At 42.4% G+C, this 72,089-nt stretch overlaps 1 protein-coding gene and 1 long non-coding RNA gene across 2 annotated transcripts; one reads left to right on the forward strand and one right to left on the reverse strand.

Moving 5' to 3' along the window:
• Positions 1-3,760: 3,760 nt before the first annotated feature.
• On the forward strand, positions 3,761-12,459 carry LOC102724417 (uncharacterized). Its single transcript, XR_001753556.2, has 4 exons — positions 3,761-4,180; positions 6,599-6,670; positions 7,917-8,130; positions 11,919-12,459. It is a non-coding gene; the product is annotated as an uncharacterized LOC102724417 (long non-coding RNA).
• Positions 12,460-15,171: 2,712 nt separating this feature from the next.
• Positions 15,172-55,443, reverse strand: LOC105372073 (uncharacterized). The gene is made up of 3 exons (XM_047437984.1): positions 55,361-55,443; positions 53,115-53,236; positions 15,172-15,656 (listed from the first exon to the last, which is right to left on the reverse strand). The coding sequence occupies exons 2-3, from the start codon at positions 53,223-53,225 to the stop codon at positions 15,219-15,221; spliced, it is 549 nt and encodes a 182-aa protein (XP_047293940.1). The 5' UTR covers positions 53,226-53,236; positions 55,361-55,443; the 3' UTR covers positions 15,172-15,218.
• Between the last annotated feature and the right edge of the window lie 16,646 nt (positions 55,444-72,089).

Raw genomic sequence — 72,089 nt, forward strand, 5'->3', positions numbered from 1 at the left:
ATCTGGGCCTTATTTTAGTAAATGATGTAAAGTAAGATCTAATTTTATGCACTAGTCATTGAGCTAAGAGCTTTATGTGCATGATCTCAGTCACTCACACTATCCGAAAAGTTTGGCACACTCACATCCATCTTCCGGATGAGGAAACATACTGAGAGAGATGCAGTCATTTGCCTCAAGGTCCCAAAGGTCAACATAGAGTGGTCATCTGAAATGACATCCACCGCTGAGATGACCCAGGTTTGTGTGTGCCCAAATGCCTCTTCTGGAGTTCCCTGCAGGTTGAACATGGACTGATCACAATAAGAAGAGGAATTTGGACCAAGTAGGGAAGATCCTCTCTCATGTAGGAACGGAAATTACTGAGCATCACTGAAGACCAGGGAGACAAGCTCTAAAGCAGGCAGCTGACCTCTGAAAAGGACAAAGAATCCCACAGTCTCAGCACCACGACTCACATGTATCAGCTTTGGGCACCGCAACTCTAGGCTATGAAAGCTTCTTTGGGGGCATCCAACCCAGACAGGTCCTGCACCTCACTGAGTAGAACACTGGTCCAGGCTTGGCTCTTCTTTCTTTACAGCAGCAGGGGGCCATGAGGCTGTGAGCACAAGCTCTCCTTCATTACCCATTTCTGCTGGGCCCCTGACTGGGGAGGCTAAGTATGGGGTGGGGGTGTTCCAAGGGTCAACAAAAGGAGGAGGATGAAGGGAAAAGCCAGCCAGCTGAGGGGAAAAGCTCTTTCTGCTATTACCCTGCCCATCGCACAGCCCCCCACCCACTCACCTGTATGGACTAGAAGCCTGGCCCAATTGTTCCATCTTTCCCCAAAGGGCCATGAAACACACACTTAGCAATGCAGAGTGGTGGCTCCAGGCACCCTCAGCATTTACTGTAAATCACGGAGACAGGAGAGATATGAGTCCCCACCTGCAGAATCACTGAAGCAGCTACTCTGGGGATATCTTACCTGAAAATGGTTTTCCTGCTTCCTCCACAGCCCATTGGGGTTTGGGGGCCAAACACGGAGAAGCTATTCCCTGGGGCAGCATTCTCGAGTCCTGGAAAAGTGTTTTTGATATGATCCTGACATCAAGACCCTCTTAAATGCTGGCATTTTCTGACCTTCCTTAGAACTATTTTCCCCTGAAACCGTGCACTCCATGCCCGCCCTCATGTCCTGTGGTTTTTTTATGTTCAGCCCTGATTATATGTGTTTATTATCTTCTTCCCACTAATAGACATTAAGCTCCTTAAGGGAAGGACTGGCCTTCTTTGTGGGAGATCAGTACATTCTATTTAATTTCTTTTTAAAAAGGTACAAGGAAAAAATTCAATCTTCTTTTTCCTAATAGACCTTTTCTCTAAATCAGCTGCTTTCTTTCCTCTGCTCAGAACAGAATGCAGTCATTCCCCTATCTAAGCCTTTATTCAGGCCATTCTCCGCTTTCTTCTCAGTCTGAGCTGATGTTTAGACTCTCAGATGTGTTGCTCAAGCTGCTCTTGATATGTTCATTTTAACAGCATGTCGTATTCTATATAATGGGAGGAAAAAGAAGAAGTGGCTTTTTCTGCGGGGCTTCCCCTGAGTCTCCCCCTTGGCCCTAGAGCTGACCTTGTGTGTCCCAGCCATGGAAGAGGCTGTGCACAGCAGCTCAGCAGGCTTGTGCTCCAGACCAGCCAGTCCTGCCCTCTGCTCTTCATACCCAATCCCATCATCATCAGGTGGGTGATGCCCTCCAGACGCCCCCACTCAAGCACAGATGCTGCTTGGAAGGCATGGGGAGGCTCACTGGGCCCAGGCTGTCAGCATATCAACCCACATCAGTTAATCAGACTAACTTTTGTATTCTGTTGGCTCTGTCACCTCGTGGTGGGCAGTTTCCTACCCAGAGCCCCCAGCTTTCCTTTCTTGAGCCCAAATTCACATGGTAGAGCTTGTCCCCATGCAATTTGGATTTAGCAGACATCTCTATTGGTGGATTAGTGGGAGAAAGGCAACATTCCCTTTACCAAAAAGTACTGAATTTAAAAAGATTAAAACATGATTTCCCTCCCTCCACCTGCCTTCAGTGAAGATGTCTTCCCCTTAGATAAATGTCGGGCTTATTGATTATTGGATTATACATGTTGGTTTCTTGAGGTCATTAGGCAAGGACACACGTGGATGCCCTTTGTAGGGTGCCATAATTTCCAGTGTTGACTGCAGAGAAGTGGATTCTCTGCGGGAAAGGGGAACCTTGAGTGGGCTGGGCCTCTCTTGCCTTGCTCCCTTGGCTGTGGAGCTTGTGAGGGTCCCAGTGAACTTGAATTAGGCCCCATGTGGTGGGCTCTGTTGCCTCACACCAACATCCTGTTTTGTCAGGCTATCCCGGTGGTGCCCAACCTCTTAGCTTATTTTGCTTATTTTACCCCTGAGTCTGGTTATGTTTCAGTTTGGGCAGAATGCAGGTAAGACGTGTGTGTGCCCAGCCTGGCTGTGAATGTGGTAGTGAGTGAGAGTCTCCTCAGGACAGCCTGGCTCAGTGGCAGGTGCAGGTGGCCAAGGGCCAGCTTCTCCCTGTCCCTTGTGGGCAGAGTCTTCAGCATTGCCAACCCTGAGCGATGTGGGTTTATGTCAGAGGGAGAGGTGGTTTCCTTGTCAATTCCCTACAGGATTGCTTTAGGCAGAGGTCTTCATTGCTGCAGTTAGAGTCCATTTATTTTCCGCACCTACACGAATGATCGTATGGGAAAATGTGGCATAGGGTGTAGTTTTACAACAGGGCAGATAGAGACAAACTCTGCTGGTAGAATGGAGGGAGATTTCAGGGGTTTGGGAGGTTTGAGAGTGAGTCAGAACTTGCCGAGGACAGAACAGGAAGAGCATGTGATCTTTGAGGGCATGTTTTGTCCCCAGAAGAGAGCTGAGCCAGTAAAAGGGTGGGGGCATCTGGGAAACAGATGGGAGGTGGGGGTGGGGGGAGTGAAAGGCCATCAGGCTTTAGTGACACACAAAACCTTGAGTGTGACCAGGAATTTGGATTTCTGTCTATAATAGGGAGCACCCTTCTGAAGGCAGTATAGGTTGGTTTGATTTAGAAAACTCACTTAGGAGGCTGGAGTGATTCATCACTCCAGCTGGATTGCATTTTTCCAGGAAGAAGGCCTCCTTGAGAAGAAGATGGGTGAGTGAAGGCAACAAGCAATTGACATGGATCGAACATCTACACCGGGTAGCTTTGTGTGCGGCTCTCTCGGGGCTTGTGGCTGTCTATAGAGAAGCCCAGCAAGTGAAGGGTTTTCTAAATCAAACCAACTTATACTGCCTTCAGAAGGGCGCTCCCTTTTATAGACAGAAATCCAGACAGAATTCTGGCATAAAGAGGAGTTTGGCTGCACAGCAATGACTTCTTCAGTAGCCTTTTGTTCCTTGTTGAGGGAGGGTCTGTGGTCACTGAGGGCCAAGGGCCATAGCGCTCAGGTTTTGGAAATGGCCCCTTGAAGAAGCCTGTGGGAAGTGAATTGCAGCTGTGATTCAAGTCAGGTCAACCAGAAGTTTCAGAGTTCATGGTGAGCCCAGGACACCCTCTTTCCTGGGGGTCAGCTGAGGCAGTAGAGACTGCACATCTGCACTGGGGGACCCGTCCTCTGTGCAGGGGAAACAGCCCAAATACCAAGGACTTTTAATAGGATGGCAGTGTTGCTTAGACTCCCAGGCAGTGCTGTCTAGGTGGGGAATGGGCTAGGACAGGGATAGGTGAGATTTGAAGAGGTAGAGAGCACAAAATGCAGGCATCCCTCAAAAGAAACACATCCAAATGGTTTTGCAAGTACCATTAGCTAACGTGGTTGAGTGTCTTTATGTGTAGAATTACGTAAGGAGTATGGAAGGCAGGTCAAGACCAAAGTGAAATGGTGCGCCTGCTTTCTTGGGGTCCACTTGCCATGGAAGACACGTTCACTCATTCGTTCATCCCACAAATACTGAAATCTCACCATGAGCTGGCTCTGCACTAGATGTGGGGACATGACCCTAAAAGGGAGGGAGGCATAGCAAACTAGTATAGTGAAAGGGATAATCTGTATTGGTTTGAAAGGGATAAACTCTCTAAATAATGCCTGTGAGGTCTTAGGAGGCTGGAGTGATGAAACTGGATTGCATTTTTCCAGGAAGAAGACCTCCTTGAGAAGAAAACGGGTGAGTGAAGGCAACAAGCAATTGACATGGATCGAGCATCTACACTGGGTAGCTTTGTGTGCGGCTCCCTGGGGGCATGTGGCTGTCTGTAGGGGACCCCAGCAAGCGAAGGGATACTTGTCATACACCATGATGAGAGTGACAGTCACACTTAAAATAGTGCTGGGAAGAAGGGAGGAGGGAAGGAGGGAGAGTAAAAGGAAGGAAGGACTCGTTAAGAGACCATCGGTTCTGTGTGTGTGTGTGTGTGTGTGTGTGTGTGTGTGTGTGTGTGTTATAGGGAGGGGCAGCCTCAGGAGACCCGGAGGGACCCTGTGCTTCTGTTAGTCTCCGTGATGTTGACGCTGAAGCCATGAACACACAAAGATCACAGACGGAAGGAAGAAGAGCTCCGGCTCTAGTTCCTGTGAGGTACTGTGTGTCTCAGAAAAAGTATTAGAGAAGTAGGGAAATGGCTTTTTGATGCTGCTGCTGCATAAACAGGCTTCCCAGGTACAGGCGTATTTTAACGTGGTGTTAAAAGACAAAGAAGGAAGAGTCGAAGTGCTGTCTTTCACGCCTCTGTGTTGCCTCCTGAAAACCCATCTCATGGAAGTAGACCTAGGAAAGGAACCCACCTGGCAGCAACTCCTGGGGGCTGAGGGGCAGGTTGGAGGGGGGGAAGGCAGGAAGGACACGCTGACCACTTAGGTCTCTGGCATCACACAGGGAACTCTTGGCTAATCCTCCAGGGAAATCCCTAGAGGCTGAGGCCTGGGAAACCAGCTTCCTAAAGGGTACCCTGTACCTCAGGTTCTGATTTTTCATTCAGTTTACATAGCCTGTTTGCAGAGCCATCTTAAATATCCTTGCAGTGCATCTGGTGTCAAAGCTTAGGGCTGCCAGCAAGGTCTCCCTGCTCCGTGCCTCTGCCCATCATTCTGTCTTGGCTCGGTGAAAGGCTGCCCGAGGTATTTTTCTTGCTTGGCTTAAACATTATATCATTTGGGTTAAACATCACCCTCTTTGGCACCCTCCTTAAGTCTAATTTATGCATTGTTTTTTTCTGGGAAGGCTTCTAGAACTACCGTACCTTCTGCCTTGGGGCTCCCAGGGCTCTATGGGAAACATGATTACTGCACTAAACAGGCAGTCCTATAGGGGTGTGCTACTGAAATGCTGCAGCCTGAGCCCCTCATCCCTCCACGTATATTATAGTTTCTCTGCCAAGGCAACCAGTGCATGTGCCCACCCTGCCTGTGGGCTGTGAAGGCTGGCATGGGCCCTGCTCCTCACCAGGACCCTGAGCCATCCTCAGTTGGTGCTGGCTGAAGGCCCCAGCACAGGAAACACGTTCCGATTTGTCTCCACAGAGTAACTATGCTCACTGCAACACCTTTCATTCCTAATAGGGAGGATGAAAACAAGAGTGAATGCATATAAACATATTGGATTCCTAAGAGTTGGAGTGATAGAGACAGTGAGGGAATGAATTAGAGAAGGGGCGGGGATCATCAACCTGACTGGCTTTCTAATTTTATAACCCTATTGTGCCTCCCAGGTTAGCCACAGTAAACACAATCCCCTGGTGGTGGCAAGGGCTTTATATCTAAGAACTGGAAAACTACCAAAGGGACTCTTCCCCAGAATCTCTTCCCTGGAGATCCATTCACCCCACAATCCAGAGAATGTCAGTCTTCATGGGATGCTGAGATAGCTGACTCAGTTCCCACCCCTGCCCCACACCCATCCAACCCAGAGAATTCAGTCCTGAAAAACAAAAGGATCAAGCTTTCGGGGAAATCTAACTGTACACACTGGTCACATGTCAGGGGGATGCAAAGATTCTTTTTCCTATTAATTTCCACTGTGATTTTAGAGACATTCTATAAATGCATTAGACCCCCAGCTCCTTAAGAAGGTAAGAGAATATAAGTTATTAATTGCATACCCTACATCCAGTATAGTGCTTGGCACATAGTACGTGCTCAATAAATGATTTTCGGCTGAGATGTTGTGTGTTCTTTGCTGTTTAATTTATAGTATCTTAGTGGGCTCTGGAATTAGATGAGCCCATATGTGTGCAGCAGATACTGTGGGGAGCACACTCCAGTAGATGAAAAATGTGGTGTTCAGAGGGTGTGGCTGTTCAAGCAAGCAGCCCAAGGGGGAACCACTGTGAGGAAGCTCACAATCCCCATGTGTTTGTGTGTCTTGCACTGTTCTTAGCACTCTGCATGTGTCAGCACCTTTTCTCCTCTCTGCCCACCTGGGAGGCAGGTGGTACTCATCTTTCTTTTACAGATGAGAAAGCCAAGGCAGAGTAAAGAAATGACATTCCCAGGTAACACAGCTGGTAAATGGTACAGGACCTCACCCCAGGCTAGCTGATTGGAGGGTTCATGCCCTTAACAACTTCCTTCTACTGCTTCTCTGCAGAACATGGCCCTAACAGTGGGCAGCATGAAACTGAGGAACACAGCAGGAAGCTGATTTAGGCAAACTCAGCAGGTAAGCATGGGGTTAGTCAACACAAGGGCCATCTCCGTGGCTGGCCACTGGGGTCTGGAGCAGGGAGGGTCTGGATACTAGATCGATGATCAAGACAGGGATTCATGCATGAGAGCAAGGCAAGAAGGCAATGGCCAGAATCAAGCAAGACTGCTCCCAGGGCTCAACGTCTGGTTCATAGTAAAGCTCACAGTGCTGAGTCCCAGGGTCTTATAATACACTTCTGAAATACTCCTTCTCTAAGCTCTGTGTTGGCTAAATTCTAGGGCAAGGCCGAACATCAGTCTCAGAATGTTTTCTTAAATAAGGGAATGGAAAAAAGCAGAAACCATCCAGCCTTGTCCCAATGCACAGACTTGCTCTGTTCCCTTACGGTGAATGCATTCTCTTTAGGCCCACCCTGTTTTTTCACGCCATCCAACTGGAGCCAGTGTTTATTTCCAAGGTTGTGTTATATGATGGGGAAAAGTTCTCTGGAGGAAAATTCTGGGGCTCATTAAACAGTGGGTAGAAGAGGAGGAAAGAATGAGGGAGGGAAGTAAAGAGAAAATTATACCAGGATGATGTTTTCTTTTCCTGTAGGAAAGAATCTAAAATAATTGCATCTCTTGTTTAGAGCATTTTTATTTTTCACACTTCATTCCTGTTGATGCAAAGGAATGAGTTACGAGATTGCATTCTTAGGGGGAAACTCTCCCCAGGAAATACATTGCTGTGTCCACAGGACTTTTTAGGTCATTGAGGGAATGGGTTGGAAACCACTATTTATTTACAGTGGAAGATGATTGACTAGAAGTTCCTTCCATTCCCCTTTGCTTTTAAAACACTTTGTGTTTATATATTTATTTGGACAAATTGATTGGCCTCCTTTTGAGTGTAACTGAGAAACCTAGGAATGCTTGTTTAAGATTGCTCAGTGCAAACGCAGGCTGGGGAATACTCCCTGATTATTTGCTGGGGGACTTATGGTGAAATAAGAAAGGGAATAGTGGCCAATACTGTTAAGCAGGCAGCTTTTGCAGGCAACAGGCCTTCTACAAGTCCAGCTTTTTCTTTGAAGTGACTAATGCCTTAATTCTCTCTTAACAACCATTAATCAAACTAACCCATAGGACACAACTTCAATAGCAAATTGAGCCTAAAGTATAAACAGCATATAATGGCTTTGTTTTCCCATCTCTTTGGCATTGGCATTTTAGCAGAGTCCTTGACTAATACAAGTATGTCCTGGATGGTTGAATTTCAGGAACTGGCCAGAGGCTGGTAGGAGGATTATTATGGGCAGGCTGGCTTTCCTCAACTCTTAATAACACCACCACTCCACACAGAAAAGAACTTCTCTTATGACTGCCCTCTTTTCCTCATAAATCCCTCAATGAGTTTTCTGAGAATGGGCCCAATGGGCTGGCTGTTCTGGAAGGACTTTAATCAGCTTTCTTCATGATGGACTGGAGGGAAAGGTGAGAGAATGCCAGGGGAACAGTTCTGCAGTTGCTTTCACTGATTTTTCACAGGGGTGAAAGTTTCCTGAGCTCTATCCTGTGATATCAGCATTTGAGCTGGGAGACTTTGAGAGTGTTATGAACTTTGGTTTCTGGGAGAAGTGAAAGAATAAACTGGGGAGAGAAATTGAGAGAAAGAAGAGGGGTTTGGAGTTGAGGACTCTGTTAGTTTGCTAGGGCTGCCGTAACAAATACCACAGAATGGGTGGTTTAAACAAAATAAATGTATTTTTTCACCATTCTGGAGTCTGGAAGTTGGAGATCAAGGAGTTGGCAGGTTGATTTCTTCTGAGGCCTCTCTCCTTGGCTTGTAGATGGCCATCTTCTGTCTGTGTCTGCACATGGTCATCCTTCTCTACATAACTATGTCCTCTTCTTATAAGGACACCCATCACATTGGATTAGGGCCCACCCTAACGACCTCATTTTTACTTAATTAAAAGTTCCATCTCCAAATACAGACACATTTCAAGGTACTTGAATGGGGTAAGGACTTCAACATACAAAATTTGTGAGGATACAATTGAGACATAACAAGGAGTGAATTTGGGGAAGCTTCTGCAACCAGAAGTTACGTACGTCCTTCTATTCGTAGAGGAGCCAGCTCTTGGCTACAGAGCATAGACACTAGAAATCCAGTACCATAGACATTATAAATCACCTAGGAGAGGTTCTAAGGCCCATATATTTTCCATTGGTTTTCCAACTTGGCTGCTTATTAAAATTACGAGGAAGTTTTTAAAAACACTGATGCCTAGACACTCACCCTTTGAGACCCTGATTCAATTGGTGTGAGGTGGGGACCAGAGTTAGTAATTTTTAAAAACTTTTCAGGAGATTTTAATGTGCCACCAGCATAAAAGAAACTAGAGGCTAGAGAGGCTTGATGACTTGTCCAACATCAGAAAACATGTGTAGACTAGTGCACAGGGCTCCTGGCTTGGGTTCTGTGGCTCTTCTGCTAGTACATTTCTTTCCATTTCTGAAATACTGTTATTCCATCAAGTTTCCTGTGATGGATGTCCTGGTGCCCCAGACCCCCTGTCCAGCACTGAAGCACTCCTTCCCCCTACTGCTGGGGGCGTTGGTACACTGGTCCACTATGTAGAGACTGCTGGATGAAGAAGTATGAAGACAGGATAATTCTGAATGGCCCTTTCACCTCCAGAGCTTCCTATAGTCACTGCATTGCAATTCAACTGCTCCATTTGCCCAATCCTCCTTCTCCCACTCCTGTCAAGGGAACTTGTAGATTCCAAAAAACACCTTCCAACAAATCCCTGCTGCCAGTTTTAATCTCAGAGTCTGCTTTCTGGGGAACCTGATCCATAAAATTTCTTCCTGGTTCATAATTCTTTTGTGAGTATTTAAGAGTGCTTGCCATGTTGGGTTCTGTGCCAGGTGCTTGGAATATGAAGAGAAATAAAACCCAGTTTCTACTTAAGTGGTTTGCCATCTACCAGAGGTGCTGGTCAACAGCCACCTCCAGTGCCCTGTCTGAGCTGCTGTAATAGCAATGTAAAAGTGGTATGGGAGCACTGAAGAGGGAGATGCTGATGTCCTGGCCAAAGAGGTCAGCCAAGGCCATTGTGGTCTATACATTCTAACTGTTCTTAGCTGTCTGTTTAGGAGGCTGAACCCCTTCTTGAAACAACAGTTGCTCTTGCTTGCCCCTACAAACTTGTATGTACCAGATAGTCTTTATTTCACTTTAGGTGGGCTGTAGGAGAGAAAGTGGTGAGTAGAGGAGAGACAATAAAGAAAAGAAAAAAGTGCAAGAACCAAGGTATATAGGACATCATGATGGTTAATTTTAGATGTCAACTTGACTGGGTTAAGGCATACTCAGATAGATGGCAAAACATTATTTATCAGGATGCTTGTGAGGTTGTTTCTGGAACAACCTTGCATTTTAATCAGTGGATTGAGTAAAGAAAATTTGCCCTCATCAATGTGAGCAGGCATTATCTATTTCACTGAGGGCCCGAGAGAACAAAAAGGCAGAGGAAAGGTGGATTTGCTGTCGCTGTTTGAGCTGGGACATCCATCTTCTTCTGTCCTTGGACATTAGAACTCCATGTTCTTGGGCCTTTGGGATTTGGGAATTATACTGGTGGCCCCCAGTTTCTCAGGCCTTTGGCTTCACATGAATTATACCACCGGGTTTCCTGGTTTTCCAGCTTGCCAACAGCATATCATGGGACTTCTCTGACTCAACAATCACATGAGCCAATTCTCATAATAAATACACTCTATCTATCTATCTATCTATCTATCTATCTATCTATCCATCCATCTATCGATCTGTCTATTATCTATCTATCTATCTATCTATCTATCTATCTATCTATCTATCTATCTATCTATCTATCGTCTATACCATCTATCTATCTATCCATCTACCCACTCATCCTTTCATCCATTCCATTGGTTATGTTTCTCTGGCAAACCTTGAGTAATACAGATACAGTTCGAGAGTTCAGTTTGGGCCTCTCATCTGTGACTCACCCTTCCTTCCCTGGAGGCTTTTCACCATCGCTGTCACCAAGACCAGGCACCCAGAGATCTCACATTCAGCCCCTCCCACGAAGAAGCTCCAGGATGAGAGCTGACCTGTTAGGGAGATAATATCAAAGTCCATGTGACACCCTCCAAGGGAGACTTTCCCTCTGTGTCTTAAGTGGTAGAAGAGAAAACAGTCTTCAACCAGAAGGTGGGTGAGATTTAGGAGCCTCCAGTGGGTCCTCCTGATGCTTCTGACACTGGACCTATGTGGGCCGATGTGCACAGATGAGGTTATGCAGTCCTGCACCTCCAGACCTGGTGATGGAGAACAAGTAGGTATGGGTCTTTGTGACAACTGCCCCGCTGTGTGCACTGGCTGAAAAGAGGATGGCCAGTACACCAGTACTTAGGAGGAAGGAGGCCCATAACTCCACTAATCTCAAATAGTCCCATGACGCCTGCAGAGCATCCCCTGTGGGCCAAGCCCTGGTGTGGGCCAGACAGAGGGTGCCAGTGAAATAGAAGTGAAGGCCTCAGCCTTCGAGCAGCCTCCAGCTCAAGTGGGTTGACAGGCACATCATCACCAGGTGTCTGAAGTCTGGTGGAAGACAAACAATCTGCACCCTGGGGAGCCTCAGGCCTCCTGGCCTAATTTGAGAAATGTGGTTTCTGCCACAGGCCAGTATTTAGGACAAACATACATGTTTAAAAGACCCATGAAGAGACACAAATAAGACATTAACATGTGCAAATGGTTACAGCTGGGTAGCTAGTGTCAGTAGACAGGACAGAGAGACAGAACTGAGAGCAGGATGTCCCAAACACATGGAGTCAGCCCATCACCCCTCAGCAAAATCAGGTGATGATGAGGGCGGGGGTGCGGGGGGAGCTCCAGGCAGCAGGAGGTACATTGTAGATAAAGCATTAGTTATTAGAAAACCCAGTGTCCTCCCTAATTGTAGGTAGTGAATGCTGTACAATACTGAAAGTGAATACTGTGCAACTGTATGCATATATATGTGAAAGTATGAAAATTACCAAGGGGACATATTTGAGGGACCTCTAACAGCATCACTCAGGTGTTTTGTATGCATGAGTTTATGATATGTGAGCATAATTGTGTGTAGAATGTGTGCATGTTTGTGTGTGTGTGCTTACACTTGTGGGGGCTTCCTTTCTGTTGGGGGAGGCTGAATATGCCCATGCACTAATCATCTAATCTGCTCTCTTTCTTATTCCAGGAAGTGTTCCCTGTGAACCCATGAGACTTCATCCCTGCGTTGGTCTGGCTGGCTTTCCCTGTGAGATACAGGTTCCTCCTGAAGAGCTGAAGCTCCATTCCAGCTCTAGACTTCTCCTTGCTTTCAGACTTCAAGATGAGAAGCATTTTTCCAGTCCACAAGTGTTAGAGGACACTGCCGATGATGTGTGTTTTGCCCAGGCTGGACTCAGCTTCTTTGTCTCGGTAAAGGTTAAGTTTTCTTCAATATAAGAGGAATCTAGAGAAACTGAGACCATTAAGCAAATTTTTAGAAGTAGATGAGAAGGAAAGTTGGAAAACAAAGTACCCTTGCTTACAGAGAAACTAGGAGATCACCTTAATTAAGAAAGCACCTTAATTTGGGGCAGAGAGGGGTTTATAGAAAGTTGGTTGGAGAGAGTGGAGCTTGACGTAGAGCTAATTTCCTGAATTCTTGGGTTAAAGACTCCCCATGGCATCCCTCCCAAAAGCAGACAGCAGTAAAAGGAGCAGGTTTGAGCCAGGGAAGCTGATGGTCTGGCTGCATAGTGGGCAAAGTACCCTGGGGCCTGGACAGCCTGCTGCATGGCCCTTTGCTGATGGGCCTGGAGGAGGGAGAAAGCAACAGCCCTAGGTGCCCAGGCCCGACTCCCAGGGCATTTAAGGTATCTGAAGCGCAGGCAGGACAAGGGGTGTAGAAGATGCAGTCAGCTTTGGTTTCCTCCTGCCTTCACACAGCCCTGGCTTTGTCTGTCACTTGGGGCACCCAACACAAGGGCAGTGATCCTAGTAACTATCACCTGCCTCTTCCTCTTCCTGTCCGCAGATCCTCACTGCCTGGGCCCCACTCCAAGGCCTTGCTCACACCTTTACATCCACCCAGAATGCACTTCACTGCTCTACACTGATCTAAACACCACCCAGTCTCCAAGGCTTGGTTTGAATACCACTTACTCCAGGAAGCCTTTCATGATTTCTTTAGTTCCCCAGTTCTCTTGGATTCTGGACTCTTCTAATTTTTCTCCTGCTTTACTGCCCTTGTCTCACTCACTCTTCCTCCCACCCACCCGAATGTTGGAATACCTAGAGCATCGTGCTCGGCTCTCTTTTTTCCTTTACAAACACTTTCTGTTTTCAGGGAAATTTCTTCACCTTGTGGTTTTAATTACTAACCTTATATCAATAACTCCAAAATTATTCAAGTGTGTACACCTGGCCTGTTCCATGATCTTGAGACTCAGGTACCCAATTGTTTTCTCTTCACCTCTACTTTTTCATCTAATAGGAATCCCAACCCTCAAACATCCCCAAAGGAGGCTCTGCTTCCTTCTGTAACTTCTCTTTTACAAGTCTCAGTCAATGGCACCACCACCACCATATACCTAGTTGCTCAAGCCAAGCAGAAGCCTAATTCTAATCTATCTCACTCTTCTATTCCCTGGATATCTTTCATTGACAAATCCTACTGACTTTGCTTAAAAACATATTCTTCATTCTTCTAAATTGTTCTCTCTCAACCCAGGGCAGGCCACAATCTTCACAATCAGGAATATTGCAAAATCTTCTTTTCACTCATCCCCTTGCCTTCACCTGTTACCTAAATCTACTCTTCACAAAGTCAAATGGTATTTTTAGGACATAAATGAAACCATGCACTCCTCTGCTCAAAACCCGCCAGGGTCTTTCTATCATGCTGAGGATAAGATGCAAATTTCTTACCCTAGCCCACATAGTTGAGTTTCCTGGGGTCTGGCCCTTGCCAGATTCTCTGATGTCATCTCTTGTTCTGCTTCTCTGTTTGCTCATCCCACTCCACCTACTGTTTCTCAGAGGCCCTGAGGTTGTCCCCACCTCGGTTCCTGGGCACTGGCTGTTTCCTTTGCCTGGGATGCTCTTGCTCTACAACTTGCTCTTGCTGGCTGCTTCCTGTCAGGCAGGTCTCAGATCAAATGTCGCTTCGACTACGAGGCCTTTTTTGACCAGGTTAAAGAAGCCCCTCACTCGCCCTCTCTCCTACACCACCCCGCTTTATTTTCTTCATAGCACTGATGACACCCTGGCACTGTGTTGCCTGTTTGTTGGGTTTATTTTTTATTGTCCATCTCCCCACACCAGCATGGAAACTCTATGAGGGCAGAAAGCCTCCCTGACTCACTCCCCAACTCTATCCCAGCCTTTAAAGTAATGCCTGGCCCAGAACAGGCACACAGCAAGTCTTTACTTAATGACTAAATAAATAAATCGGCCCCAAAGAGATGCTGTTTGATTTGGAAAGCTTTGATTTCCTTTTTGGGAAACAAGTTCTAGCTGACTACAATTTTTACTCAAAAGGATACAGTCTGTGTATTTTACCCAAGTAACATGCATTGCAGTTTCTGTCCTTTCCCTAATATTTTGATACAACTATTACTAGGTATTATTTATTTGTTATGGAAGAGATGGACTATATCAGGTCTCCATGTTTTTGTTGATAAACTCTCAAGCATTGGGAGATTTATGTCCAATGTGTCTTTCTCTCAGCAGCCTGGCGAAGAGGCAGTGCTGTGCCAGGAAATAGCACCCAGGCAGGACTCCAGGGTGGGGACCGCTAATCTGGCTTTGCCACAAGTGAGTTAAAACCCATTTGAGAAAGTCATGTATCCCAACCTGGTTTTCTAGGTTGCAAGTTGAGCTTAATAATTGTAGCCCTTCTGCTCTGATGAGGCAATTGGAAAGATGAAGGAGATAGCAAGCATGTATATTTAAAGGGAAGGTGGTTGTCACTCTTTATTTCTTCACTCATTCATCCATCAAATATTTCACAGCAATGCACTGGGCTAGCTAATGCATGGATGAAAGGATGATGGGATGGGCACTGTATACCCTTCCCACCCTCACGTGTCTGGTAGGCTTGATGCACATCAATGATGATGGCTGAGAGGTGCAAGGTTACATAAGAGAGATGCAGCACTGGGCTGTGGGGTTCAGAAGCGGGATGGTCTCAGTTGGGAGGCTCCTGAGATAAGGGAAGATGTTGCCTTGAGGAAGCCAGACCTAACCAAAACCAGTGCCTCAGGGGTCTGCAAAGTACCCAGCCGAGGGGCCAGCACAGCTCCAGCAGGCTGCGGACAGTAAGGTAACATCTCCCAGCCAAGGCCATCCTTCATGACCCTTCAGCGTTGAAGCTTGAATTGACCTGACTGGCAGATCCTGAGGATGTGGAGCAAATATTTCTCCTTTTAGAATAAGCTTTAACATTCACACAGAGACAGAAGAAAAAAAAATACAGGCATTTATTATCTTATATGTGCTGTTAATTGATTCATTTTGAGCCTTTTTTGCCTTGCCTCAATGGGGGTTCAGTCTTGTCTTCCCTGGAGGAGCCAGGCTGCAGGCAGGCCCGAAGAGTTTCACTGGGTTCTTTGGATCTCATCTCGCTTACAGCTACTATTTCCAGTAGGCAAAATCTTTTGCTCCAATTAACACCATCTCCGTTGCAGCCCAGTTCCCTCTGTTCTTCTTTCCCTGAGCAAAGCTTCCCAGGCTTGGGGCAGACAAGAGCCCTGAGATCAGGGCTCTTCTGGGAGTTGCTGGAAAAGACCAGAGAGGCAGCTGAGGGTATTTCTGCCAGCGAATCTCCAATTCTATCTTTATACAATGCACACAGAAAGGGAAGGCATCCCTGAATTCCTTCCATTACAGATTGGAATAGCCTTTGACAAAGAGTTAAGGTGTCAGCATAAAATGTAGGATCAAGTCTCTGGAAAAAGAAAAAAGAAAGAAATGTGACAAAGTTTTATTTTTATTTTTTATAAAGGAAAATGCAAGTTCTATTTATTTGGCAAATGGAACGAATGCCGTCTGGAATAACATGACTGCTTTCCTTCTTTTTTGCATAAACAAACTTTCACAACACAGGTGGGAGGCAATCAGGGTGAATTTGTCCCCCCTAACATTGCCAAATTTAGCAAATAAAACTACAGAATGTGTAGTTAAATTTGAATTTCAGATAAAGAATAATTTTTAGTATAAGTATATCCCATGCAATATTTGATATTGAAACTAAAAAAAAATTTGCTCTTTATCTGGAATTCAGATTTAGCTGGGTGCCCTGTATTTTATCTGGCAACCCTACCTTCCATAGGCCTCAAGTTACCACTGAGCCCAGTCAGGAGCTCTGGTTCTGGGGTTGTCCCCTGCCCAGTCCTCCAAGGATCTGCTCTGCTGCTGCCTTCTTTCCAGATTCTTTTTCCAGGGCAACACATCCAGGGTTTCTGTGGGAGATTCTCCTCCTCACAGTACTTACCCCAAAGTCTCTGGCTCCTGGGATTGACAAGAAACAATCATGTAGTGAGGTTTAATAATACATGCAGGTGTGGTCTTCCTTCCAGTGGTCCAGAGCACAGGACTGTCTGTGTTGGTTGCACAGTGGAAATACAGGGGAGCTTTAAAAAAAATGCTGAGGCCTGGGTCTCATCCCCAGAGATTCTGAATTAATTGGTCTGGGATGTGGGCCACCTACTGTGATTTTTTTTTTTTTTTTTTTTTTTTTTTGAGACGGAGTCTCGCTCTGTCGCCCAGGCTGGAGTGCAGGGGCGCAATCTCGGCTCACTGCAAGCTCCGCCTCCCGGGTTCACGCCATTCTCCTGCCTCAGCCTCCCAAGTAGCTGGGACTACAGGCGCCCGCCACTACGCCCGGCTAATTTTTTGTATTTTTAGTAGAGACGGGGTTTCACCGTTTTAGCCGGGATGGTCTCGATCTCCTGACCTCGTGATCCGCCCGCCTCGGCCTCCCAAAGTGCTGGGATTACAGGCGTGAGCCACCGCGCCCAGCCCCTACTGTGATTTTTAAAAGTCTCCCCAGGTTATTCTAGTGAGCACCAAACACTGAAGACCAACTTTAAAGCCACCAGTGCAGAAAAGTGCAGGTCTGGCCTGAAGTCTCATTGACAGGGACTTAGAGAGGGCCTGAGTGTACTCAGGGTTACAAGAGAGAAGAAAGGCAAGTAAATGTCTTGGATGCACTGGTATCTACGAATCATTTTTATGGTTCTGGTCCTCAGACATGTGTGAGGGATTCAAGGAAATGAGCTCTGAGACCTCTGCTGTCCAGAGTCTCACAGCACACATGAGGAGAGATGCTTCCTCTTCTCCACACCCCATCAGTGCTGAAACACTACCTCACATAGAGCCATGGACTGGGGACATCAGAGTCCAGTGTGTGTGTGTGACAGAGTGGGGGCTGGAAAGAGAGGTCAGGATGTGCTGCAAGCCAAGGAAGGCTGGGCAGGAGCAAGACCAGGGCAGCCTCGATGGCCTAGATTCTCATTGCGCTGGCGAGTTGTGAGAAGCTTCAATCCGTCCTGAAATGGGGAAATGACGGCAGGAGAAAGTGACTTGGTATGTGAGGGGGGAAAGGAAGGCAGGCTAATGTGTGAGCTCACCATCAGAGCTGACACTTAAATGTATGCCTTAGAAAGGCAGAGAGTATGAGTGTAATGACAGTAATGAGAGCTGTTATTCCAGTACTATTGAATCTTATCGTAATGTTATTATTACATATAATATATTCTTATTTTTGTTAAAAAGTATAATGATATTAACGATAATTCTGGTTTACAGTTTCTTGTCCAAATCCGTGGGACCATACTTGTTTCAAAATCGAATTTTTCAAACTTCCCAAAGGTAAAGCGATAAATAATGCGTATAAAGCAAAACCCCAGTAGCAACTGGGGCAGTATTCTAACCAAACATACTCACACTTCTGCAGCAAAAGTTATGAACATTGATCCTAAGTGGGGTGAGTAAGCATTATAAAAAGCCTCATGTCTCTCCAGGTCAGGTTTTGAAAAACCTTTTGGTTTTTTAATCTTTTTGGATTCTGTGATTGTGGGCTTGTTATACCTGCCTGCATCATTTATGGAACATTAACTATTTGGTAAGCAGTGCGCCAGACACTTCAAATACATGATCCCATTTAAAACTCATAGCAGCCCTGTGAGGAAAACACCAAACAAACATTATTATAGATAGAAACTGCTATTTCCCCTATTTTATAGATAAAGAAAAGGAAGCCAGCAAGGTTGAACAACCTGCCCAAGCTCTAGGCTCATGGCTATAGAGTAGAAAAGTTAGAACAGGAATTCAAATTCTCTTCTGACTCCAGAGCTGAACTACCCTGCCAGGGGGAGCTGCAAGTGGGGAAGCTTTGGAGAGGGGTACACATAGTACCTGGGTAGACACAGAGACATGCACAGTCATGGTAGTCTCTGCAGAGGTGTGTGTCTATATGCAGAACATGTGTGATTGCTCTTGTGTGAAGCTGTGCGGATGAGTGTGTGTGTACCATAATTTGTGTGCTTGGGTGTCTTTCTGTGCTCCCGCATATCTGTGTGTTGTGGGGGTGTCTTCTTGGTGTAGGGAGTGTATGGGCATGACACCCTGTGTCTTTGTGTTTGTGCCGTCTCTTCTTGACTCTGCATGAGCAGTTCTGGAACAAGGAGAGTTACTCTTGTGATATGTCTGCTTTCACAATGTGTACAGCCCAGGGAGGAGGGTGATTGAGTGGATTTCAGTCATTATCAGGAGAGATGGAGTGTTCCAAGGGAGACCTGGTGATGAAGACTGAGTGCAGGCCCCAAGTGGATGAGTTAGTCAAGGTCAGTGCACAATCACCCATGGGCCCAGGGAGCTCTGGCAAGCACCTCAGTGCGGTCAGTGAACTTCGACTTGGTTCAGTTATTTTTGAGGGGACTGTCCTCTGGATAAATGAAAGAAATCCAGATGTTCTCAAAGGTTCTTAGGAGAAGGAAGAGATAAAGATGAAAGCCTTTGTGGAGACCTTGGTTTTGCATTGTTGGTCTGCATATTGGGAAGTCAGCAGGGCTGCATGCAGTAGGTGGGAAGGAAGGCTGCTGCACAATTGTTTTCTGTTTTCCTGGACCATGCTCTAGAGAGTGAACCTGGGGAGGAGCTGAGACACCCTACTCCCTGGCAAGCAAGTTCAAGTAAGCAATGACCCTGATAATCGGAATTCACAGCTCAGGCCTTGGGCACTGTGGATATTGGATGGCAAACCTCAACACACCAACTCAGGGACAAACAAACAAACAAACAAAAAAAACAAAACCACAAACAAAAAAACCAGCTATATTGCTTAGGGTTCATTGCCAGTCTATATTCTCTATGAACCCCTGACTTGTACTACAAGGAGAGAAAAAAAGGGAAGAAGCTAACACATATTGTCTAATGTGCCAGGTGCCTTGTTAGTCATTTTTCATGCTTTATTTTGTTTCTTCCTGAGAGCTGCTTCTAAGGTAGGTATTACTATTTTATTTGCATTTTAAAGAAGCTCATGAGGGTTAGGTAGCTTATCTCCAGTCATCCTGCTAGCTGGGATTTGAACCCATGACTCTCTAACTACAATCCCTTTATACCACATTGCCTCTGAGTCTCCCCCCTTCTCAGAACACTGTTGCCAGTAGACCCTGAACCATAAACTGCAAACACATTAGTTTTCATTGTTGTAAGTATTTCTTGTGTTTCCTTTAATACAATTATAAAAATTTCAAGTACAGAAGAGATCTGATACTATAGTTGAAAGTTCCCTAAACTGGGACTCAGGAAAACTGAGTTCTAGACTTAGGCCTTTATCGCTTCAGATTCCCTCATCTGGAAAACAAAGTGGTTGGCAAAGATGCTGGTATAAACCCTTTTTAGTTAAAGGTGGGTTAGGTTCTGACCCTGAGAGGGACTTTGTCTTACTTCTGAGTTCCCTGAGAGTCTGTAGCACAGAGCCAGGCATAAGGTGACATTGGCATATGCACTAAATCCTTCATTATATCAAGTGTTGTTAATTCACGGTGATTTTTAAAACCAACAAATGACAAAACACTAACACCGAAAACACAAATTGACAAATAGTTGCTAATGTTCCCTGAGCTCTTATTAGGTGTCAGGTACTCTTTTCTAGGAATGGGGCGGACAGGGACCTTATAACTATTGTGCACTGTGACTTGCTTATTTAAACTCTGCGGTAAAAAGGAAGCTAATGGACCTTCCAACCCTGCTGAAAGCCACCCACAAACACATTGTAGTCAATATCAATTTTCCAATGTATTACTGATTCTAACAGGCATTAATTTCCAAACAAACAATGGTTTCCTTTGGTGATTTCCATACTGCAGATACAACTACCATTTTTGCTGACCTGCTTCTTGTCAGATATTTTTTGACTGTCTATAGAAAGAGAGAACTTATTTTTGGGTGTATTTATTGAACTGAACTGGGAGAAGGGGGATAGGGGATTATAAGAGAGAGAATTGTCAATAACTGTCTCCACCCCTGCTCTGCCCAAAGTTGATGTAAAACTCCCATATCCATGGTCCCTGATTCCTCTCCAATATGTGCTTTAAATTGCTTTCTTCATTTTGCCAGCACCCATACACATCAATTGCATTCACCTTTGGCCTCTATTTCATTTTTGTTTGGCATTGCAAAAGCGCATAAATGCTGGTATGACTAAGGACTTATCTGTGAAGCATTCATTCATTCATTCATCAAATATGTGCAAGGAGCTTAGGTCTGAATGTAAAAAGTGGAGCTCAAGGTCAGAAGGGTCATTGAGGAAGGAGACTGGCCCTGGCATTAGCCGCACCTCCTTCTGAGTGGGATGGGCCCCAGAGGCATTGTGGGTCCATGGAAGTTGAGTTTCCAGGAAGTCCATACTTCCTATGTGCCCTGGGATGGAAATTTGTAGCCCACCCCAGGGGCCTACTCCTGCTCCTTCTTCAGTCCCCCTCTTTTTATTTTGCCATTTCTCTGGCAATTGCATCCCCTCATAGGCTGTAGTTATTATTGCTGTACTGAGTACTCCTGAACATATACTCCATCTCAGGTGTCCAATCTGAGTGCATACTGGGTGTCCTGACTTGCAGGCATCTCAAACTCAACTTCTCCAAACCAACTCCCCGCAACAAAAGACCCTCTACTGTGTCCTTTTTGTCCTCTGTACACCTAACCCACTGATGCCTAAAGGAAACATACGGGTTATCCTACAGTCTTGTTTCCTCTCATTTCTACATCTAATCAGTTAATGACAAAAAAATCCCCCTTTAATTAAAATTAATTAAAGTAATTAATTAAATAGTAATTAAACTATTTTTTAGTTAGTAAACTTTTGTTAAAGTATAATATCCATGCAAAAAGCTTCCATAAGTGCACAATGTGATGGGATTTTTCCCAAGTAGAATATATATCTCTATAACCACAATTCAGATAAAAAAATCAGACCTTTCCTAGCGGAAGTACCCTCCATCACCTCTCAATCACTGCCCCACAAAGGTGATTATTCTCCTGACTTCAAACATCAATGATAAGCCTTGTTTGATTTCAAACTTTCTATAAATGGACTCATAGTACACGTCTTTTTGCCTGGCTTCTTTCACTCAACATTATGCTTGTGAGGTGCATCCATGCTGTTACTCATGATCAGTTGTTTATTTCTCAGTGCTGTGTGGTATTCTTGTTGCATAGCAAGGGAGTATTATTATAAAGTGTGTATCTTCATGAGGCTCTTTGAAGACATACTGGATAGAGTCAAATCATGAGAAGTTTCATTTCATAGAGTACATCTTTAAAAGAAAGGCACACCATTTTGTGATATTTAGTTTTTTAATTTTTATTTTACAATGTTTATTATTATAATGTTTTTTGAGACAGAGTCTCACTCTGTAGCCCAGCCTGGAGTGCAGTGATGCAATTATAGCTCACTGCGATTCCTGGGCTCAAGCAATCCTTCTGCCTTAGCCTCCCAATTAGTTAGGACTACAGGCAGGTGCCACAAAGCCTAGCTAATTTTCTAATTTTGTTTAAAGGTTTTTTTAGCAATGATGCCTGGCTATATTGCCTAGGCTGGTTTTGAACTCTTGGCTTCAAACAATCCTCTCTCCTCGGCCTCCGAAAGTGTTGGGATTATAGGCATGAGCCATTGAGCCCTGGCTATGATGTTTAAAGCTTACCAATAAGGAAGTTGAGGCACTCTGTAGAGAACCAGACAGCTAAGAAGCCAGAAAAAGTAAAAGTGAAACTTCTTCTATTTTCTGGAGTTTGTGCTCTTCGTTGCAGTTTTGAAAGAAGAGTCATGCTTCAATTAATAACAGACAACGGAGTCAATATGAAGGGAGCAGAGACAATGATGTGATCAAATGCCAAGAAATGACTGACAGCAGAAAAAATATCATGTGAGCCAAAGCAATTTCACTTGACTTCTAACTTTATTCATCCAACGAATAACATTTCATCACAGTTTTATCAATGGAATGCAATTCCACCCAGATCATTCTGTCAACGACAAGAAACAGCATCAAATCATTCTGTCCACACAAATAAATCAATTGTTGATTATTATTTTCTTCTATTTGGGATACAAGGAGGACCAAATATTTCGAGTAAAACAAAGGAAAGGAAAGCAGAAAAACTTTTTGTTGTTGTTGACAAATCCAGCTGGGTAAATGCAATTTATGTCTTTTGAAAAAATGCATCCTGATGTGAGGAGGGATAAACTGTTTTTAAACTCGAACCAGGGACAAACTGTAATAATAAACACACTGGAAGAAAATGCAACCATTTATTGGTTCTTGCAGATAAAATAGCATTTCCAGTTTTTTTTTTTTTGTTTTTTTTTTTTGCTGTTGCTTATGTAGTTCTCCTTACTGGAATTCCTCTCCCTTTCTTTGAATGTATAATCACATTTTGAGAAAACACGAAATCTCAGGGTCTTACAAAATCCAACAGGGGAACGTGTCATCTTTAAATGACAAGCTGTGTGGGGAGTACTCTGGTTATGAATTAGGCTGTTTTTCCTAGTACTGCAATTTCTTCTTGCTGCCATTTCGATGGTGTTGAAAGCCCTTTCTCCAGACTTGTAAGTTGGTGGTCCACTACTGAATGGAAAGAAATCTGGTTTTCCATATGTTCTCACTCATAGGTGGGAATTGAACAATGAGAACACTTGGACACAGGAAGGGGAACAGCACACACCGGGGCCTGTCGTGGGGTGGGGGGAGGGGGGAGGGATAGCATTAGGAGATATACCTAATGTAAATGATAAGTTAATGGGTGCAGCACACCAACATGGAACGTGTATACATATGTAACAAACCTGCACATTGTGCACATGTACCCTAGAACTTAAAGTATAATAAAAATATATAAGTATATAAAAATAAAAAAAATCTGGTTTACACAAATTTAATTTCATATTCATGCTACATATGACAAAATTTTGCATCAAGCTTTTTCACTTAGTGTGTTATGCCGTGAGCATCTTCATCAAATTTGCCCTGGGAGGGAGGAATCTTCCAGCAGCATCTGTGTGGAGAATTGTTTTCTCCCTGGGGCCATCAGGAAAAGCTTGCCCTTTGCTGTGATTCCCTGGGCTGCAATGCTTTTACTTAACTGGCTCAGTCCCATTCATAGCTGTCCCCTAAGGCCCCAGCTGTGGTATCAGCAGGGGGTCTAGTGTCTCTCATACTGTTTTTTTTTCCTCCCCAGGACCACTGTGGGAGGAGGTACTTTCTCTTTGTCAGAAGAACAGAAGCAAATGGTCTGCTTATAGCCTTTTATGTGACGATGTGCCCTTTCTGCCACTGCAAGGGAAAGAGTCATCTTTGCTCCTCCATTTTGGTTTATCCTAAGAAAGACCAACACTATGTCTAGCCCAGAGAGAGAAACACATAAAATAAATACAAGTTAAATCTTCAATGGGACATCAAGTTCCATGTACAAGGCTAACCTAGACTATAAAGTCCTTGAAGTAAGTGAATTTATTATATATCTCTATCACTGGACACACTGTTTGCATGAAATGAAGAGAAGCTTAATAAAAGTGTCTTCATAATGACAAAGACAGGGATGATTATTTGTAGATACAACATTTAAAGTATAAATACAGTTCAAGAAGATTTGATTCTAATCGAAACACTTCCACCTAAATAAGAATCCTGATGCAAATAATGACTAGTTTTAAAATGACACCTTTTTTCAGACATTACAAGCAATGCTTAGTCGTTAAATTAAAAAATAAATACCCCGTACGATTTAAGAAGAAAATAGAACACATCTCTATTCCCACCACTTAGCTAACATTTGGTGTGCTTATTCTCTCTGTCTCTGTCTGTCTCTGCCTGTCTCTCTCTTTCATTCTCATTCACTCCTGCCCTCACCTCTCTCTCTCTGTCTTATCTACCTTTGTTTTGATTTTACAAATTTAAGTCCATATTCATGCTGTACATGATTAAGGTTACACACTTAGTATGTACACACTTTTTCACTTATATCATGAACATCTTTGTCAAACTTTTAGAAACATTTTACCAGAGCCCTGTTTTGAAGACATGAAAGTTGTTCTCTATTCATTTTTAAATTAGGGATATATCATATGTGGGTATATTTACACACATATTTTGGAGCACATTTTAAATTGTTTCCTTAGGAAATATTGCTAAAAGTAGATTTAAAAAAATATTAAAGTGTTTGATAAACATTACTATAATATCCTCCAGAAAGTCTGAACTAATTTAAACTCCCATTAACAACATTTGTACATATTTCCATTGCAACCTTGTTAAGAAAGTACTATTTTGATAAACAGACAAAAAGGAAATCACACAGTTGTTTAATTTGCATAAAATACTAAATACTTTCTTCTTATCATTGTTTATTTTTTGTTTCCCTTTTGTGAATTGCCTGCTTATATTCTTGTCCATTTCCTAATGATCTGTAAATGCTTTTTAAAATTTCTTTGGAGAACTCTGATAAATGCTGTGAATATTTTTCCCAGATATTGCTTTTGTTTAAAAATTAAATAATAATTTCTCCTTATAAACAGACATGTCTGATATTAAAATGTAGGTATTCCTCAATAATTTGTTTCCTTTGTTTTTAGATTTCAATCCGATTTTAAAATAACATACATTTTCTTCTGTTTTATTCTTTCTCCTTCCCTTCCTCTTTCTCTCCCTCCCTTCTTTCCTTTTTTTCATTTTACAACTAATTGGTCAGTACTTCTGGGATATGCTATAGAGCAGAAATCTAACATTTTCTTTTCCAAAAATGTAATCAGTTGTCTAAGAGCCATTACATTCTCTTCTCTCTCCCTTGATTTTAAATGTGATCTTGGTCAAATGCTGAACTTTAATTAGCATTAGAGTCTATTTCTGAAGCTGCCTTCCTGTACCACTGGTTCATTTAATAATTTTTGCTTGAGCACCATATGGCTTTAATTACTGAGCTTGACAATATGGTAAGCATCGTTTCAGGTAGTACTAGTCCCCTTTCATTACTCTCTCTTTGAGGGGCTTCTGTGTTTATCCTTCTAGATGAATTTTTATGTTCATTTTGAAGAAAATTTTGCCATTTTGATTAAAATTTATGGAAACATGAATTCTTTTTGGAGAAAATGATATACTTACAGTATTAAGTCCTTTTGAAAAATTATTTCTTCCTACTCAGGAATTCTATTAGTTTCTCCATTTATTTAAAACTCCTTTATGCTCATCAGTAAAGTGTAACAATTTTCTTCATCAAGTGCTACCTACTTCTTACATTTATTGCTAGATATTTTATACATTTGCTGATATTGTTGGTGGAAAGTTGTTGTGGATTGTGGAGTGTGCTGTGTGTTATGTGGATTTTGTATTTGGCCCTAATATTTTGGTTTCTTCTCTGAAGTTTTCCTTTTGCTTATTAAAATATATATTACTCATGTATTTTTTTTTGTTTTGTTGCATTGGTTAGAACTTTCAAAGTATTACGTAAAAACAGGGACACTGCCTGTATTATTTGTATTGCTGCTCATTCTAAGGTAGATGGAGGAATCGTAAAGCTGGACCTTTGGTTTCACCATTTAACCAAGTGTCCAGTTTTAAGAGAGGTTTTTTTAAGGAAGAAAGCTCTATTCTTAGTGTATATATATATATCTTATATATACACATTTACATTTATATATATACAATATATGTAAATTTACATAGAAATGATTTTAACCAGAAATATTATTTTTTATTTAAATATAATTTTTTCTTTAATCTTTAAATTTCTGAAGTTACATTTACTTGATCATGTGTATTGATCTCTATCTTCAGTAACCTTATGATTTTGGTTTGTGTTGATATTTTATTTTGGATTTTTGCACTTGTATTGCCAGTAAGTGGGGTTTAGAGATGTGTGCATGTGGTGGTGGTGTGTGTGTGTGTGAGTGTGTGTATTTAGGAGTGTGCTTTCTCCATCAAGTTTGGGTATTAGGGTTATGGAAAATAACCTAGAAATCTTCTGTTAAGAATATATTCTGGAATATTTTATATCACATGGAGTTTCAAATAACCCACATATTTTTCTGTGCCATTTAGGAGGTAATACGTATTTGCCTTTTGAGATTTTTCTCTGTATTTTTGATCAGTTCAGGTAGTTTTTCTCTTTATGATTAAGTTTTGATTCACTTATGTTTTCCTAGAAAATTGCCCATTTCATCATTGTTATAAAATTTTTAAAAAAATATATGAATATATTTGTTTCCTCATTTTTAATTTTTTGTTTTTGTATCTTCTGTATCATTTACTTGCATATACTTGCTAGATATTTAGCTATTTGGCTTCTCCTTCCAAAGATCTATTCCTAGGATTTATCAATTTTCTCATTTTTAACTCATATTTTTAAATGGTTTTATAAATTTCTGCTTTTTTTGAGTTTATCTTATTTTTCTTCTGATAACTAAGTTGGCATTTTGTTCATTTATTTTCATATTTCATTTTAAATTTTGTAGGCTTTTAAGGCCTCAGATTTCACACTGAAAACATATTGGTTGCCACACAAAAGTTTTATATATAATTTTCCATTTGTTATAATTTTCTCAACAGTCATAAAAACATTTAATTCCAGTGTGATTTAGGAATACCTTTAAATTTTCCAAGTGGTTGTATTTTATTGTTACTTCTCTTTGTTATTCATTTGCAAAATTTCTTCTCTTTGCAATTTATTCAGATTTTTATTATGGCTTAATATAGAATGCATTTTTTTTTTTAGTGCTTCATGTGTATTTGAAAAGATAACAGTGTTCTCTGTTGGTAGTATCTGTAGTTAGATATATTTCTTTAATGGGATACTCAAGATGAAATTTAATTCTAAGAATTTCAAAAACACAATAGAAAGTAAAAGTTGTTGGATAGCACTGATGAGACCAGTGGGCTAGAGCACACACAGCCATTAGAGACATGAGTGATTCCATCTGAAGCTGACAGACCTTCCCACAGTCAAAGCAAAAATTATGAAATGAACCAGTGGTACAGGGAAGCAGCTTCAGAAATAGACTCTAATACTAATTAGAATAGACTCTAATACTAATACTGACAGTCAGTCAGTCAAGGCTGGGGAGGCCAATCTTAGCCTGGAAAGTACAGTAGAGCGCAGCTGGACGGAAAGGTCCAGCTCTCAGGAACAGAGTGAGGCAGGGCAGGGAGGGTTGCTGGAGGAACCCTGAGGGCAGGCCCTGGTTGAGGCCTCCAGAAGTGGGTACATCCGCTGGCAGGGATAGTTGGTCCTCTCTTTCCTTCTTTATGAACTCTCAGTAAATCCTTGCTAAAGGCTGTTATCTGCTCTGGTATCTTCTAGACCTGTGCAGAGAAGGAAGGGGAAATGAGACCTCTGCCAAGGTAAGGGCAGCCTTGGCCCAGTGGCAGGGTACCAAAGATGGTGGCCAAGCAGCTGGAGGTGGTGGGGGTACATGGATGAACAGGAGGGCTCAGTCCTCGGGACTGATGAAGCAGACCTGGGATGAGGAGCCCTGAGGGGCTGTAAGAAACATCAGAGTGCACCTTGAGATCATTATTGCCTTCTAGGGTATAATCATCACTGGAGCCATCAATTGAATTTTATTTTAGACCAGGCTAGCCAGGTTAGAAGACATTTAGATTAGAAATGTTTTAGATAAGCATTATTTGTCATATTATTTGTAATTCTCCACCATTTTCTGACAATGTAATCAGCCATAACCTGAGAGAAATGTGTCCAACTTTTCTGAGGTTACTGTATGACACTTGGTTTTCTCTCATTTGTCAGAGATTTTGCTTTTGTTCTATTATGCTATAACAATGTGAAATGAGGTTGTGCATTTTTTTGTATCTTAATTGTGGATTACACCCATAATCAATCTAAAATGCCCCTCTTGGCCTGTTTAATGCTTTGTTTGCAATTTCTATCCCTGTTTCCTTTTTGTGTGCATACATCTTGGCTAAGTGCTTAGCCTTTATTTCTGACCTTGTTTGAGTTGTAGCTTAAGTATTTTGTATTTTGACCAAACAAAAAAAGCCTTTGTCTATTAATGAGGGAGTTAATTACACTGACAGTGATTTTCAAAACTGATATGGGTAGTGAACATTGCTATTCCCTGCCCAGAATCTTTTCCTTCCTGCCTCGTCTCAAGTGAGCCCAGATATTTATAGGAATTCAGCCCTTGCATCCCAGGAGAACCTGACTCCACTCTAGCTCCCAGGGTGAGCCAGTTGGTCCAAGAGTAATCCCAACTTGTGTCAGTGATTGGCTTAGGAATGGGCAGGTAACTCAATTCTGGATAAGAAATTCTTATCCAATTCTTAAGAAAGCCACAGGAAAAGGTGGTCTTTCTGCTGAGCTGGATCACACTGAAATGGTACTCCTGGAAATGTGATAGATAGCAGCAGTCTTGCTGCCTGCCTTGGGGGAAGTCCTCACAAGGATGACAGAGGGAAGAATTGGGACTCTTGAAAGTATCCCTGAGCTTCTAAATCAATGGTCTCGTGGTTGTCCTACATTTTGTGCTCCTGTTACATAAAATTAGGCAATTTTTTATTTGTTGTTTAAGCCAATTTATTTTATTTTATTTCTTTGAGATGAGGTCTCACTTTGTTGCCCAGGCTGGAATACAGTGGCACGATCATGGCTTACTGCAACCTCCACCTCCCAGGCTCAAGTGATCCTCCCACCTCAGCCTCCTGGGTAACTGGGACCACAGGGGTGCACCACCACGCTTGGCTAACTTTTTTTAGTTTTGGTAGAGACGAGGTTTCACGATGTCACCCAGGCTGGTCTCAAACTCCTGGGCTTACGTAATCCACCTGCCTCAGCTTCCCAAAGTGCTGGGATTACAGGCGAGAGCCACTGCGCCTGGCCATAAGCCAATTTAAATCAGGGTTTCAGCTGCTTATAGAAAGAGCACCGAACCCACACAATATGTTCATTTTAAATATTTTTACCTTTATTTCTTGCTTTTTATGTATTATTTCTCTTTAGTTTTTGGTTTTCTGTTATATGTATGTAGATGACATTTTATTTGCATTTGTTTTCTCCTGTGAATTGCTAAGGATGCATCTTTTTTAATTCTACTAAAAATCAAGTAGCCTAATATATACTCGAGCCTGTATTTTTAGAAGTATAAAAGTCAATATAATAATGATAATTATAATTATCAGTTAGTGTTGTTTGAGCTCTTAATGTAGGTCATGCTATTGTGCTAAGCAATGTATGTATATTTATTAGATTGGTCTTCACAGCAGGATTTGGAGACACAGAAAGTTAAGTGACTTGCCCAAGTAAAGCAGAAACTGTCAGTTGCCTACTCTGTGGATGAAGACATTAATACAGTTTTACTTTATGCCATGCTTTTAACTCTCTATTCATTTCCTGCTTTTGTTGTTATTGGGGAATTTCAGAACTGGAATTTTAATAATTAATTATTTTTGCATTATTTATATTCTTTAAACTAAAATGTTTTCTTTTTTTTTGAGTCCACATTTTCTATAATCATTCAGACTCAATTCTACATTTAAGTGCTTTTGATACTCGCACCATTCCTCTTGAACTGTAGTCTTTTATTCTAAGTTATTTAACACAGTTCCTTTTTGGATTAACTGACACGTTTTTATTCAGAAGATATGTTGTTGTCATAGTTATCACAGAATAACCACTGGGTTGGTTATAGAATTTTCCCCCAAATTCTATGTATTTCTCTCAAGTCTTCTCATACTTAGTGCTGCACAGGAGAAGTTTGAGCCTGTTCTTTTTTCTTTTTTTTTTTTTATCTTGTAGTCTATCTGATTCATTTCTACCCAGATGCTGGTAGTGTTTTTTGTTTTTTTACACAATTAATTTCCATTGCACAAGTAAGTTCTGAAAGCATTGTTCTTCCAAATATTAAAACTGTACAGATATATAAAAAACTCTATTTGATCTCCCTTTTCTGAACTCAAACCCTTTCCCCAGAGGTAACTACTGTGAACATTTTATATGAATCTTTCCATTAAGTTTTCTATGTATTTACACCTACATATCTGTAAATGTGGAAAAGTGTATACTGATATATCTGTAAATGTGGACACAGTATTATTCCAGGGAAAGTGTAACCTGAGAATATATGTCAAATGCATCAGTGAGGAATTTTGAGGGCTGGGGGATGGGTAGGGGCCCAAACAACTCCTGATTACCTGAGAAAGAAGGCCCCACTGCAATAGCAGGTGAATGGGCCAGTGTCAGATGAGGTAGACCTGGACTTCTGATTCACGACTTAATTTACTCCATAGGAAAAGATGAGACCATCTTTTCAAGCTGTGGCTTTGTTCTCCTTGTCAGGCGCAAGTACCCAATCAATAACCGCCTCAGCTCCAGAGCTCATGGAACCAGTAGAGCTTCTCCCCAGATTCTGACCAAGGTGTATTTGTTAGTTAGCACTGTTAGTCTCCTCTTTTCTCATGTTTTTTTCCTATGGGGCTTTAGAAAAAGTGAAGTCCTATACTTAGGTAGGAAGAGGCCATCTTGAGGAAAAAATAGGACAAATTGCTCTTAGTGGCAGTACACCTGGAGTCCCAGGAGAGAATGGCTTAAACAACAAGCCCTACCCCAGTGCACCTCTAATCTTTTGATTAGAAAAGAGGGAGGCCTCTTTTCATGAGAAATCGGATAGTCCCATGAGGATGGTGCTCTCACACTGATGGAGAGCAATTCAGGGAATGAGCTTGGGCCCTACCTGCTCCAAGCTCTACAGAAACGATGCCCGAACTGTTTCCCACCAAGTAGGCCTACTGTGTCCAGCTTCTGATGGATCTCATAAGATTTTGTTTCCCAAGAGAACCAGTTTAGTAAAAATATGTTTTCCCATTTTAACTGCTCCCTTAACTTCCAAAGAGCATGTGATATTCCAGATTATCACACTAAACTGCTGTCATTCCTGGCAACAGCAAAGAAGGCTCTGTTGCATGAGCCAGAGGAGCTTACTGTGGGTAGACAACTCGAGCCAGGCTTTTAGAAGCTTTGAAGATAGAGCAATTTACTGCCTTTAATGACATTCATTTTGGTGTCTTTCATATTTATAAAAAAGGAACAACCAAATAGACCAGGGGAGTGCTGACTTGTACATCTGTTGGGTCTGGCACCTCCTGGTCTTGCTCTAGGTAGGGGGTGCCTTCTGGAACCACCAGTCTAGTGGTCTTCTCCCCACCCACATCCCTCTCCATTTTGCCATCTGCTTTATTCACAACATAATATGTACGGTCTATACTTATCTGATATATGCACTTCTTGCTTGTCCTCCCCCTCCAGAATGTACACTTGATAAGAGTAGGGGTCTTGCCTGCCTTATCCACTGCATAGCTCCAGTCAAGAGAAGTCATTGCCACGGAAAAGGCACCCAACAAACATGCCTTTAACTTGTTGAATGAACCCATCAAATTCCTGATAGTGGAAGTTTGGACACTGGAGTCGCAGGTGGGGAAAGAAACCATGATGCAATAGGACCCCAATTACACGTGGGTTCTGCTTATGTTAGAAAAGCTTCCTGACTTTGTGTGCAGTCAAGTCCTGTGGCTTGTGGCCAAGGGAGGATCTTTTCTTTTTTACCCATGGAAGATGACATTGGTATGTTGGAGTAATGATCCAGAAGATAAACATGAATACAGACAAATTCTGAATTTGGATTCAAATAACAAGTTGCACAAAAACAAGGTAGGAGAGATGTTTCTTGACAATAATTTGTAGAAAAACGTTACGTTTTGGCCGACTCATTGTGAATTAATGGCATGAATAGCTGTTAAAATTTTATACTAGTAATGGAATATCATGTCTAATAATACAAAAAAATCAACATTCTATGTGGCCACGATTTATGCTGCACTAACCATGTACCAAGTACTGTGCTTAATGCTTTTTTATACGTGACTACAACTCCTGAAAACCACATTATTATGTTCATTTTATGAATGGAGAAACTTAGGTTCAAAGAGTTTAACTTGGCCAGGACACAGAGCTAGGACATGATGAAACCAAGTATATCTGACTGAAAAAGCTGTTGTTCTTCACCACTGATTTTCTTGGTGCTCTATGTGGGCCTGAACATATCTAGGACATTTGGACTCAGTTGTAGAAGATACATTTTAAGACAGACAATAACCAAACAGCGGCTTCATAGGGAGGCTATTAGCATATTAAAGAATATGGAAACCACAGCATGTGGGGAATGTTCAAAGAGAAGGGGGATGTTTTGTGCAGAGGAGAGACAATGGGAGGTGGAGGTCAAGAATGAAAGGGTATCAAATGGAAGAGAGCAGACATGTCCTGTGTGGCTCCAAATGGCAGAACTGGAATAGCAGATGGAAGTTACAGTGAAGCAGATTTCAGCTTGACACAAGAACTAACTTTCTAAAGAACAGAGATGTGGGATGAAGCTCTTGAACTCATCCCCCTCCTCCCTCCAAGCCTGAACAGCCATCTGTCAAAGATGTTGGATTTCAGGAAGGAGAACCTTCCACCTCTAAGAGTCTGAGATTTTCTAGACGAGTTTAAAGTTTATTTAAAAGAAAGGTAAAGACCATTTGAGCTGATTTAACATGAATCTTGTCTGGGGGCTGGGGGACTATATTAGAGTCTGAGTTCCTTTCAGCCTTTTGAGCAGGTAACTCTTCTATTGGGGCCATAACTGAGGCATATTTTAAATCAGAAAGGGAGAATATCGTTTTTATTCTGAATCTGAATACTCCTTAAAAATAATAATTGTTGGATGGTATTTTTGTATTTAATTCATTTCAGTCTTTCCTGTGTGTTTATTTTGTGTTCAGCCCTGCATAGGTGATAAATTTGTAACCATACCCCCTCTCTAGCCCATCCCTCTTTAATACCACCCTAGGACAAGACCATGAATAGTCCTGCCTTTCATGGCGCCTCCAATTCCTCCTTTCCCTGAGGTACATACAGGCATTGTGCATACAGAAGTTACCTGTGTTTGTAATTCACAAACCCCAAAGAGCAGTGAAGAAAAAAGGAATGAATCCTACATGATTACAAAGAAGGAGGGGACAAAGCTGGCTCCAGGTGCATTTCTACACAGTGTGGGTTGAATTTTCTCTAGAGAAAGTGTGCTTATTATTGGTTTCTCACCAACCTTGTGGTGCAGAGGGCATCTACAAAGTGCTAGATGAAATAGGATCATGTGCAATTTCATAAGGTGTTCAAAGGGGATATAGAACCTTGGTATAAGATTTGAAGAGCCCCATTCCCCGAAATCGTCCTTCTGTGGACCTGAAATCTTACAATTTTATCACTGTTCTTCTGAGTTAAGCATTTCCCTACCTATTCTTCTAAAGGCAATTCACCCGGGAGATAAATTACCTTAGCTCTTGATGTCAGTATCAGAAAGGGAGTCTTCCTCCAGGAGGCAGTAGTAGTTTATTGATTACTTGCTTCATGATAGGTGCTGTCCTAAGCTCGTATCATTTTAGTCTTAGTTAATATTCACAACAGCACTATAATTATATACTATTACTATCTGCATTTTACAGAGGAGGAGACTGAGCCTTAGAAAGGTTAAGTACTTTGTCTAAGTTCACACAGCTAGTAAATGGTGGAGTCTGGATTTGCCTTCAAAACCTATATTCTTAACCAGTATGTAACACTGTTGCTAGTGGTCTCTAGATATAATAATTATCTGACTCTCAGACACAGGAGAGAGTTCAGCTTAAGAATGCTATGTGTGTGTGTTGGGGGAGGCGGGTAGGAGACACAGGGAGGTTTTATTGTGAATTAACCCTAAATCCTAACCCTAGGTCAACTATTAATCTAAAATTTATCTGAGATGGTTAATGTAATGCTGACTTCTGACATAGTAAGGTCATCATTAGCATTTTACTATTTGCCTCAAAGTCAACTGAAGTACATATCAGGAAGTAATTACTTATGGACTAACCCAGCTACATTCTCTCTCCCTTCCTCCCTCCTTTCCTTCCTTCTTGCCTTCCTCCCTCTTGTTTCCTCCCTTCTCAGGTACTCAGTTATTTCTGAGTATTGCTCTGTGCGTGGCACTGTGCTGTACATTGAGGATATGAAGATGAGTAAGTCTCAGTCTATATCTTTAGAGACCTCACAGCCTGGAAAGAGAGTTAAAAAATAATTACTATTCAACATGGCAATGGTTATAAAGGAGCAGATTTTCCAAACTGGTGTTTCAAGGAACATTCTTTGGCAGGATGTTAAGTAAGTGTACCACGAAAAAGAAGTATTTTGAGTTAAAATAACTTTAGGAAATGCTGGGTAAAATAAAATTAAGTAAGTTTTTTCTTCCTGGGGAATTTTCATACCCTTTAAAATGCTAATGTGCACTGTGAATCTCCAAGAAGGGAAGAGCACACATATTCCAAACTCATTTGACCTCCTAACCTTCTTTTTACATGACATACTTAATGAAATATTTGTTCATTCTTCTATCCATCCATGCATCCATCCGTCCATCCATCTATCCATAATCCATCCATCATCCCTCCACCCATCATCCATCCATCCATCTATCCATCTACTTATCCATCCATCCATCTAAGCATCTATCCTCATCCCTCCAGCACTTCTTGGTTACCCATTATGTTCCAGACACTACTACATCCTGGGGATCCAGCATGGAGTTTATTGGGAAGATAAACACTAAGAAAGTAAACAAATATATACAATTGTCAGAGTGTAGTAAGATTCATGTAGGAAATAACTAGGGTTCTATCATGAGAAAAAAACAGGGTGATCCACTTAAGCACATGGTCAAGAAAGCCCTCTGTGAGCAAAAGACATTTCAGGCAAGTACCTGGAAGAAGAAAATGAGTCAGCTTTGCAAAGAGCAAGAAGAGCCATCCAGGAAGAAGAATCAGCAAGTGCCAAGTCCCTGGAATGCAGAAAGCCTTGGCAAACAGGAATTTGAGCTTCCTCCAAGAGTGCAGGTCTGCTTAAAGGCAGAAGGCTGGACCTGATATTAAAAAAATTAGAATCTCATCCTCATATTATCACAGTTGGAGGAGACCCTGGCAGCATCAATTCCAAGTTCTTATTCAAGAAGTTCCCATCTTGTAACATATAGGGCTGTCTGCCACATTTGGCTGTTTGTAGGATTTTCCTCTTTAGATGGGAGGTTAACTTCAGCCCCCTAATGTAGCTGGTGAGAATGTTGCTTGTGACATTTCTCTTTCATATGAAATGAGGACCAATGAGGATTGAACATGTTGCTATGTTTTAAAGGAGAAACTTCTCTCAGAGGTGCGAATCCCAATACAAATGATCATAACTGGTAACCTTCGTTCTCTCTTAGAAACAGGAAACAGCAAGCCTGAAAAAGGAAATTGACGAAGAAACAATTTGGTTATTCTTGACTCAGTGGCCAAGGAGGGAACACAGGTAACCCTGATTCTTGAAGCCTGAGTGCCCTGTTCCCCAGGCTTTTATCTTCCAGTTCTCCCTGCAAGATTAAACATCCCCAAACACCATTTTTGTGGTCTCTGCCCTGGTTCAAGGAGTTACAGTGGATCTTCTTTATTGTCAAATCAACAGAAAACCTCTCAGTTAGACATTCAGGACTATCTATTATTATCATCATTTTCTTCTGGGTGACGCTCTTCCTTCTCATTCACTTTCCCCAACACATAGGTGCCCTCTCTTTTTCTCTTTCTCTGACCATGTTTCAGCATGGAATTAAGGCCACACGCACACACAAAAGAAAAAAATTCGGGCTTTGGTGTTGCAGCTGTAGCTTTGATCTTCTTTTTTAAATTTTTTATTTATTTAAAACATTTTTAAAGTTTTTCTTTATTCTAAAAAATGGGATACATGTGCAGAACATGCAAGCTGGAGCTTTGCTCTTTCTTATGCTGTTTGCCGTTTGCCTCACTGTGCATCTTGCAGACCTTTAGCTTCTTCATCTGCATTCATAGGTACTAATAATAATATTTATCAAGTAATAATAATAATGGTTACACAGGATTGTTGTTATTTGAACTCAGCTGTCACAATATCTTCTCACTATGGGCTAGGACAGACTCCTCCCTCTGGAACCTAATTCTTCCATCTTGCTTGCCCTCTGCTGAGGTCCTTTCTCTTTGGAGACAAGAGAATCTTTCTGATTCTCCCTTCTTCATTTGGACTTCGTGGCCCTTACTTAGCTATTTAGAGTTGGCCTTTAAAATGGCAGACTTTATTTCCCATTTGCTCTACTTTTTGCTATCAGAGGCCACCCAGCTTTCCTCCATTCCCAGTTCTTGTGTCCAACCTAACACAGCCTGTGTGAGAGCCTTTGGCTCTTGCTTCTTTTGGAGGGAGAATTGGAAAGTTATTCTCTGAGGTCCAACCTTGGTAAGCAGAGACAATGAAGATCTATTCCCATCCCCTTGGCCAGTTTTTACTCAGTCAAGACCTCCTCTTTGTTGACTGCACAAGGAACTCCGGCATTGGTGTCTGGTCTACCTCTGTAGCCTCATGGTCTAGTGACTCTCACATATCACTGGACACACTCTGAAGCTAGCCATGACTTCTAGATCCTTGACTTACTATGACCTCAGCTAATTCAACAGGAAGATGGAAGGGTTTCATTCAGAACCTAGAATCCAGCATGTCCTAGCTCTTGCCATAGCCCTCGCCACATCCATTGACATTCTTAAATAAGCTTCTGCAGGTCGTCTGTACACCCTTCCTCTTTTCTACTGTAGACGTCACAAGTTCACAGGTAAGGTGAGGTATGGGTCACTTATGTCCTTTTCCTGCTGTTGCTGTGGTTGAGGAAGCACTAGGGAAAGAGGTGCTTCTTCTGATGCTCAGGGCGTCTGTCAAGACTGCTTGGATGGCAATGTGCGATGGCAATTTGCAATGGTTCGGGCTAGCATGGTGGGGTCATAGCACCATCCAAGGCTCTAGCATAGACCTAGTAGTGGCTCTGTTAGGGTCTGAATATCCAAAATTCATAGGTTGAAATCCTAAACCCCAATGTGATGGTATTAAGAGGTGGGCGGTGATTAGATTATGAAGGCAGAGCCCTTATAGATGGGATGAGTGCCCTTATAAAAGAGGCCCAAGAAAGCTCGTTCGTCACTTCCACTATGTAAGGACAGAGTGAGAAGATTCAAGCCAGGAGAAAACAGGCTATCACCAAACACTAAATCTGCAACTGTTTGATATTGGACTTCTCAGTCTCCAGAACTGTGTAAATAACTTTTATAAGTAACTCAGTTTATGGTATTTTGTTATTAGCAGTGTGAATAGACTAAGACACTCCTACCTAGAAAATGCCTCTTTCCTTGTCACTAGCTGGAGAAGAATGATTCAGAAGAGTGCATCCAATTCTGGAACAGACTCAAGGATGTTATTGTGTATCAACTGGTGATTTCAATGCTCTTTTCCTTGCTGCAAGAAAAAAAATGCGTTGGAACTTGGGAAGTATGTGTGTAAAGGAGGAAGGAGTGCTTTATGTATTTCTCCAGTAGAATTTTGCTAATATATCATTAGTTACATTGTTACATGATCACCTCTAATAGCAATGAAGGCCAGGAAATGGTCTTTGAAACTGAATGCATTGCCTCCCTGAATTAAATTGGATTTCTATTTGTAGGAAGGAAAAGTGATAGCATTTTGTAGGCAACTACAGTGTTTATCATCTCCAGTGACACCAGTCAACTTACCTTACCTTCCATTTCTCTGAGCTCCTTCTCTTGGAACATTTCATCCCATAGCTACCTTTTCTCTGTGCTTTTTCTCGATGTTGCCAGAACCCAGGTCAGGATTTCGATAGCACGCAGGCCACCTTAAAGGAGGTCAAATGTGCCTCCTGGTGGTCTCAGGATTGGTATAAAAAGCATTCTGACCAGTTCTTGGTCCCAGAAGCTGTCTAAGAGGGAAAAAATGATTAACTATTCTTCTCAATGAGATGCTGGAAGACCATTTGGAGCCTTGGAATAGTGATGAATAGTTTAGCACCATCCCCTTGGTGATAAGTGAGCTTTGCTCAGTTAGTTCATGGGAGATCCCGTTGTTTGAAAGAGTCTGGGACCTGCCCCTTCTCTCTCTCTTGCTCCTGCTCCTGCCATGTGATGCACTTACTCCCCCTTTGCCTTCATCCATGACTATAAGCTTCCAAAGGCCTCACCAGAAGCAGACGCTGGCACCAGACTTCCTGTACAGCCTACAGAACTGTGAGCCAACAGGGACCATCAACCTAGTGGTGTTGCAACCTAGTCCACTCACATCATTTCTCAGGTCTTTCCTGTTCAGCTGACTCTGAGCCCCTGCTGTCCTAGGTTACAAGCTTCTTATGAACAGAGCTATGACTTAGACACCCTCATGGGTACAAAAAATAGGCGTACATTAAGCATGTCATAGACTAATTAAATGGAATCCATAGCAACGTTTTGGGTTGCAGAATTTTACCTCTTCAAGAAAGCATTTACTAATTAAGGAAAAGTTAGGAGACACATCTTTCCTCTCTTCCTTTGCTATGGTTTGGATGTTGTTTGCCCCACCAAAACTCACGTTAAAATTTGATCCCCAGTGTGGCAGTGTAGGGAGGCAGGACTCCGTGGGAGGTGTTTGGGTCATGGGGGTAGATTACTTATGAATAGAAATGTACTCCCTTGTGGGTGAGTGAGTTTTAGTTCTCATGGGAATGAATTAATTCCTGTGTTAGTCCATTTTTGCATTGCTGTAAAGGAATACCTGAGGCTGGGTAATTTATAAAGAAAAGAGATTTAATTGGCTCATGGTTCTGCAGGCTGTACAGGAAGCATCTGCTTCTGGTGAGGCCTTAAGAAGCTTACGATCATGGCTGAAGGCAAAGGGGGAGCAGGGGCATCATATGGTGGGTGCAGGAGCAAGAGAGACAGAAGAGAGAAGAGGGAGTTCTCAGACATTTTTAAACAACCGGATCTCCTGTGAGCTAACTGAGCAAGAACTCACTTATCACTAAGGGGATGGCGCTAAACTACTCATGAGGTATCTGGCCCCACGTTGCTATCACCTCCACCAGGCCCCACCTTCAACTTTGGAAATCTTATTTCCAAATGAGATTTTGAGGGGACAAACATCCAAACTGTATCAGTTCCCATAAGAGCAGGTTATTAAAAGGAGTCTCACTTCCTTGATTTTTCTCTGTTGCTTTTTCTCTTCCCATGCAATCTCTTTGCACATGCTGGCTCCTCTTCCACTTTCCACCGTGAATTCAAGCAGCAGGAGACTCTCACCAGATGCAGTTACTTAATCTTGTAATTTTCAGCCATCAGAATCATGAGCAAAATAAACTTATTTTCTTTATAAATTATCCTGCCTCATGCATTCTGTTAGGGCAACACTAAACGGACTAAGAGACCCTCCTTCTATCATTTAAATTTATAATACTCATGACTTTCTTTCCATTCAGCCCCATTGCTTATCATATATTTTACTCTATATAGGGTTGTTGGTAAGGTCTTGCTAGGTGAGTTAGCTAAGTGGGCTGGCGCAGGAATCAACTGAGGCCATGATTTGAGGTTCGGTTTCCTAATGGACCATTTATCCATGATCTTGAATGGTGATAGGCTCTAGACCTTGGTCTTCTCAGTGGAGAAACCTGTTCTTGCTTCAGGTAAAAAGACTCCAATATGTGCTACATAGGTAGGTCAGAAGCATTGTTTTAAATCAAGGAACCACATTATTTATGTGTGCTTCTTGGGTGGTCTGAATCAGGGACCCCAGGATTAGCACAGTGCTAAAAAAAAAAGTAGACTGGCTGCATCATTCTGGAGGCCCACATATTTCTCTATTATGTAGCCACTGCCTAACTCCTTACACTTGAAACTCTAGTCACAGAACACCTTTTAACTTCAGATGTAAAGGATATCTTAGTCTGGTCACTCTGTGACACTCTAACTTAGGGCTTCTCATCAAAGTCTTGGCCCTGACCTCAGAGTTCCAGGATCAATGGCCTTAGGTAGGGCCTAGTTATTGACATTTTTACTTACCCTCCTTCCTCGGGTAATACCAATTGTGCATCCTAGAGTGTAAAACCACCTCAAAACCCCAGTGAGAAACTGAACTGTAGACTCCCTTAACCCCAGTCACAAATAAGCTCCCTGAAATCATTCATAGTTAATCCTGACTTCAACACACTGGCTTCTAAATCTTATCAATCACTGATATGATGTCATACCAGACCCAACATGCCATCTACCCCACATCACCACAGAGAAAATCTAAAACTTCCTCTCCCTTTGGTCACATGTTTGAATTTTAGCTCTGGAAATACATAATTCTGTAATTGATGGCATAGACCATCTTTAATTCCAGAAAGAATGACCTCCTACTTTGGCTACAGTTTCTTCTTAATTCCAGCTTTGTACCAATCTCTAAAGCTGGCCACAGACTGATCTCAAGACCAGACCCAAGTTACCCCATAATCATGATCATCCACTTTATATTTTGTCTGACCACTCCTGGATTCTTTCTTTGGTCGTAGATTGCTCCATACTTGATAAATTATAAATTTATAACCCTAGCCACAAATGGAACCAGAGCTCCAGCCTCAGTTCAACCTCAAACTCTAGCCATAAATTAGCAACCCAGAAGGTCTTCACTCTTTGGCTAGCTAAAAATCAGAATTATCATCAATTTTTAAATGAAAAATTTAAATATATATAGATGTCAAGAAACTAGTATATTGAGCCCTATGTGTGTATTTCACAGCTCCAACAATTACCAGTACATTCTTTTTTCATTCATAACCTTACTGACTCCTTTTTCCTCCCTCTCCTTGATTATTCTGAAGGAAATGCAGACATCATTATATCCTAACATCTGTATGTGTTTTGGTTTGTATCTCTAAAATGTAAGGGCTTTGCTGAAAAAGATTGACAGGTTAAAACCATGACATAATTGTTATACCTAAAACTTAAAAATTCCTTATGCACAAGTATCTAGCAAGTGATTTTATTTATCCAATTGTTTTATATGTAGAAATTTTCAGTTTGTTTGATCCAAATAAGTTATTTGTTATTTGTTAAATAAGTACATTGTTTTTGGTTGATATGCCTGTGTCTTTTAATTTATAGGTTTCCTCTTTATTACTATTGTTATTGCATTTTTTGTTGCTGTTGTAGGAACTATTAACTGCCAACTATTAAGCTGTAAATATGGGGCCACATTGACGCTTAGCTCTGGTCACTGATGCACCAGCACAAACTGTCCCAGAGAAGGAAGGCTCTGATCCCAAGGGGTGCAAGCCAGGGAGTGAGTGGCATATCCCTCAGTACAGCCACTAACCATGAAACTCCATAAAGCTTCTGCCCTCCAACTAGTGAGGAACATCTGGCTGTCGTATCAAACGATGGCCAAATCTTGCATTTATCATGGTCATTCTGTTCTCTCACTGCTATTTCCTGACACAGAATCATGGCAGCAAAGATGAAGCTAAACAGCCTGTGTATACATATGGAAAATTTAAATTCACATGCACAGGACAGGCTCATGCTGTCCTTGCCCATGCTTAGTCTGCCTATGGCAATAAAACTCTGATTGACAATCCAGAGCTACAGTTGCTAAGATAAGCCACTAAGGTGGACCATTAAGGTGGCAGTGTCAACATTTGCAGGGGTTTAGAGAAGGGAAAGAAATTGAGGCATCACCCAGTGGGAGAGAGAAGTGTACAGATAGCTTTCATCATGGAGAAAAATAACCCTAATATCAAAATGACCAGGTTTTTGTGATGAGGACTTGACTGTTTCTACAAGCAGCTAGTTTGTATTTGAGTGTTGAGATTTTTGAAGCATTTGGCATGATTAGCATTGAGTGAAGTAGCAAAAAACAGCATCTTCAGCAACTTTATATGGCCTTCAGAGAATGATGCTCAAACTTCTTGGCTGATATTCAAGTTTCTGCCCATCATATCCTTGCCTATTTTGACAGCCACATCTCCTTCTCTTCTACTGGACTCTTCCCCAGCCAGACTGAGCTCCTCTCTGCTTCCCAAACAGGACATGTACTTTTCTCTATCTTTGCATCATCTGCTCATATTGTTCCCTACTCTTGGAATGCCCTTCCCAAGCCCTCTATGTGCATGCGCCATCCAGGAACTGGGATGATAACTCTTGGACGAAATAGGAACTGTTGAGAAGCAGCAGGAAGTGGGTCACCTTAAACACAGAAGAAACCAAAGGAAAGATTTGTTTAAAATGAACTGGAACTTGAGGCTAGGAAGTTCCTGGATACCTAGACAGCTGGAAGAGGAGCATGAACCAGGAGGCCAGAAGAGACTTCACTCCAATCTGGTGCCCTCACTATGGCACAACTCATCCAAAGAGAAAAGCTCCATGAAAACATGTTGAGCAAAATTATTCGTTCTCATTTCTTAACGTAGCTTTCTGATTTAATAGTAAAAAAATGCTTGTTTTGGTTTAAATTTCTCTAGTTTTTAGATACCATTTTCTCTCCCAAACTAGGTCATTTGAATTATCTGCTGATAGTTCAAATCTGTAGATAATTTGCTTTTACTCACATTCCTAAGAACTAATTACCTGTACATATAAAATGATGAAATCTCATTATATTTTCTTTTAAAACTCTGACATGCATTTAATTACATTAGTCAATTATTACTGTACATGCTGAGGATTTGCTATTGACCAGCTCGTGCTGGAATATTTACTGCACAGATGTGTTACTTTAATTAAACAAATGTGATTACACACATATCAATTTTTATTTGGTTTCAAAGCCCAGAATCTAAAAGTGACGCAGTTGGCAGAGCTGTGTGGTGCGGTGCTGGTTCCCAGGAACACAGCAAGAGGCACTTTACTGAGGGAACGCTGCGTGCCTGCAACTCTGCGTGGGAGACTTCAGCCACAAGTGGGTTTTTGTCTGTGTGTAAGTGCCATTGAGTGAACCCAAGAAGGGAACAAACAAACCAGCCCTGAATCTTTCTAGCACATGTTCAGCTTTGCTCTCTTATATATAGGAAATGAGGGACAGTGCTTGGAGAACCTGCAGGAAAACTAATCTAAAAGCCAGTCCATTTGAGAGTGGGAGTTGCTTGGAACTGGTGCTTGGTTAAATAGGCCAGCTGGTATTTCTCTTTAAAATCAGGGATGAAGTTGGATGACATTAGAACATTGAACTTGGTCTCTTGGGCTTTTCCTGCCATATCCTACAGCAACTCCCTAAGCCATGAGGTTGGCATCAAGAAAGGAGACCATCTCTCAGTGCCTTGTCTGAAGCAAGCAGTCCTGAGGAACAATATGAAGACTGAGATGGAAAATCTAAATGTGCTTTACAAACTAGAGAAATGTAAAATTCTCTATAACTCTTGATAAAATGATTCCACATACCAGGCACAGAGTAAATAGTCTTGGTTATTAATAAAGGCAGTAAGTCAACTCATTAATCAACAAACACTGAGCACTGTATGAACTGATTTCTGGTGGGCACAAACAGAAAGACAAGAGTTTGTGCACATGAATGCAGACTAGTTGTTTTCCTTGGCCTTGGACACAAAGGATTGCTGTGTTGGTTGTCAAGGGCGTCTCTGTCTGGGATGCATGGCTATGGCACCTGAAGAACCAATCCAATTGGTCAAGTCAACCAAAAGTTCTGCTTAAATCATCTCCAGTTATTTTGGATATAGGTAGTGTCTCTGAGGATGAGATTGGGAGCCAATGAGATGGGACACACTTGTGCTCCCAAATTCACCATGAGCATCAAGAGTTCACTGAAATGGTGAAGACCATGTCATCCACTCCAGGCTCAGAAGGAGGTAAAGGAGAGGCAGCAAGTTGTTGCAAAAAGTGAAGAAAGTGCAGGCTCTAGGTAAGACAGAGAAGCACATGAAGAGCAGGTGAAACACCCAGCTCTATGGCTTCAACCTCTTATCGTGACAGTGCCATATCTAACAGTGATGATGAAACCCATCTCATAGTGTTGTTACAGGGATTATGAACCATATATGTGTGATGCCCAGAACTTAGTACATTCTCAGGAAATTGCTGTTGGAGATGATGAGGATAATAGGGTTGGTGTGGAGCAGCTTGGAATGATTAATTTTTGGAAAAAAAGGTTGTTTTCATTCACTTTGCCTATGCCATTCTTCCTTTCAGCATTTGGCACAGCACTGACCCATTCCCATTCTCACCTCAAGATAAAAGCCTACATAGGTACCTTTGCAGAGTTTTAAGAGAAGGAAAGTTATCTGGTCCAGCTCCCTTGAAATGAATTGATGAATTGCATAACTCTTTCAGCTATGTAGTGGCAGAATTAGGAAACAAACCCGAGTCTCTTACTTTGAGTTAAATGCTCCTTACATTGCATTTCTTTATGGGATGAATATTATACATCACCTACAGAGATATGCATTTAAAAAGAGAAATATGCAGAGGGCAATAATTAACCCAAACTAGTAGTGGGATTTCAGACATTTTTGTTTTATCAAGTGAGACACTGTTGGGATATTGCTGGCATATACACCTTCCTGGTAGCTCTTGGAAGGGGCCAGCATTTTCCTATGAATTAGACTTGAGGTTTCCAACACATATGGGTTGAAATACTGATCCCCTCAACCAAGTGGAGTTTGGGACAGCCTTCTTCAGGTTCCATATTCTCTCTTCTTCACCCTGAGTACCCTATACAAATATGATCATTTTCTATGAGTGTCGTGAAGCTATAAAGTTTGGGAAGTATCAGCTTGGCTGGACTAGCTGGTCCATAAGACCAGACTTTGCCTGTGAAGAGCTAAACCATCAGCATATAAAATTTTTTGAGCTTCAGTTTCCCTATCAATGAAATTGATATAATTCTTATCTGGCAGTTTTGCTGTAAAGATTCATTGAGACAGTCCAGTATAGTGTCTAAAATATCATAGATGCCTAAACTCACTGTGAGTTGAAGGTACCACTATCTTTTTTGGTTTGTAATTTTATTTGTTAAAATAGAGAACACAAAGAACTTCTGGCTTTCCACTACCGTCACAGCTTGGTAGGTGGAATTGGAGATAGCTTGGCTGTTTGAGCTTTGAGCTTTGGCTGTGACCTGTTTCTGCCTTACTTCGAGTTCCATTCAATCCACCAGCAAAGATCTGGTCTGATGTGGTCACTATGGCTTAAGGTAGCAAAACTGGAGCTAGGCTCTGCTGTCCTCACTTCCTCAAAAGCACCCAGGGCTCAGCTCAGGCCTATCTCTGCACCCCAACCCCACCCCACTCCCCAGCTGCTGATCTCATTCTTTTGCCAGGGCCAATTATAATTAAAACCAGATTTGTAGGGAGAAACATGCGTGCACACACAGCCAAAGCCTGGAATTGCTTACCCGAAAACAAGTTCCCTCCTCCTTCTGCTCCAGTTCTTCAGCCTTACCAAGAGTAGGGGAGGGAAGTGGAGAGAAGAAATAGGATTTGCATTGGGCGTGCTGAGGCAAGGTGATCCTGGGCAAGTGACAGGCAAGCAGTCATCCTCCACCTCGCTAGTTTTTGGACTAGCTCAGGGCAGCAGCCTCAGGTTGCCCAGTGGAGTCCAGCCCAACAGCAGCACTTGGCCTTCCCTCCCTTGGGGTGGGTCACTGTGGGTTGAGCCCAGCACCGTGGGGGCCAGGGCTGGGCTGCTTGCCCACTGTACCTCATTATGTATTCCTTCATTATTTCCTATGCAAATTAAGTTAATGAGAATTAGGAACATAATGGAGCCCATTCACCGTTCTAGTCGCTGGAAAATGGGTTTGACTACCAATTTTCCATTACAGCTGTTTTGTAATTACCGTGGAATACTCTGAATTCTAATGGAGACACTGAGCTGCCTGACAGCCTCTTGACTACTTTTTTTTTTTTCCTGGAAGGTTGAAAAAAGGAAACTCAAACCCTATAACATAAAAGCCTTTCTATCAGAGTGCCTCGGTTTGCTTCTCCTATGGAGATGTCCTCCACTCTTGCAGGAAAAGTCTGCTTCCATCACTGGGGTCCTGACCTTTGCTGTGATTAGACTAGTTAACCTTTTTGCCAGAGTTATCCCTTGCCTTGCAAGCAAGCAAAATGGAATTTGGGGCTACACTCAGCCAGGAGTGGCCTTCTGAAGCAGGCCAGGGCAGTCCAGGGTCCAGGTGTACCACTGCTCCTGGATCACCTGCTACCCAGCCTGCCTCTCCCACCTAGGACTCCAACCAAACACCTCCTCACTCACCTGTTGCTGTTTGGGACACTTAAGAGTATAGGGGTTATCTTAGTCCATTTGGGCTTCAGTGTACTGTAGACTGAGTAGCTTATAAACAACAGGAATTTATTTCTCAAAGTTCTGGAGGCTGGGAAGTCCAAGATCAAGGTGCCTGCAGACTCAGTGTTCTGTGAGGGCCCGCTTCCTGGTTCATAGCTAGCTGTCCTCTTACTGTAACCTCACATGGCTGAAGGGGTGAGAGATCCCTCTGGGCCTTCTTTTATAAGGGCACTAATCCCATTTCTAAGTCACTTAATCACCTCCCAAAGGCCTCACCTCCAAATGCCATCACATTGGGAATAGAGTTTCAACACATACATTGGGAGAGATGCAAATATTTAGTTATAGCATTTCACTCTGGCCCCTCAAAATTAATGTACTTCTCACATGTTGTCAATTCAAAAGCCCAAAGTCTAAACTATCTTCTAAATATCATCTAATTCAGATGTGGGTGAGACTCAAGATATGAGTCATCCTGAGGCAAATTCCTCTCTAGCTGTGAATTTGTGAAATCAAACATGTCCTGTGCTTCCAAGATACAATGGAGGGACAGACATAGGATAGACAATCCTCTTCCAAAAGGGAGAAATAGGAAAGAAGAAAGTAGGAAGAGGTCCTGAGCAAGTCTAAAACCCAACAGGCAAATTACATTATGCCTTAAGTCTCCTTGGCTTGATGCTTTGCTCTCTAGGCATACGGTGGTGGGGGTTCTGTCTTCTAGACCGACTGAGACAGCAGTTCTGCCTCTGCAGCTTTGTTGGACATGGGTTGAGCCCCCAAGGCTCTGGGTAGCCCTGTTGTCTCAGCTTGGGGCACAGCCTCTGCCACAGCTCTCATGGGATGGAGTTGTGTGCCTGATGCTCTTCCAGGCTGCGATTGTATGCTGGAGGCTCTACAGGTGTAGGGTCTCTAGGGGGACTCACCCCCACAGTTCTGCTGGGCATTGCCCTAATGGGGTATATTTGTGGTGGTCCCAAACTTCTCAGTGGCCCTCTGCCTGGGTTCCATGCCAGCAGCTCCAGTCAGCTCATCCTCTGGAATCTAGGTGGAGGTAACCACATCCCCAAAGCTTTGCTGGATACAGGGTAACCCCGACTAGGGCCCACTGAAGCCACAATTTGGGGTGGCTGAATTGCTTGGAGTTGCAGTGTGGGGAGTGAAGCCAGTGATGTGAGGCAGTGTTGGGCAATGCAGGTGGATACTCCTCTGCATTTTTTTTTTGTAGCTTCTTTTGAGATGACTGACTAATCTCTATTGGACAGTTATTTGGCCACACCCTTAGTATTCTTTCCTGAGTAGTCTTTCTCATTATTTTCAATGCAGATATTCTGAAAATGTTCCAATTCTTTAGGTTCAGTTTCCATATTGATTAATAATTCTGTTTGTAAGTCATTTCTTTCTTTTCACATTTTACTCTAAGCAGTCAAAAGGAACTAGGCCACTCCTTCAATACTTTTAAAGATATTTCCTCCGCCAAATTTCCAGTTCTGTTGCTTGCATGTTCTATCTTCCACCAAACACTAAGACATGAACACAATCCAGCCAAGTTCTGTGCCACTTTATAATAAGGATGGTCTTTCCTTTATTGTCCAATAAGTTCCTCATTTCTGATGAGGTCTGAGACCTTATCAGAATGGCCTTTACCAGCCATATTTCTACCATCATTCAGTTCAGAATTACTTAGATATTCTCTAAGAAGATTGAGGCTTTCTCTACAGATCTCTTTTCTTTCTGAGCTCTCACTAGAATTGCCCTTAAAGATCTGTTACAACAATGTTGGCTTTTTCTGGCATGTGTCCCAGAACTCTCCAGCCTCTGCCCATTGCCCAGTTCCAAAGCTGCTTCCATATTTTTAGGTATTTGGTATAGCAGTACCTCACTTCTGAGTATCAATTTTCTGTCTTAGATCATTCAGGCTGCTATAGCAAAGTACCATAGATTGGATGGTTTATAAGCATCAGAAATGTGTTTCTCACAGTTCTGGAGGCTGAAAGACAATGACTGAGGTGTCAACAGATTTTGTGTCTCATGAGGGCCTGCTTCCTGGTTCATAGATGGCCACCTCTTCTGTCATGTCCTCACATGGTGGAAGGAGTAAGGGATCTCTCTGGGGCCTTTTATATAAGGGTACTAGTCCTATTCATGAGGTCCTCTGCCTTCATGACCTAATCACTGCCCAAAGCCCCTACCTTCAAATACTCTCACATTTGAGATTAGATTTCCACATACAAATTTAGTCTTTGCTATAATAATCCCCTCTTTTGTTTTATTTTACCACTGACAAAGACTCTCTCCTTGATCAGACTTTGATAAGGCTCCCCTGAGACCTCTTCTCAACTGGCCTAGACTTTGGCTCCAATTTTTACTGAACTTTCATAGATCAGTTTTATCAAGAATCCTACTAAGTGGCTAGGTGCAGTGGCTCACGCCTGTAATCCCAGCACTTTGGGAGCCTGAGGCGGGCGGATCACGAGGTCAAGAGATTGAGACCATCCTGGCCAACATGGTGAAACCCCATCTCTACTAAGAATATAAAAATTACCTGGGTGTGGTGGTGCATGCCTGTAATCCCAGCTACTTGGGAGGCTGAGGCAGGAGTATCGCTTGAACCTGGGAGGTGGAGTTTGCAGTGAGCCGAGATTGGGTCACTGCACTCCAGCCTGGGTAACAGAGCAAGACTCCGTCTCAGAAAAAAAAAAAAAAAAAAAGAATCCTACTAAGTAAGTTTGGGAAGGGCTTCTCCAGCTCCACATCTGACCACCTTTGATATCTGATTAAATTCTTCATCTTCCATCCTTGATATCTGATCACCCAGACTTGCCTTCAGCAAAGATCTCGTTAGATTAGTTTAGAAAGAATTCCCCTACCCTTGATGTCTCTTCTTAGTAATTTTCCAACCACCTACCTTTCACACCCACCCTGCTCCTTGGCTATAAATCCCCACTTGTCCTTGCTATATTCAAAATTGAGCCCAGTTCTATATTGAGGTCTCTTTTCCCCTATCACTGTAGTTCCTGAATGAAATCTGTTTTCACTGCTTTAACTACTGTCTGGCTCTAGTTTTGTTTAATAGCACCAAAGACTGTAGGAGGAAGGACACGTTAAGAGTTTATACAGTTCAAAATTTTCCAAGAGTCCGATGTGGCTGGATTGTAGGATGCAAGAGAGTGAGGGTGGGGTTGACAGCAGGGAGCACTGAAGGAAGGGCATAAAGAGCCAAGATTTTATTCTTAAGGCTTCTTAATCAGGGGAGAAACATGATGAGAGTTTTAGTTTAGAAAGACATTCTGGCTACAGTGTGGAGAAGGGATTTGGCCATAGGTACAGAGGGGTGGGGTTGTTTTGGTTATGGTTCACATAAAACCCAGGTAGGGGGCCATGACAGTTATACACTGATCCTTATTGATGGGGAAACCATGAAGGCTTGAACTAAAGAGGTAACAGCTGGGATGGAGAAATATGAATGGATTAGGAAGATGTTTAGGAGGTAGAACCAATGAGTTTGATGATCAATTGGATACGTGTGGATTGCAGGGCAGTAGGGGATTTCAAGGGTTATTCCTTGGATTATTGAGTGATGTAATTCATCATATAGTAACAATATTGACAGCTAAAATTTATGGAGAGTATAATATGTGCCAGGCACTTCTGTTTTACATATAGAGCTCATTTTATCTTTACAATAACCTAATGAGGTAAGAACTATTAACCTCAATCACATGTGAAGAAGTTGCAACATAGGGAGGTGAAAACAGATACTTGTTCAAGGTTTCAAAGTCAGGAAATGTTAGAGTCAGGGCTCAAATCCAGGTGGTCTGGTCTCATAGACCAGGTGTGTTGGAAAAGGTATTTTCTCTGGGATATGTGTGTGTGTTTGTGTGTGTGTGAGAAAGAGAGAGAGAAAGAGAGAGAGAATGAATGAGTTCTGATGTGAGTTGCTACCTTTGCAACACCATAGTGTAGATTTCCAGGGGGAGGTTGGGTAGATAAGCTGTAGTTTAGGGGGAAGGGCTGGGATTGAAATACAGTGAGTAATGTGTCCATGTCAAGACATAGGATTATACAAAATTTCCTGGAAGAGGTGAGTGAGGAGCCCTGGCCAATACCAGTGTTTTTGTGATACACTTAAGGAAAAGACTATAGAAGGCACTGAGTGAGAATATCACAAGAGTAGGGTGAAGGTTAGGTCAGTGAAAAATGTCTCTACCTTCCTTGGGCCCTACCTCAGGCCCTCTGGCTCTTGGGCTAGGTGTGTGTTTTCAGCTGCACAATGGTGCAGCCAGCTTCTGCAGAATAGTCTTATTATCAAGGTCAGAGGCCTGGAATTTGAGGAAGTATGTGGTTGAGCTTCAAGTCCCTGAAATTTAGAAAAACAAGTAAGGATGCGTTTTAGATTGGTTACTCATAAATTAGAACCAGAAACAAATAGTTTATTATGAGGTGATTCAGGAAGCTCCAGGAAGGGAGTGGTCTCATCTATATTCCATGTTTTCCTGACTGCTCAGAAGTCATTTCTTAGTTTCAGCATTTTTTGCCACCTGGAGAGGCTGAGAAGTTTTAAAACCATCAAGTCCTGCTTTCTTTTTATTTAACAGTTCTTCCCTCAATTTACCTCTTTTCTCTCACATTTCACTATTAGCAGCAAGATGCTGCTGGCAGTGCCTTCAACACTTTGTTTGGAAATCACTTTAGCTGGATAACCAGGTTTACCCCTTACAAGCTTTGCTTTCCCCTTAAAGTAGATGACAATTTTGCTGATATTTCTGCCACTATGTAATAAAGACCCCTCTTTGTTCCAGGTTCTAGTAATATGTTCCTTCCTTGCTTATGAGCTCTTACTGACAGGCTTCTTGTTTCTATATTTCTGCTAACAGCCTATTCAGGGCAATTTAAGCTTTCTCTATTATGCTCCTCAAATTCTTCTAATCTCTACCCACTGCCTGGGTAGAGTGCTGGTCTGAAGGCCACTGCCACATTTTTAGGTGTTTGTTGAAGTAGCATCCCACTTCTGATACCAAATTCTTTATTAGTCAGAGTTCAGCTACAGAAGAAAAACCAGTAAGAGATATATTCATGTGTATATATATATATGTGTGTGTGTGTATTTATATATATATATGTATATATGTAAGGATTTGTTACTGGGCTACACAATTGTGGGAACTGGTTAAGCAGTCTCTGTAAGGCTGTCAACTCATCTAATGCCAGAGACTGAGGTCCAAAAGCAGGTAGTTGGGGAAGAAAAGTCATGAGCAGGCTGCAACCCATAAGCACAAGCTGAGACTTCGTGAGCACAGGCTGTTGTGTTCATACTTGTTGCCTCTGACCTTTGTAACAACAAGCATCTTGAGCCCTCCATCATGGAGCTAAACAAACACAGCTAGAGGAGCCAGTGGAACTAAGGAGTACCAAGGGAAGGGAGAGAACTTGCTCCATGCCATTGAAGTAAATAAACAGTTAAGCAATAATATGTGTGAGCTACAAAATGGCTACTGCTTCATTTCTGCCTCCCTATTCTCCAAATTCTCCGAAGAATTTCATTTGTGGCCCCACAATTAGAAACATACAATAAAGAAACACACAATAAAGAACATTATGAAAAATGTAGTTCATCCTACCAAATCAAAACATAACGAAGCCATCAGACATATGCTCCAGTTACACCAACTGCACTTTCCTTATCATACTTTGTATAACTGCACTTTCTTTATCATACTTTGTATAGCCGTACTCTTTTCCTGGACTACCTCCCTTCTGCCTCCTATCTCTGCCCCAATCTGTGCCCGAGCACTAATAGCCAGTCTTCTGTGAGCTAGTCCCAATATGTCTCCATAATAACTGATACTTTCATTACAGCAACAGTCACAAGATATGATTTTTGTTTATGTGTCTATCTTCCTCACTGAAGTCTATGCTCCTTAAAGTAATAGCCCGTATTTTCTCTTACATCCCCTGAAGTTAATGCCTAGCAGATAGTAGGTGCTTAATAAGTTTGGATGAATGAAGTAAGTCACAATGTCTCTAATCCTTAGTGTGTTTTGCATGAAATGGCCTTGTAACTCACGAGGCCATTGTAACCATGAACTGTGATGGCACACGTGCAAGTGCCCAGTTCTTGGTAGGTTATTACAGAAACTCCAGAACTTCCTGCTTGAGCCTGGCCCTATGTTGTGGCAGATGGCCCCTGGAGGCCCCTCCACCTTCAATACTGTGCCCTGACAATGTCTTCATTCTGGAACCACCTAGGTTACAGAGATGGCAAAATCTTTAAGAGTGCTATATATTTTTCAAATTCAAGAAAGAGATACACTGGTGAAATTCTCTCTTTGAGGAAAGAGATACATTCCTTGCACACACGGATTCCCCAGTCCGCTGGAGATAAAATGATCCTGACCTTGGAGGAACCACGGTCATAGGGATATGCTGTCTGTGTGCCTGAAGAGTTTGTGTGTCACTTAATCTAGATCACGCTCAGGGTAGTCAGCAGGTCAGGCTCAGATCCAGATAAGCAGGATGTTGTCTGGCTTTCTGTCGTTTGTTTATTCAACACATTTATTGTGGACCCACAGTTTTCCTAGTGCTGTATTAATTGTTGAGAATACAGAGGAGTTAATACATGTAAAATGTTTAGAGTAGTGCTTGCTGCTTATAAACCCAGTAAATATTTACTATCCTTCTTATTAGGTAATACATACAGTTCTCAGTTTCTGCTTTATCTTTGTAGATATGCAGGTGTTATCTCTTCTCTCTCTTTCTGTCTCTGAGCACTTGGTTGGTTTCCATGAAGTATCATTTGAACTGATCATCCAGCAGATGCCTGAGAAATTGTTATAATTTATTTTGTACTTACGTGCCAGGAACTGTGCTACATAAATTTTACAAGAGTCAAGATTTGTTTCAGCTGCATTTAACAGAAAAACACATTTGGTTTCTTTCAGTCTTCTAAAGGATGCCTAGAGGTAGTAGCCAGGGCTAGTATGGTGGTTCTACTATGCCATAGTTTCATTACATACAATGCCAAGACTTTTTCTGTTTTTTTGTTTCACTAGATGCAAGGAAGACTGGGAAATGCAGTATACAGCTGGAGACATCATTGCCCTAAATAAAAATAGGACTCTTACCAAGAAGGGAGAGGAGAATGGATATTGGGTGGCATCACAGTCTCTCACACCTGAGCATCTGATTCTGTCAGAAGTTAAATGATGACCTCTCCTGTGGATCCCTGGGTTCTTATGAAGCATGAGTATAATACAAGATGTCAACAGGTATTGCAAAGGTAAAATCCTTGCTAAAAAATGGCTTAGTGGAGAGGATGGGTCATTCTCAGACCAGTTATAGGGTGGCTTGCACGTTGGTGTGCTGATTCAGGAATGGATTTAGATGATTGACTCGTAGAAATTTCAGGTGTCCAGAGACAAAATATTAGCCAGACCTAATATTTCAGTTTACCTCTGCTCCAGCCATTGAGGGAGAAAATTTCTGCTCTGCTTCAAAAGGGAGACAGATGTCAGTTTGCAAAGGGAAGAAACAGAGGGCCAGTAGGCACCTCTTGCTAGGACCTAATTCGCACTCAGGGAACATTTGATCCACTGGGCTCTGAGGGAAGTTTAATTGAAACGCAAAAACCAAAGGTCAAAACCATGTAAAATTTAAAGGCCATTTTTACTATTTGACAAGGAACAAATTGTAACTTTATATTGCTTTTAGATGCAATTTTGTTCAGTGAAATTAGATTATACTCAACTAAAGCACCTTCTTTAGAGCTTTTAGATTAAATATTAGAACTTATTAGCAGGACCTTGATTTCGTCAGTAAATACCAAAGAAAATATTTGGTGGGAAATGCAGCTGCCTAATCTGCATTAATACAAATGAGAACTATTAAGCTTAGCTGATTAGCATATTCATATGTACTGTAGTCCCCATGTATTTAAAATAGATTCTGCTAGATTCTGATTACAAACTCAGTGTATGTATAACGCTGTGAACCAGAGCCATGGCAATAGCGTGCTACTGACGAAGGGTGAGGAGCCCCAGCAGGAGGTAATTTTTGAGCAGAAAAATCTCAGGGTTGTTTCTATAACCAGCCTTGTCTCAAAGTCTCTGAGAAGCAGATGAACTGACAGACGGTAACCCAAGACAGAGCCTAGGTTCCTGGGGAACAAGACAGATAGGTCAGAACAAATATGTGTGTGTGTGTGTGTGTTTAATTCATTTATGTTTTCACTTCTTCATTTGCACAGCACATGTTTATTATTTACACATAATAATAAATGTATATTATGTATATTGTTTATATGTATATTCTATAATAATACATGTATATTATAGTAATACATATATAGTACAGAAATATATTTTTATGTTTATCTTGAGCCCATGATATTGCAGGCACTGGGGTGGTGCTGGTGACTGGTGAGAATAAGGGCCACCCTGAGAACAGGGTTCATCTCCTCAAGGAGCTGGAGGAAGGGAATCCTGGCTTGCCAAATCTAGGGCTGATTTTTCAAATTCCCGCCTGATTCCCTGACCTAGTCCTTTCATGGCTGGGAGTGTTGCTCCCATGGAAGGTTCTTCTCAATGTGGAGAGCCAGGGGCAGGGAGTGGGGGGCAGGGAAGAGCTGCCTGGCTGCTCCTGCCCTCATGGAGCCCACAGATGACCATAGGAAGGGCACTTTGTGTTCCCTGCTCCCCACAAGTGCATTTCTTCTGAGTTTTCTGTTTCCAGTGACACAGCTTGAGGTGACTGTAGTTGATCAGTGAGGGGCTAATGTGCTTGGATGGGATGATGCAGATTGCTTACAGATAATGTAGCTGTGCCTTTATATTTGAAGGTCAGTGTCCTCTGGGACGACAGCACTCTAAAGAACGTGTTTACTTCCTTGTACATGTGTCTGTCCAGGTCCCAGAGCATCCAGAGCAGGCCTGTGTTGAGGAAGTACCTTTTGGGATGGTGGGTGACGCTGGGGGTCTGCGGGATGGCAGGAAGGCAGTAAAGTATTCATTCTTCTGGCGACCCAGTTTATTTTCTCTGCTCTCTTGTGCTGTTGTCTTTCTGGTGCCTAACATGTGGAATTCCAGAATTCTGGTGCTGGAAACAATTGTAGACATTATTCTATTCTAAAGACTAAGAAACTGAGGTTCAGGGGAGTCCTGAGACAGGCGGAAGTGATGCAGTCCAAACCAAATGCCATGTTTTCTGAACCTCAGACCAGCAGGTGAACTCCTGACAATGATTCCTAACATTTATTTAGTTTCCATTGATCCAAGCTGCCCTCTGCGTGCATTGTAACTAGATGTAACAGGTTTTTAAGCTTTCAGAACTCCATATTTTGTGACTTTTCTTGAACCTGGCCATTCATTCATTCTTTCAACAGATACTTATGGAGCACCCCCATGTTTGAGGAGCTGTGCGAGGCCTTGGAGTTGAAGCCGTGAGTAGAAAGACAAAGGCTCGGGCTCAGGAGCTTATATTCTAGTGAGAAGAGTGACAATGAAGATGCAGCTGCCAGGTAGGGATACCTGCTCTGAGAAGGGGTGTGGCAGGGTCAGGAGATGGAGAGTGACCAGGCTGTTTTTCCTGAGAGTGGGTGTGGGGTAGCTTTATTTATTGAGCAGATAGGGTGACATTTGAGCAGCTGAAGGAAATAAGTAATGAGACATAGACTGTCTGGGGAGAGCGTGTCCCATATAGAGGCACGGAACCCAGCCTGTTGGGGAGGAAGGTGTTTACAATGTGGTACAAGGGAGGAGACAGCAGTAGAGAGCGTGGAGAGGAATGAGGATCAGATTGGACATGTGCATGTTGTGGGGGACAGCATGCAGTTTATTATCCAGTCGGGGCCCTAGATAGTGAAAGGAGGTGCTGTTAGTAATTGCACTAGGATAGACGTGAGTGCCAGGGTCTGAGGCAGGCCAGGGTGTGTAGCCACCTGACATGAAGGCCAGTATGAGGCGTTGGCTCTCACTCCAGGTGGGTGAGGAGCCTTGGAGGCTGTCAGCAGAGGGCAGGAGTGGTTGGATGTTAGTTCCATATTGACTGGGAAGCTATAAGGTTTACTGGCAGATTGGATGGGGGCTGCGAGAGAAAAGGAGGGTTAAACATGACTCCACAGTCTGAGCAACCGGAAGACGGAGTTGCCTCTATGGAAGTGCCAGGAGACTGCTGGAAAATAATATTTGAGTAGAAATGAAAGAGTTTGGTTGTTCGTTACCTTTGATGCATGTTACCTTTGATGCGTGTTACTTTTGATGTTCTTATTTGACATTTGAGTGAAGGTGTCATATTTAGTTAGAAGCAGGAGTCTTCAGGAGATATCCATCTATCTATCTATTTTACTATCTATCAATCTATCTATCTGGTATTAGAAGCCCTCAGAGCAGGGTGAGATCTCTGAGAGAGTGAGTACAGAGAAGAGAGCAAGGACTGAGCGCTGGGCCCTGCAAAGTTTACAGATTAGAAGGACCAGCCCCAGAAAATAAGGCTGAGAAGAAACAGGCAGAGAGGTGGGAAGGAGGCAAGTGGCATGATGTCCTAAGCCAAGTGAGAAAAATATTTCCAGGATCTACCACAACCTGTACAGGATGTTTTGGGACAGCGACTTGGAGCAGCATTTGGTGGGAGAGGACGGAAGCTGTGAGACGTCAGCTCTGAGCCCTGAGTCCAGGGCTGGTCCTGTGGAGACAGGGGTTGCTATGTCATGAGCAGTGTGTGTGTGAGTATGAGGTGTGGGAGGAAAGGTAGTAAGAAGCTGAGAAAATGCCTCAAGCTGACCTCTCCCAAGGGAGTTGGAGCCATGAGTACCTGGGCACCCTGAGGTGAACACTCCTTGCTCTGTGGGTCTCTAGTATCTAACAATAAGACCCCACCTGCACCTATTGATACACCTCAGGGTGAGAGGCAAAGAAACATCACTGGGAAACTACAGACACGCAATCAGGACTTTTCTCTAATGTAAAGAGAACTTAGGGTCAGGATTCAGGGATCAAATCTAGCTTCCTTGTTTGGCCTCTCTGAGTCTTTGTCCCTTTGCCTCTAAAACTGAGTATTTCCTTGCCTTATCTGAGCTTATGTAAGGGCTAAATGGGACATGCTATACCAAAAACAATTTATGGAGACCCAGTTCACTATAAGAGTACAATGCATTCATCTTCTTCATCTTTGTAACTTTCGCTACTCCTTTCTGTTTAAATTGAAACAGATCTGGAGGCTTGTTTTCTAGAGGAACAACAATGAAAAAAACAAGCAACAGGGAAAGTAGTCTTTGGTTAGTGAGTATTCAGGAAATTTCGGGGCAAAACAAGGAAGGTGATTGGAACCCTAATAAGATCGCTTCCAGCATAAGGATGACAGTGATGGCAGAGAGGAGACTTCATACTTGGACATAGCTTTGTGAGCTCCTAAAGAAGCCCAGCTCATAGTCTGCCCTTCCAGATAGCCTGCTGAAGGAACAGTGAAGTTTGGAGCTGAAACAGCTTCCTGAGCAGAAATCTAGTTCATTTCCCCATGCTCAGGAGAGTGGCTTAGAAGCCACCATCTCTGCCTTTTTTTCCTGTTGCTGTCTGTGGCTGACTGTGGCAGGTGGGAAGCTCTGGGAGCTCCAGCTCTGTCCTCTGTCCTTGCAGACACCCAGGGTGGGTGACCACAGCCTATGAAGTAAGCCAGTCCTTAATCCATGGAGCACATGCCCAGATACAGGGACATGGTGCCATAATGGACACTCCAAAATGCCTACTCCCCATGGTTGGACCATGTCCAGATGACGTTTTTTTTTTTTGTTGTTGTTTGTTTGTTTGTTTGTTTTTGAGACAGAGTTTCACTTTTGTCACCCAGGATGGAGTGCAATGGCACGATCTCGGCTCACTGCAACCTCCATCTCCCGGGTACAAGCGATTCTCCTGCCTCAGCCTCCCGGGTAGCTGGGATTACAGGCACGTGCCACCACGCTGGCTAATTTTTGTATTTTTAGTAGAGATGGGGTTTCACCATGTTGGCCAGGCTGGTGTCGAACTCCTGACTTCAGGTGATCTGCCTGCCTCAGCCTCCCAAAGTGCTGGGATTACAGGCATTGAATCACCGCGCACGGCCGAGGTGACTTGTTTTTGATTAAAGGATGCTGCCCGGTCCTCTGCGATGAGCCCACCCTCCAATCCTCATAGTCTCCACTTGACATCAGCAGGGTCACGAAGGACTCAGATGACCAAGAGGGGGCTCTTCCTTGAGAAGATGCAAGTAGAGGTATCACCTGCCTAAAGGTCCTGCCCAGGGATAGATGCTTGCAGGGTCAGGGGACAGGGCAGGGGCGTTTCATTGTGGGAAGAGGGGAAGAGGGTGTGGTGGGGGGCATGGCCTCTGGAGTTGGGGCAGCCTACCACCTGAATGGTCCGAAGGTCAGGCTTGTAGCAACGGGGTTCCTGGGGTGGGAGGAGGGTGGGGGCTGAGTTTGGTTTTTACTGACGTCCACTTTAGCCTGTGCCAGTCTTGCCCATGGCAGAGCCCCTGTTCATGCCCTAAGTTTAGACATTTTCCAGAGCCAGCCTCAGGGCAGTGTTTCCCATGAGCACAGAGTTCTGGTTGAGCCTTCAGCTCCTTCAAGCTGAAGGACTGCTGAGAGCCTGCAGTGAGCTCCCTCAGGGCTAGCATTTTAACCACTTTTAGTGCTTAATTCTGCACAGCCTCTTATATTATCGCATGGGTCAAACTCCTCTCTTCAAGCTGCAGAAGCAACAGGTGTGTCTCCCACCCCCTCCCCCAGCCCTTCCCTTTCCCCTACTGCCCTGCTCCAAGAAGAGCCTGGCCCAGGGGTCAGGAAGCACCAAAGGTGTTTCAGTGGTGATGCTCCACAGTGACAGTTCGGGCACCAGCAACCAAGTGACGGTGGTGGGGAGGTGCATTCCAGGCCCCGTAGCCTCAAAAGTCAGCTCGCGTGGCCACCTCCCTTCTGCACCTGAGGCCTTGCGGCTGGCGCTGTGTCTGCTCAGGGGCCTAAATAAAGCCGAAAAAGGAAGGAGATGCTGTTCGCCTTCCCAGATGGGACCACCAGGGGGCAGTGGAGCACACTCGCAGGCTGCAGGCTGCCGGCCGCCTCAGGACTAGGAAAAGGCGTCGGGAGCTGCTGTGGCAGGGGAAACAGGCGACCCTAGGGTCAGAAATCATCTTCAGAGCACCGGGTCTCCTCTCAGAGAATGGCAGGACTGTGCATTGGCTTCAAACCAGCCAGCTTTTATCGTCACTCAGAAGCTGCCCAACCCTAACAACCCCATCATCATTTTGTTCCGAATCATCACCCTTATTTTACTGGCATGAAGAGCCCAGAGAGGTTGAGTAACTGCACTGAAGCCACACAGCCATGAAAGTGGTCGAGCACTGGATTTTCACAGTGGGATTTTTTAACGCCAAGGATCTTCCTCATTGCTTTACAACGGTTAGTCCAGTTCTCACCTGGGAAGAAGATGCCCTGGCCCCCTTCACACCATTATCAGAATCTCTTGGAGGAGGGAAGGGTCTTTCCTGAATCTCAGGTTTTAACAAGCTTCCCAGGTGATTCTGGCACGCATGTGGAATGGGAATCCTGCACTTGTAGCAACACCTGACCTGAACTCTATTGTAAAGGAAGCGTATTTTTCCCTTAGTCTCCTTCCCACCCACTCCCCACTCATGCTGAGCTTCCAGTCCCCCACACCCAGTCCCCAGCCCCAGCCCCAGCCCCAGCCCATGATGTCAACCGTGCACCTCTGAAATCTCCCTCCCGCCAAGGACTTGTCTGCATCCCACCTGGCTTCCCGTCCTCGCCCTCTGACAGACACTGACACTGAGCTGCCCTTTACCGCCATACCTTCCAAAGTGACAACAAGTTAATCTGATTAAAAAAATCAATTCTGGTGGGATTAAGATAGAAAGTTGCCCCAACAACCAGCCAATCCCAGGTATCATGGGAATTTAAAACCGGACTTTCTGGACATAAAATCACAGTCTGAGCTTTTAATCCAGAAATGCTACAACGAGGGTGGGAATTTCAGGAAGAAGGGGGAGAAGCATTTGGAAAGATGGAGATCCTTGACTTTGGGGTCAGGGATTGAGGGGTGTTTTATCTATACTGTGAAGGTGACAAATGCCAGCTTCAGGTTTTTGTTTTATTGAAAGGAACATGTATTGGTTTTTCCATTATAGAGACAATAGATATGCATGCAAAATATCCAAGCAATATAGAAAATTGTAAAGGGAAATGAAAAGCGCAATGATTCCTACCACCTAGCTGAGTTAAGATGTCAGATAACATCTGTTCTGACACCACTCTATAAGTATGATGAACAATTGCTAAACTTTATTGAGCACCTACTATGTGTCAGACATAGTGCCGTGTGCTTCTCATAAACTCTGCCCTCTAATTCTCACATGTCCCATAGGAAGGAGGAGATGGAGATTTTATAAATAAGGAAACTAGAACTAGAGAAGTTGAATAGCTTGTCCAGAGTGAAATACTATGTGATAGAGCAGGAATCCAATTCAGGTTCCTCTCACTCAGAACCGAAGTTCTTACTCAGCTTCTGATACTGGCTATGTATGCAGACACAAACACAACTTGAAGACATACACACAGAATGCATGCACATACACCACCCCACAAAGCTCTCACATGCACCCTCAGACACACAGAACTCGCATACATACACCACCCCGCAGAGTTCACACATGCACCCACAGACGCACACACAGAACTCACACACACCACCCCGCAGAGTTCACACATGCACCCCGCAGACACATAGAACTCACACACACCACTCCGCAGAGTTCACACATGCACCCCACAGACACACAGAACTCACACACATACGCCACCCCACAGAGTTCATACATGCACCCCACAGACACACACACAGAACTCACAAACATACACCACCCCACAGAGTTCACACATGCACCCCCAGACACACACAACTCACACACATACACCACCCCACAGAGTTCACACACGCACCCCACAGACACACACACAGAACTCACACAGACATACACTGCCCCACAGAGCTCACACACTCACCCCACAGACACACACACAGAGCTCACACACACACACCACCCCACAGAACTCACACATTCATATGCTGCCCCATAGAGCTCACACATGCACCAAACAGACATACACAGAGCTCACACACACATACACCACCCCACAGGGATCACATACTCCACCACACAGAACTCACACATATACCCCACAGACACACACACACAACACAGAGCTCACACATGCACCCCACAGACACACACACACACACCACCCCACAGGGCTCACACATGTACCCCACAGACACACACACACATACACCACCCACAGAGCTCACACACATACCCCACAACCACACACAGAACTCACACATACACTACCCACAGAGCTCACACATGCACCCCACAGACACACGCAGAACTCACACACACACCACCCCACAGAGCTCACACATGCACTCCACAGACACACACAGCTCACACACACATACACTGCTCTGCAGAGCTCATATATGCACCCCACAGACACACACACAGAACTCACATGTAAATACATCCCTCCACAGAACTCACAATGCACCCTATAGACACACATACACACACACACAGAACTCCCACATAAATACACCACTACACAGAACTCACACACAAATATACCACACATGCACATAGAACTCACATGAAAATACATTCCCCCAGACAGAACTCGCAGTGCACCCTGTAGAGACACACACACATATACACATACACATACACAGAACTCCCATATAAATATACCACACATGCAGAACTTATAAATATACCACACATGCACCTAGAACACACATGCAAATATACCACACATACACAGAACTCATATGCATACATTGCAGACAGACAACCCACAGACACTCACAGAATGCACACACATACAGTACACACATGTACTTCACACACATTACCACTGACACACAGATCTCTTGCACACACATTGACGGTATACACACAAAGCACACACATACAGTACACACATGTACTTCACACACATTACCACTGACACACAGATCTCTTGCACACACATTGACGGTATACACACAAAGCTCACACATATGCACACACTGCCGACAAAGACAGAGAACCCACATGGACACACAAACCTCATAGATTTACACACAGGACTCACATTACATATGTACACACTAGACAGCGCGCACCCACAACCATACAGACACATACACACATAAAGGCTGTCTTAGTTCATTTTCTGTTGCTACACAGAAATTTATGAAGAGGAGAAGTTTATTAAACTCATGGTTCTGGAGAATGGGAAATCTAACAGCATGGCATCGGCGTCTGTGGAGGGCCTTTGTGCTGTATTATAACATGGTGGAAGGTATGACATAGCAAGAATGAGGGAGCGTGCATGCATGCGTGTCCACTGAGGCCTCTTTCTCTTCTTATAAAACCCCCAGTTCCATCATGGGGTCTCCACTCTGATGATTTGTCTAATCTTAATTACTTCCCAAAGGCCCCACCTCCAATCAACATGTTAATTTTGGGATTAAGTTCCCAACACGTGAAATTAAGGAGACATATTCAAAGCATAGCAGAAAAATAGACCCACACATACATGCATGGGCTCTCTTGAATCTGATTTTTTCTTTTGATTCAATATGTACATAGAAGTTTTATTTTTTAAAAGCTTGCATAGGCCTGTGCAGTGGTTCACACCTGTAATCCCAGTGCTTTGGGTTGAGGAGAGAGAATTGCTTGAATGCAGGAGTCTGAGACAAGCCTGGGAAACAGAAATACTCTGTCTCTACAAAAAAATGAAAAAATAAAATTAGCCAGGCATGGTGGTGCATGCCTGTACTCTCAGTTACTCAGGGGGCAGACGTGGGAGGATTGCTTGAGCCCAGAAGTTTGAGGCTGCAGTGAGCCGTGATTGCACCACTGCACTCCAGCCTGGTGACAGAGCGAGACCCTGTCTTTAAAAAAAAAAAAAAAAGAAATAGAAAGCTTGTGTAGTATTCAATTGTGTAGATCAATCACATTGTAGCTAATCAAATCCTACTGGTGGTAATATGAGTTTATTTAAAATATTTGAATTAAAATAACAAAAAAGGAAAGCTATTGGTTTTTCATGATGTACCAGGCTACATGTATTACGTAACTTAATCTTTACATCAACTCTGCAAGCAGAAACCGAAGTTCAGAGAATTTTAGAGCTTCTAAGTGCCAGAGCCAGGAACCAGAACTAGGAAATCTGTCTCCAGACTTACCCTCAATATGGGTTGGCTTTCAATGAACATCCCTATAGATATATGTTGCTGTGGGAAAAGCTCCTTCAAGAGGAATTCCAAGTTCAGGCGTATATACATTCTCTACTTTATACTCATTGCTGACCTGGCCTTTAGAGAAATGGACCAATGAGTGCATTTCTTATTTTCCTTCATTTTTGCCAGGACTGGGTATTTTTATCTTTGCTATTTGTTAGGTAAAAAAGTCATATCTAAGTATTAGACAATGCCCTTTAGGAAATCAAGTTTTGACTGGCTTGTTTAGAGAAGGCTTTGTGGTGGAAGAAAACATTAACTTTGAAGGATAATTAGCTTTCCAGTAGCAGAGGATATCTTTCTTGAAGATAGGAACAGTGGCATTAGCCAATGTCCTGGGATTCTTAGTGGTCTTGGGGCTTCAAACCTACTGAATTGCATGGGGAAGTCTCTCAAAACTTGTTTGTCACAATGACACTCGGTCCTGAGGCTCAGCGTTTGGAAGATTTGCCTCCTGTAGACATAGACACAGTTTAGTTTTAGGAGGTGGAGGAGAGAGTGTGCATGGTGCTGAGGAGTCCACCTTCAACTGTGACACTGTGCTAGGACTAGCTTTTGGAAATGGGACACCTTAGAAACACAATGGTGGCAGATTTGGGACTCTGTGTGTGGATTATTTACCCTTGGTGGCTTCTCAGGCTTCCCATGCAAAGCAGGCATTATCAGAGCAGCTCTGTGGTGTCAACTGCTTATACCCTCCAGCCTGAGCTGGTCACTGCTAGAGGATTCAGTCTTGCTGTGTGTTTTAGGCCTAGATCTCGCACAGGTAGCTGCTTGCTGCCTTACAAACCATGGCTCTTCCAGGTCCATGTTTTATTGGATCATGACAGAATGATGCAGGCATCTCTGGAGGTAAAACTGGGTCTGTGCCATATCCCCAGCCTTCTCCTTGCCTCCTCATCAGAGCTGCCTACAGCAGTCCTGCCCTGTCTCCATCACCACCTGCCAACCTCTTGCTCAGCTCAGAGCCCGTAGAGCCAGGCAGTACCAGGCAGCTCCCGGAGTTCACTCAGCCGTTGCAGATTTGACACATGATCAAAACTGCAGCTATTCCTTTCTCAAATTCCACCTTCCTGAGTTATTTTAAAATCCAGCTTTTTCTTGCCTGAGAGATTGGATTTCCAGCTTGTGTTGTAAATTTGCTTATAAGTGGGCTCCTTTCGCACGGTGGAAAGGAGAACAAGAAAGAAAAAACAAACAAACAAACAAACAAAAACCACCACAGGGGAACTGCTCCTTCCAGAGCCAATGTGGCCTGAAGACTTTTGTTTCTACAGAGAAGTTTTTGTCCCAAGAGCTGGGGCTGAATAGAATAGGATAGAATAGAAGCTGAGTTATAGCCAGGAGAGAAAGGTGGATGGGCTCTTTCTCCAAGTCTGAAAAATCTGTCAGGGCCTAAAGAAAAGCAGGCAGCAGGAATACATAAAAGTAGTTGGCTTTATTTTCTCCTTGCACCTGGTTTATAGGTGCCTCTGTGTCTGTTTACTCCTGGACCTTATTCGGGGGTTTCCCCTTGCCTAGCCTGTGCGCAAGGACCACCCTGTGGGCCGGAAGCCTGTCTGACTTCTCTTCTGGTCCAGTGCACTTCCGGCCACCCTGGTAGTTCCATACAGATCGGGAGACCAGAAAGGATGGAGTTAATTATGTTTGCCAAATACAACAGACACTGCTTATTTGCATGAATATTGTTCCCAATTTCTCTTTTATATTTTCTGTATTATTTTTATCACACATTTAACTTTTACACATATGTCGTAAACACAATACATTGCTGCTATTTTTGCATTAGTTCTCTTTTAGTGCTGTTAAAAATAAGAATGAAAGAAATTTTATTTTTCCTTCATTAATTCTGTTTTCATCCCTCTTAATTTTATTTTGTGCAGATCTTAGTCTCTGATTGATCTTGTTCTTTCTGCCTTTCAAACTTTAATATTTCGTATAATGTAGGTCTTCCGACAATGAGTTTTCACATTTTTTTTTTCTTTTTTTGCTTGAAAAGTATTTATTTCTCCTTTGTTTCTTAAAGGCATTCCTTTTTCTTTCTGAGTATGGAGTTCTGAATATACATTTTTTTCCGCCATTTCATTTTCTTCATTTGTATGGTTTCTGATGAGAAACTTACTATAATTCTTATCTTTATTTTTCCATAAGTAAGGTATCATTTTTCTCGGGCTTCTCAAGATTTTTCTTTGTCTTTGGTTTCAAGTTGTTTGAATATGACATGCTTAGTTTGTTTCATTTTTTTCCCTGTTTCGTGTCATAACAATCATTAATTTTGAAAAATTCTCAGCCCTTATTTTTCCAACTATTTCTTCAGACCTATAGTCTCTCTTTTCACTTTTTGAGAGTCCTATACATATGCTATACTTTTTGACAGTGTCCCATAGCTCTTGTGTGTTTGGTTCTTTTACTACTACTGCTATTACTACTACCACTATTTTCTTTTCTTTCTGTTTCGGTTTGGATCATTTGTCTTAATCTATTTTCAGGTTCATTACTTCTTTCCACAGCTGTGTCATGTCTACTGTTGAGTCCATAAAAGGCTTTCTCCATGTCTGTTACTGTTTTCATTTATAGCATTTCCATTTGATTCTTTTATAGTTTCCATTTCTCTGCGGAAATTACCCATCTGATATTGCATGGTATCCATCCTTTCATTAGTGCCTTTAACATGTTAATTACAGTTATTTTAAATTCCTTGTCTGATAGTTCCAACATCTGTGTCATAAATGTATCTGGTTCTGTTGATGGCATTGTCTCTTGACAGTGTTTTTTTTTTTTTTTTTGTAAGTTTTTGTGGAAAGACACACAGCTTGTGTAGGACTTCTGAAGCTGAGGTAAATAGTTAATATGCTTGAAGATAGGCATGGCTTTCCTTCTGATGAAACTTTGGGAATTTGCATGAATTTACTTAGGAATTAAGCTGAATTTAAGATTAATTGTTGCCATGGTTACTAGCAATGCATCAGCTGCTTCAAATTGCTCAAACACTACCTTGTCTTTAAGCTGTCGTTTCTTTTGCCATGTAGTTTTTCTCCATGTCTAGTTCACTCTCAGCTTTAGGTGTTCCATTTATACTATGATTTAGAGAGATTTTCTTTGTCTTTATTTTTATTATTTTTCATATTTTAAATTTCTATTTTTTGTGTGTTTATTGTACTTCAATTTCAATGTAAGAGATTTTTGAGGGCGTTTTGATTTAGAATATCATCTCTATAATAAGTTATTTCTCTACTGTAAAGATAGAAAGGGAGAAATGTTTCCCCTCAACTGTAATGGACAGTTTGGAGGAGCAAACACGTAAAAGTGTCCCTATCCTTTTCCTTTTTTTTGATTTTCAATGTTTAAGTTCAGGGGTACACGTTCAGGATGTGTAGGTTTGTTACATAGGTAAACGTGTGCCATGGTGGTTTGCTGCACAGATCATCCCATCACCTAGGTATTAAGCTTAGCATCCATTAGATATTCTTCCTGATGCTCTCCCTCCTCTCACCTGCCACCCTCCAACAGGCCCCACTGTGTGTTGTTCCCCTCCATGTGACCATGTGTTCTCATCATTCAGCTCCCGCTTATAAGTGAGAATATGCAGTATTTGGTTTTCTGTTCCTGTGCTAGTTTGCTAAGGATAATGGATTTCAGTTCCATCCTTGTCGCTGCAAAGGACATGATCTCATTAATTTTTATGGCTGCATAGTATTCCATGGTGTATATGTACCACATTTTCTTTATCCAGTCTATCACTGATAGTCATTTAGGTTGATTCCATGTATTTGAAATTGTGGATAGTACTGCAATGAACATATATGTACATGTATCATTATAATAGAATAATGTATATTCCTTTGTTACATACCCTATAATGAGATTGCTGGGTCAAATGGTATTTCTGCCTCTAGATCTTTGAGGATTCCCCACACTGTCTTCCACTATGGTGAACTACGTTACACTCCCACAAACAGTGTAAAAGCATTCCTTTTTCTCCACACCCTCACCAGTATCTGTTGTTGTTGTTGTTGTTGTTGACTTTTTAGTAATAGCCATTCTGACTGGTGTGAGATGGTATCTTATTGTGGTTTTAACTTGCGTTTCTCTAATGATCAGTGATGTTGAGCTTTTGTTCATGTTTGTTGGCTGCATATATGTCTTCTTTTATGTCCTTTGCCCAATTTTTTAAATGAGGTCGTTTGTTTTTTTTCTTATAAATTTGTTTAAGTTTCTTGTAGATGCTGGATATTAGACCTTTGTCAGATGGATAGATTGCAAAATTTTTCTCCCATTCTATAGGTTGTCTGTTCACTCTGATGATAGTTTCTTTGGCTATGCAGAAGTAGACAAGGTTTTTTTTTTTTTCATGCACTTGTCCCTGTCTTAGCAGAATTCCATTATTACTTGTTACTCAATGTTTTTTAGCCTTGTGGTGAGGAGCAGGTGTATTCTCTATTCTTCTAATTAAGCATCAGCCTTATATAGGCACTGTGCCTGGGCTTCAGGACTGTGGTCTTCTCAGTGTTCCTGTGCTTCTGCTGGGCATAATTCTGAGCCCAATTATATATTCCTGCACCTTCCCTAGAGCAGATTTTTTTTTTCTCTTCTCTTACCCTAGATGCAGTAGGCTTTCACTATTGCCTTGAATATGACAGTGCTTGTTGGCTTTCCTCCAGCAGTTTTGGCCTTATTATGAAGAGGAAAAAGGCAAGGAGAATCTGGGTGGGGTTTTATGCCTTTCCTGACACAGCCACTGTTCTTTTCCTTCAGGCTTGCATTGCAAGGGGATACTCTTCAGGACTCTCATCAATCTGTTTTGTGATCACTGGTGAGTTGCATGTAGAAAAGCCTGTGAATGGGTGCAAATTTTTCTTATATCTGCACCCTCAGGAGTACTTTGTTCTCCTGAGATCCATTGCTTGGCCTTAACAGTTCAATAACAATTTTAGCTAAATTCTTACCAGCATCTGGCAGCATCTGTCCTGGGTAATTGAGTGCTCATGTTCTATCTCTCCTTGTAGACACTTGCAAATACTTAGATTTCAGATTAGCTGGTTTTTTTTTTTTTCTGTAAACTCAGATCTCTGATGGGTTCGAGTAAAATTATAAATTTGTGGATTGTTTGGCATTTTTGTTGCAAGAGTTGAAGTGATGCTTTTTCTAGTTTTCTACATCTTAAGCAATAGCCAGAAGTAGCACTATTCTTAATACCCCAAACTGGAAACTGCCATAATGTCTATTAACAGTCAAATGGTTAAATATATTGTGGTATATTTATCCAAAGGACTACTATATAGCCATGAGAATGAGGGCACTTTAACTACATAAAACAATATGGATATAACTCATAAATATAATGCTGAGCTAAGGAAGCCAGTCACGAATGAGTACGTGCTAGATAATTCCATTTACATAAAATGCAAAACTAATTTATGCTTTTGAAAATTAAGGAAGCAATGATCATTGGAAAGCCAGAGACTGGAATGGAGAACAAGAGGGGCTTCTGAGATCCCAGCCATGTTCTGTTTCTTGATATGTTTGTTATTTCTATAACTTTGTATTTCTGAAAACAGAAATACATGTATAATTTCCACTTTTCTGTGTGTATATTATGATTCATCAAAAATATTTTTAAAATATCTATTAATAAAAGCATGGATTCATAACTTTTCAAATAGCTAACTAAATGCAGCTAAAACATAATCCAGCAAAAGAGAAAATTAAGAGAATGGCAAGAAAGCTGAGAAAATAAAGTGCTAAAGCCTAAGGACATCAATTATGGCAATAAATATAAATGCTTAACATTTTTCCCCATTAAAAGATAATAAAATACAATAAAACTCATGTATGTTTTTAATGATGTACAAATGCAAAAGGACTATAGGTGAGCCCTTTCTCCAGTAATTTCCTTTTTTTCTTCTTGAATTATATTTGTGCTATTACAATTATATCCTTGAAACAGTGTACCTAATCTATCCAATGGTATTTGGGGCAAGAATATTTTGAAGACAGGTAGCAAAAGACAGGTCAGGGAGGGTAATAATTTGAGACATACAAAGGAAAAATATATTTCCTGCAGATTAAAGTGGTTTTGAGCTGGACTATTCTCAGATAACTAAGGAAAACTGTTTATATTAATTTAGTATTAATCTCCAAACCTTAACCTCAGCTCAGTTCTTCATACACCCAGAACATTACCTGCATGACTTCAGAAAATTCTAGCTTCATGCATGAGGCTGGGCATCAGAGGACAATGCCACCCTCTCCTAGACCCTGGAAAGGAAGCACTTCATAGTGTGGCCACTATGTAAGAGAAGAGATGGAGAAATCAGGCCTGGGGGATTTGGCTGAAGGAGAATGGAGGCTTTGTATGGGAATTAAATAGAAGAGCTTTAAAATATTTTGTTTTGAAAGCTTTGAGACATAAATATTTGATATTTTAAGATCTGGTATTTTAAGAATTGCACATATTTAATATATGCATTTTGATGGATTTGGATATATGTATATACCATATTTAAGACAGTAAACATATCCATTACCTCTGAAAATTTCCTCATATTCTTTTGTGGGTTTTTTTGTGTTCACATAGCTGAAAGGAGTCTATGGAAGTAGAAATAACAACTATTTCCATCAGGAATTTTTCCTTGAAGACAGTGTGGGTTTGGGATATGTTGTCTTACAGGAATTCAGATAAATCTGAGAAAATGGAGACCTGTGGGTGAGGCTTAGATTAATAAATGGATCTTAAAATTTAACTACTCCTGGCTGGGCGTGGTGGCTCACATCTGTAATCCCAGCACTTTGGGAGGGCAAGGCAGGCGAATCACTTGAGGTCAGAAGTTTGAGACCAGCCTGGCCAACACAGTGAAACCCCGTCTCTACTAAAAGTACAAAAATTAGCTGAGTGCATCTGTAATCCCAGCTACTCAAGAGGCTGAGGCAGGAGAACTGCTTGAACCCAGGAGGCGGAGGTTGCAGCCAAGATGGTGCCACTGCACTCCAACATGGGTGACAGAGCAAGATTCCATCTCAATGACTCCATTTTGAAAATAAGAAAGAAATAATTTGGAGAAAAACTTTCAAGACTTTAAAAAGATCTTACCTCACTATAGCTCATTATAACTTTCTAGAAAACTTCACATTTTTTATCTAATTGAAATTACATGAATTCTCTGTTTAAAGATGCTCAAATTGATGTGCATCTACGATTTTATCTAGATTAAATTATCATATTATTATTCAATACATACATTTGAGACCCCAACTATGTGTTATATGCTATGTAAAGCCCAGAATAACAAGGTTCAATTTCTATTGTCACAAAGTTCAACATCTAATGACAGAGATAGACAGTTATAAGGTTAACAGGAACTCAGTGTTATAAAAACTATGATCACAGAATGTTCAGTGTGTTGGCAGATACCTCTCTATGGGTCTCAAGTTTCTGCACATCTAAGTGATGCACTAATTATCCCTTGTTTTAGACTGTCTGTTCAAAGATGTTATGTAACAGAAAATCTTGAAAGACAAAGATAATCTATTTTTCAGGAGCAAAAGGCAGGTGTGTTTACTACCCATTACAAAAGATTTGGCTTCCGTAAGCTCAGAATTCCTCTCCTATAACATGGTTCACAGTGTTTGTAGATGTCTTTTAGGCCCCTTCAAGTTATCCTATAGGAATTGGGAACTGGAACAAATGCTGATGCTCTGGCTCCTGCAATGCTATGAGGAATAAATTGTCTGTCTTCTCTGATTCAGGAGTCTTATGTCTTCTACAAGCATCCATGAAACTATGGCAGGCTAGTCTCAGACCCTTCAAAGTTCTTGAAACTTGGGAATATGAAGAACGCATGCTTATATAAGCAAATAGAATAGCAATGGTATTGTGAGGTATGAAGAATCTAGGAAAATTGGGTCTGTGAGGATGTGGGGTGAGAAAAGACAGAAGTAAATGAGGAAAAAAATGAAGACACAGGTAGAGGGGATAGCATGAGCAAGGATGGGGTTGTGGAGATAGAGATGGTGAAGAATGTTTTAATATCACCCAAGAACATTAATGCTTTTATTAAGGCAATGCAATTGAGGGCTACTAAGTAGAGGATGATATAATCAGATATAAGTTTTAGACATGTCACTTTGGTAGTAGTGGAAAATGACTTGGAATACAAGGATGGGAGGCAGGGAGCTCCAAAGACCAGCTAGGAACCATGGGAGCAATCCAGATGATGCATGATAAAAGTCTAAAATAGAGAAAGAAGATAGAGAAGCAAGACTTCACAACGTATTATGAAAGAAGGATCAAGTGGTTGTATTGAAAAAACAGATTCTGGGGCTTCTATAGGCTGAATCCCAGTTTTT

This window comes from Homo sapiens, chromosome 18 (assembly GCF_000001405.40).
Source record: "Homo sapiens chromosome 18, GRCh38.p14 Primary Assembly".
In the NCBI taxonomy this organism is placed as follows: Eukaryota; Metazoa; Chordata; class Mammalia; order Primates; family Hominidae; genus Homo; species Homo sapiens.

Coding starts and splice junctions, on each gene's coding strand:
- LOC105372073 (XM_047437984.1), bottom strand. CDS start 53,225: ATGATCAGTTCAAATGATACTTCATGGAAACCAACCAAGTGCTCAGAG. Junction 15,657..53,114: donor TAAAGCAGAAACTGAGAACT/GTATGTATTACC, acceptor TTCTTTTTCCAG/AGACTTGATCCTACATTTTA.